This window comes from Lactuca saligna, chromosome 4 (genome assembly GCF_052625555.1).
Source record: "Lactuca saligna cultivar CGN05327 chromosome 4, ASM5262555v1, whole genome shotgun sequence".
NCBI classification, from domain to species: Eukaryota; Viridiplantae; Streptophyta; class Magnoliopsida; order Asterales; family Asteraceae; genus Lactuca; species Lactuca saligna.
This window is the reverse complement of record NC_136420.1, coordinates 266473940-266546028: the sequence shown is the minus strand read 5'-3', so window position 1 is coordinate 266546028 and position 72089 is coordinate 266473940. Positions and strand designations below refer to the sequence as shown.

The window sequence follows — 72089 nt, the reverse complement described above, 5'->3', positions numbered from 1 at the left end:
TGAAAATCTTGTTCCTCTTATCGAGTAAAATTGAGTGTGAGTTCTAGTTTATCATTATCGAAATTGGAGGAAATCGTTTTCTCCAGAAAATCCTATATTTTCTGTTATAAATCATTTGTGTGTTCTAGTTTATCGTTATCGAAAATCGTAGAAAATCGTTTTCCAAAGAGTCCTATGCTTTTTAATTTGTAAAATAGCAGTATTTCGACTCTATGCTTGTTAGGAGAAAGAATCATGTCAATTGTGGACATTCTACACGGTGAAAAGAAAGGACAGTCAACGCAACAAATGCGGACCATCACCTATCACGTATAGGACCGTCAACACAATGTGCCAAAATTTATTTATGAGGTTTTTCCTTAAGTAAATTTCTAGTTAATATAACATATTCTAGTGAGTCATTATAACCATACTAATCATGACGGAGTGCCTATTTTGGCGTTTCTCAGGCGCCCTAGGTTTGGAAAAGACATTTCTCACCCTAGACTGGCCTATCTAGCTATAGCGAACAACGAAGGTGCGGTGTGTCAACCCCGTATAGATGTATACACAAATTCCCACTCTCCCTCGAGGAGACTCTGGCTATAACTCCTTGCAGTACTTAGACGTACACTAATATTTTTATATTTAGGTACTTTTGAGATTTTTCTGACTAGAATATTAACAACCTTTTGAGCAATCGTTAGAGATCCATTATTTGTTAGATAACTAATCAATTTCATACTCTTTGAATAGAAATATCGTTCTCGTTCCATATCGTTGATTGTGCTCGTTAACCGAGTGCTCGTGTTCGTTCCTTTTTGTTTATTGGAAAATGAGTCATTTTAGTCAACAGAAAAAGTGTCAAGTTATAATTTATATAAATTTATAACTACCAGTTATGACATGCATTTTCTGTTTATGACATATAGAGCATTACTTATGTTCTTGGAGGTTTTATGACAGCAGCTTATGACATGCAAATGTTTCTGTCATAACGGCTCTATTTGTATATTTTCTTGACGCAAACTTTTATATTGGATACTTATCAAATACTCCCTAATAGTTTTCAAAATAGTCACAAAGTTTCTATTTTCGAAAATCACTAGAAATGGTGTCCACTTAATAAGGTTCCTTTTTATAACTTTTATCTTTAGACATGAAAACATAGATAAAGGGGTTAAGTTGGACACACTCGATAGTTGGGAGGTTCTTTTGCACAAAGTATCTTCTATTCTTGATGAATTTGAGAAATCCTATGACCATGAGTATATTACTAAAAGATCAATTTAATAATATTTCACACACACATGCAATCATACGTATATCATCAATTATTCAAGTATTTTAGGCAAGATTTGACTTGTACTCTCCCCCCAAAAACATTAAAACGTTGAAAAAGGTAGGGAATGAAGCTCACCTTGAGCTGGTTGAGGAGTTCTTTGGAGTTATGAAGATCTCAAGCTTTAACTCTTGGCTGAGATGAGGAACTTCCCTGGTAGGGATGCTTTCCTAAGGATGATCATCACATATTATTATGCATAAAATAATATGGATTCATCTTGAAATATTATAAAATATTTGATGAATTGGAGAACTTACTTTAAACTTCCCAAGAAGAAGTTGAGAATTTTGTTTCCAGCAAGTTCTTGTTCTTGCTTGGAGATGAGTTTGGAGAGGAAATGAGAAAAGTGAGAGAATATGTGAAGTCCAACCCCTTCCATGTCGTTGCTTTGGAGTATAAGAAAAGGAAAGGAATCTTTGATGCATGGGAATTTGGCGGTCCATGCATGGATATTTGGTGGATAAAGCATGGAATATTGTGATTTGCATGGGAAATGAGGAATTTCATCAAATCACAATGTCAATCCTTTTGTCCTTTTCTTGATTTTGGATAAGTCCGAAGCAAGGGTTCCTAGGTGATTCCTCCTGATTCCTTAGAAGGGTGTTCGGACTAAGAGGGTTCCGGACCAAGAGGAGTCCCGACGAAGAGGCTCAGGACCAAGAGGAGTCCTTTTGGGGTTTCCTCTTCCGGTTTTGAGCTGTTTTCGACTGAGGAAGGTTCTTAGGGAGATTTGAGAGAGATTTTAGATACGTGGAGAGATTTGGGAAGATTTCACATACTTGAAGAGATTTAGGAGAGATTTCACATACTTGGAGAGATTTGGGAGAGATTCACTATTTTTGGAGAGAGTTCACATACTTAGAGAGATTTGGGAGAGATTTCACATACTTGGAGAGATTTGGGAGATAATTTACATACTTGGAGAGATTTGGAAGAGATTCACTATACTTGGAGAGATTTGGAAGAGATTCACTATACTTGGAGAGATTTGCATTCTAAAACTATATGGCTCTTTAGGAACTCATATTGAACACTTAGGAGTGTTAGCAAAATCTTACAATAGTCCTTACTTACGTGGGGACATAATTTCCTAGCCAAAAGTGCTTGTTGTGACATCATCCCCCATTAGAGTGAATTTCGTCACGAAATTCTTTCTAATGGTAGGGTTATGAATGCAAAAATAGGTGTCACACCCCAAAACCATGAGTGGCGGAAACGTTCTGGGGTGGAGGACGTCATGTAAAGTATCACAACACAGTATACCAGTAAATAAGCAAACAACATCATCCATTGCATTAAATATATAATTTTAATACAAGTGTGTTCTTTACAGTTATAGACACCAAAAATAATGTAAATCAAAATAATAAGATGAGTCCTGAATGCGCTCCATCTTCTTAAAAGCTGGCATCGGTACCTGTCTACTGATGACCTGAGAATACAAGTTATTTTGAAAGAGTTTATCAGCATAAAGCTGGTGAGTTCATAAGTATTTTAGTGTCGGTGTTTGTTATCAAAACGTTTGAACATGTCTCAAGTGTAAGTTTGTAAAATGTATTTAAATGTTTGTAAGTGTTTGTAAAAGTTTGAATCTCTCAGAAAAACCTATATTTTCTATTAAAGTAGCCTTCTACCAAGGCTTAACTCTTTTGTATGTTTGTTTACTGTAAAAGTGTGTAATTTACTCAAGTGTAACTATCATTCTCAAAATATAGTTTATACATTAATGTTTAAGTGAAAAGATCACTAAATGTGTAAAGAGTAAATTAATGTAGTACTGTAGTGTTGTATTATAGGAACTACTGCTGTACTAACTTGTAACATCCCGGAATCACAAGAGTAGAGTTGAAGGGCTAAAAGTGTAAGTTTCGGAGGGTGACTCGGCGAGTCCATGGATAGACTCGGCGAGTCAGGTCGCGGCTATGGTCGTGTGTCAAGTGGCCTACTCGGCGAGTCCAAAGATGGACTCGACGAGTAGGTGCTGTATGGAGAAAACCCTAATTTTTGGGGTTGAGCCCTATATAAAGAGCATTATACCCCTCCACACCCTCCCTTATTCCCCCTTTGAGTCCCAGAAACCCTAAATTCGTGGGGAGTCCCTTTCTTGAGCAAATTAAAGCTTGGAGAGGTGTTGGTTGAAGAAATCTTGAAGGAGAAGTGGCTTGGATCAAAGGGATTTGTTTGGATTCGAGTTTGGTTGCTATTGAGGCATCTTTTGGAGGTAATACTTTCGTTCTTGGGCTGTGTTTTCCTAGTTTCTCATTTTGGGGCTGTGTGGGGTGCTTGGTTGTGTGGCATCTTGATGTTGGAGGATGGATCTGAGGTTGCTACCTCAGATCTGGAGTGGAGAAGATCTTAAGAAGAATAAGAACTTGCTGGAAACAAAATTCTTGGTTGTGTGGCATCTTGGTTGTGTGGCATCTTGATGTTGGAGGATGGATCTTGGTTGTGTGGCCCTTGTTCTTGTGTTGTTGATGGAGCTACCATGTCCCAAACCTTGGTTCTAAGGTGAATAAGGCCTAGATCTCTTTAGATTCACGTAAAGTTTGCCACTTTACATGATGGATGGATGGTAGGAGGTTGGATCTATGTTTTGGATCAATTGCATGGCCTGAGATGCTTCTATATGGATTCAGACCGGTGGTACTCGACGAGTCACATGGGTGGACTCGACGAGTTGCTTGAAGATGGCCTGGAACTTGACGAGTTGGAAGAACAACTCGGCGAGTAGGTTGAAGATAGCCTTGGACTCGACGAGTCCATTTGGACTCGGCGAGTCTTGTCGAGGAAGTCCCAATATTTCTAGTTGAGTCAATGAATCGGTGAGTCAAGGGATGACTCGGTGAGTTGGGTGCGAGTGGACTCAGAGTTGTTGGACTTGACGAGTCTTGGGGTGACTCGGCGAGTTTGGTCGCTAATTGAGGGAAGTTCTGAGCATAAGGACTCGGCGAGTCATCGGGTTGACTCGGCGAGTAGGGTCAGTCAGGGGTTGACTTTGACTTGTCCAAGGTTGATCAGTTGTCTTCCAGGGGTATTTTGGTAATTAAGGGTATTTATTGAGTTGTACGTTTTGATGTTCAGTGGAGGAGTTCGTGTCAGAGTTCGGAGCATCAGGATCTTATCCTTTCAGCCGACAGTTTCGAGGTGAGTTATCCTCACTATATCAACAGGGTCTAAGGCACCAAGGCCGGCCCTTTATTGGATTGAGATTCGGATATGGTTATTATGTTATTGTTTGATGTGTCTGCATCCTGGTAGCTAGGATGGTACATGCTAGGAGACCTCGTTAAGGTCAGTTTCCCAATATACAGAGTGATGTTATGTTAGTGACCGGTTAGGTCGGTAACCCGGTTAGGGTAATGATATGCTATGTGATCTGCTTGCTCGGTTTGTTAACTATGACTGTTATATGATTGTATGTTTTGTGCACATGGTTGTTTGGACTGGAGATGGGTTGAGGTGGGTCCTGCTTTGTGCTGTAGGCCAAGATACCCAGGGCGGACCGGTTGTTCCGAAGGCCCAACGAGCGGTCCGGATAGGCTGTAGGCCCCACGAGGGCGGACCAGACGTGTCGAGGCTCGAAGAGTGGACCAGGACGACTGAAGGCCCGATGCGGGCAGACCAGTCACACTGTAGACTTAGAGAGTGGACCAGGTGGGTTGAAGGCCCGATGCAGGCGGACCAACCCCACTGTAGACTCGAAGGACATGACTAGACCTGGAGGATGGATCCGATGGACTGAAGGCCCGATACGGCGGACCAGTCACACGGTAGACCCGATATGCATGGCTGTTCTATGTTCTGTTATGTTATGTATGTTTTATATGTTTTGGACCGGAAGGTCACAGCCTGGAAGGGAGTATACGTGGTTGGTATTTTGGGGGTATCTCACTAAGCTTTCGGGCTTACAGTTGTGGTTTAATGTTTTTCAGGTTCTTCAGGAGACCGTGGCAAGGCGAAGGCGTGATTGTACCGCTCCTCATGATTTTGTAGCAATGTGATTCTGGGAATACTCTAATGATTTGTATTGAAAACCTTTTTGTAAACATTTTAATGAAAATCGGGTTGTTTTGAAAAATTTAAATTGGTTGTATTTTTCGGATGTTACAAGTTGGTATCAAAGCCATGGTTTGAGTGAATTAGAGGAACACTTGTGTGACTCCAGTCTCAAATCGAGGAGGGTTTTCAAAAAGAGAATTTAAAAATGGTTTTCAAAATAAGTAAAGGAGGACGCGGAGGTACGATCAGCCGGAGCCAGTAAGTAACCCCAAAATACCATACATGACAATTGTTTTCTTGAGCTTTGATAGAACAGTATGCTAGAGTTAGGCTAGGGATCTTCAGGATTTCTTGATGAGTTGCCTGATTTATGATGCCTGCTAGCCTAGGGTTCCTTGTGAGAGATTTCTAGTGTTCCTCTAGTTGTGAGGATAGAGCGTTGTTATGTATGTCGCTAGGGTGTTTTCGGAGTACTTCATACAAATATGGGTAGGTGTGGAAGGTAGTATGGGCCCGTACTACTGAAAGCATGGACTCATACGCGTATCAGGGAAACCATGACCTCTAGGGTTGGGATGAGAGTTGGTTCCCGGGATAGTGGAATATGTCTGAGATTTGGTGTTTTATTTTTAGTATGGAGATTTCAGGGCACGCTGGGAGTGGATCCGGGTCAGGATCAGGAGCAGGAGAGGGAGTTCCGGGTGGGTCTGTACAACCCGAGGTTGTCAGTCAGATGAGTACGCACAAGTTGGATGCGAGGATTCATGAGATCCTGCATGATGAGGTTGCTGCATTGTTTCGGGCTGAGCTGCCGGAGTTGTTTGGGTCGATCAAGACCGCCATGGTGGAGTATTTTGATGAGCTCTATGCGGCTCTCACGGAGACGGCTACCGCAGCAGTAGCAGCGGCAGGGGGAGGAGCCAGTAGAGGTTTTCAGTATCGGGACTTCGATAATACGAAGCCTCCCACTTTTGATGGAGTTTAGGATCTGATCGTTGCTATGAGATGGTTATCAGATGTGGAGGGATGTTTCTTCACGTGTTCATGCCCTGCTGATCAGAGGGTGAGGTGTGCTCTGAACCTGTTAAGGCTCGGGGCAAAGGATTGGTGGAGATTGACCACGGGGTCGTACTCGGATGCGCAGAGGGCTGCGATTTCATGGGATCGGTTCAGAGAGATGTTTAGCACTCGTTATGTTCCGCAGGTCGAGAGGGAGAGGTTGGCTCAGGAGTTCTTGGAGCTGAAACAGGATTAGGAGTCGGTGATGGAAATCACCAGGATGTTTACTGAGAGGGCGATGTTTTGCCCTGAGTTCACTTCGGAGCAGGCTCAGATGTCCCGATATCTGAGTATGCTAAAGAGAGACATCAGGCAGTTTGTGTCTGCGCAGAGGTGCGAGGCCTTGCTGGAGTTGCAGGAGGCCGCCAGGCGGCGTGAGTTAGAGATTGAGTTGTAGATGCGTGAGCTGAGGCAAGCTCCGGTTCAGTCGCAGCCGGCGACGAAACGGTCTAAGACCGTTGATTCCAGTATGGGAGATCAGGGTAGCCACGTCTATGGAAAGTGTGGAAGGGGTCACGCCGGGGTTTGTCGGTCCGGTGGAGCATGCTGCAAGTGCGGAAAGGAGGGACACTATGCGAGGGATTGTCGGCAGTCAGTGCCGGTTCGGGATTTGAGGATATGCTATCATTGTCATCAGGTTGGACATTTGAAGGTCAACTGTCCACGGCATGATGCAGGACCGGTGTAGGCTCCAGCACCGGCTACGTTGAGGATCACAGGTGGATGTCAGGGTGGAGCAGAGCCCCCAAGGGCTTAGGGATGTGTTTTTCAGCTTGCTGCTGCGGGTATGTTCTTTTGCTGCTTTTGATTATTTATGATTGTTGTGGAGTATTGTTATCTGTTGGTTGGTTATGGAATTGCGTTTCGGGTTTTCATGAGGTATCCGTTGTTCCCTGAGGGTTTGGCGAGTTGCGATCGAGGTTTCGTTTTGGTATCCTTTGTTCCCTGAAGGATCGATATGGTTATGGATTAGTACGTCGAGCTATCGTTGATTATCTTTGTGAGGATTGGTGGTGGATGCGGTGATGGTTTGAAGGCCGGGTAGATTCTGCAGTCTGAGGAATGGATAGTTGAAGATTGGGTTCCTTTCGAGCGGGTTGTGCAGCGTGGAAACATGATTTGTATGAAAGTTGTTGGCGCTGGTGAAAAACATTTTGAGTGTAAGTGTTGATTTCCTGCAAGGTTGCTTTGGGAGATCGGTGATGGCGACCGGTGACTAATTGTCAGTGTCTTAAGTGGGGGAGAATTGGAAATTCTCCGGATGATCGTTAGGCCTGAGAGGTTGTTTCGCTGCTTGGGGAATTCAGCGGTATTTCTATCAGTCGAGAGCAGGCTCGTATGGGTGAGTAACAGGCGTGCGGGGCGGAATACAGACCTAGAGCAGTTGATTGTGGAAGGCATGGGAGCAGGCCAGGATCAAGTATGTATGATGGAGATAGAGTTCGGAACCCCTAGAGGGATAGAACGGTATGCACGGGAGGATTTCCCGAAGGGATGGTTCGGAGTGATGAATGCTAGTTGAGCGGTCCGGATAGACTGAAGACCGGTAGGCGTACCAGTCAGACCGAAGGCTCGGAGGACGGTCCAGTCAGATTGGCTGAAGGTTCTGAGAGTGGTCCAGATTGGCTGAAGGCCTGGGGAGGCGGTCCAGTCATGCTGAAGACTCTGCGAGTATTGTTGGATCGGTTCGAGGTTATGGGTTGCGTATGTTGTAGTGTGATTACATTGGGAGGTCTGGCCCCGAGTAGCGATCTTGAGCAGTGAAGGTAGTGCATGGGGTTGAGAGTCCCTGTGATGAGAGTCAGAGTAGTGGTGATGCATGGATGTCGGGTACACTTTAAAGGGGTAATGTAGCGTGGGATGAGCACCATAGTGCCTGTCATGGTGACTGGGCATACGAGTGGTTTCCTTGGTAAGGAAAGAGGGAGGAATGAAATTCCGAAACGGGAGTGCGAATTCACGGAAGTGAAAGCGGCAGTGTAGAGTTATGATTGGAGTGGTCCGTCGATGGACTTTGAGTAGTGTGTTGCGGTGGTAGAATAAAAGCTCATTCGACTTGATATGTTGCTCAGGGCGCGGAGCGAATACCGCGGCGTAGAGCCAGGGAGAGGGGTTCGGAAGGGATACAGAGAAAGAGTCTTGGACTCTCAGTGAGATTCTGATCAGGGTTTTGGGTATGTATCAGCGGTTCATCCTGGAAGGATGTTTGAGGATATCATCAGTGTATCAGGTTATCCAAACCTGAGGGTGCTAGAGCTAGATCAGCATATGTGTGTGATTGCGAAAGGAGAACTCGGGGGAGTTGCTCCGGAATGGAAGAATGGGTCTTTCGGTCGACATGGGATGGATAGAGTGGAATTCGGATCGGGGATCCGATGGTTCGTGGCTTTATAGCCATATGAGTCAAGTGAAAGATGAGAATTGGAGCAGTAAGGCATCATGGGTAATTCTCAGTTGTTGAGTGTGGTTATCGGAGAGTATAGCTGGTGCCCGGTTTGAGTAGGTGGTGGGGACACCGTATGGAAGGAGAAAGTGAGCTTCTGGTTTCTATGATTGTACCTTGAGGGACTTGGTTCGGTCAAGGTCAGGTGGCGCGTCGTGGGAAGTAATTTGAAGATGAGATGTCGTAGGCTTCGAGGAAGAAGCCTAATCTAAGTGGGGGAGAATTGTAACATCCCGGAATCGCAAGAATAGAGTTGAAGGGCTAAAAGTGTAAGTTTTGGAGGGTGACTCGGCGAGTCCATGGATAGACTCGACGAGTCAGGTCGCGGCTATGGTCGCGTGTCAAGTGGCCTACTCGGCGAGTCCAAAGATGGACTCGACGAGTAGGTGCTGTATGGAGAAAACCCTAATTTTCGGGGTTGAGCCCTATATAAAGAGCATTATACCCCTCCACACCCTCCCTTATTCCCCCTTTGAGTCCCAGAAACCCTAAATTCGTGGGGAGTCCCTTTGTGGAGCAAATTAAAGCTTGGAGAGGTGTTGGTTGAAGAAATCTTGAAGGAGAAGTGGCTTGGATCAAAGGGCTTTGCTTGGATTCGAGTTTGGTTGCTATTGAGGCATCTTTTGGAGGTAATACTTTCGTTCTTGGGCTGTGTTTTCCTAGTTTCTCATTTTGGGGTTGTGTGGGGTGCTTGGTTGTGTGGCATCTTGATGTTGGAGGATGGATCTGAGGTTGCTACCTCTGATCTGGAGTGGAGAAGATCTTAAGAGCATTAAAGCCCTTGTTCTTGTGTTGTTGATGGAGCTACCATGTCCCAAACCTTGGTTCTAAGGTGAATAAGGCCTAGATCTCTTTAGATTCACGTAAAGTTTGCCACTTTACGTGATGGATGGATTGTAGGAGGTTGGATCTATGTTTTGGATCAATTGCATGGCCTGAGATGCTTCTGTATGGATTCAGACCGGTGGTACTCGACGAGTCACATGGGTGGACTCGGCGAGTTGCTTGAAGATGGCCTGGAACTTGACGAGTTGGAAGAACAACTCGGCGAGTAGGTTGAAGATAGCCTTGGACTCGACGAGTCCATTTGGACTCGGCGAGTCTTGTCGAGGAAGTCCCAATATTTCTAGTTGAGTCGATGAATCGGTGAGTCAAGGGATGACTCGGTGAGTTGGGTGCGAGTGGACTCAGAGTTGTTGGACTCGACGAGTCTTGGGGTGACTCGACGAGTTGGGTCGCTAATTGAGGGAAGTTCTGAGCATAAGGACTCGGCGAGTCATCGGGTTGACCCGGCGAGTAGGGTCAGTCAGGGGTTGACTTTGACTTGTCCAAGGTTGATCAGTTGTCTTCCAGGGGTATTTTGGTAATTAAGGGTATTTATTGAGTTGTACGTTTTGATGTTCAGTGGAGGAGTTCGTGTCAGAGTTCGGAGCAGCAGGATCTTATCCTTTCAGCCGACAGTTTCGAGGTGAGTTATCCTCACTATATCAACAGGGTCTAAGGCACCAAGGCCGACCCTTTATTGGATTGAGATTCGGATATGGTTATTATGTTATTGTTTGATGTGTCTGCATCCTGGTAGCTAGGATGGTACATGCTAGGAGACCTCGTTAAGGTCAGTTTCCCAATATACAGAGTGATGTTATGTTAGTGACCGGTTAGGTCGGTAACCCAGTTAGGGTAATGATATGCTATGTGATCTGCTTGCTCGGTTTGTTAACTATGACTGTTATATGATTGTATGTTTTGTGCACATGGTTGTTTGGACTGGAGATGGGTTGAGGTGGGTCCTGCTTTGTGCTGTAGGCCAAGATACCCAGGGCGGACCGGTTGTTACGAAGGCCCAACGAGCGGTCCGGATAGGCTGTAGGCCCCACGAGGGCAGACCAGACGTGTCGAGGCTCGAAGAGTGGACCAGGACGACTGAAGGCCCGATGCGGGCAGACCAGTCACACTGTAGACTCAGAGAGTGGACCAGGTGGGTTGAAGGCCCGATGCAGGCGGACCAACCCCACTGTAGACTCGAAGGACATGACTAGACCTGGAGGATGGATCCGATGGACTGAAGGCCCGATACGGCGGACCAGTCACACGGTAGACCCGATATGCATGGCTGTTCTATGTTCTGTTATGTTATGTATGTTTTATATGTTTTGGACCGGAAGGTCACAGCCTGGAAGGGAGTATACGTGGTTGGTATTTTGGGGGTATCTCACTAAGCTTTCGGGCTTACAGTTGTGGTTTAATGTTTTTCAGGTTCTTCAGGAGACCGTGGCAAGGCGAAGGCGTGATCATACCGCTCCTCATGATTTTGTAGCAATGTGATTCTGGGAATACTCTAATGATTTGTATTGAAAACCTTTTTGTAAACATTTTAATGAAAATCGGGTTGTTTTGAAAAATTTAAATTGGTTGTATTTTTCGAATGTTACATAACTACCTTAAACCGGATTTATATTAAGGAATCATGTGATTTATTGTACCATACTATCGACTGGATAAACAACGACAAATGTAGGTCGTAAAATGATATGACGTTTGGCACCCGCAGACCTACAGGTCCGGCTGTAGCTAGCAGCAAGGTGTAGGATAGTCAATCCAGTATAGATCTATACGCAAACTCACGCTCTCCCTCCAAGAGAATTCTGGCTACAACTCGGGCCATGAAATTTAAGGCATGCTCCGATACAGTGGATCACAATTGTTAACATATTCATGTACATGTAATGTAATGTTACTTGTTCTAGTATCGTTGTATATGTTCTTCTCTGGTATAGTTGTATATGTTCTTCTCTAGTATCGTTGTATATGTTCTTCTCTAGTATAGTTGTATATGTTCTTCTCTAGTATAGTTGTATACGTTCTCTTTATAGTATAGTTGTATATGTACTCATAGTAATGTATATGTTCTCATAGTAATAAGTATTGACTCATAAATGAACTGACTCATTGATCTAGAAATTGTAGTAGTATGATCCTGTGTTACCCCGATGGTAACTTACTAATGATGTAACTAATATGCATGAATATGGAAGTACTTTTTATGTCTATATATGTACAATTGATATATAATTAATATTGAAATGACTTTCGGACGACTACCCAATATCCCACCAGACCACATCTCAAGCGCGAAAAGGAAATAGGGTGGATGGCCTTCCTAAGCCCTTTAAACATTTCTTATACATCTATACATATATGGACATGTAATTTATAAGAAGTAGAACAAAGTTTAAATAAAAGTATTTGGTAAGAAAAGAGTTTGTAAAACATTTTGAAGTAAAACAGTTTGATAAACAGTTCGAACAGTGATAAAATCATTGGTTCTATAGTTATTAATCACATGTGATAGATGAAATAACTAATAGTATGTAACTTCTATTCCCCCCATAAAAGTATTTAAAATATTGAAAAGTATTTCAAAGGTTAATTAACAGGGGTATGAACTCACTTGTGGTGAGTGGATTGGATTGAAGTATCGGATACCATGCTAGCTGGCAAACGGAGACTTGTACACACACACGAGCCTAGTTATCATATAATGAACATATGTATAACTAATTAGTCTTATTATAACTAATAATATGAGTTGGGACACTCTAGAACCTGAAAACACTTTGTTTCAAGTGTTAAAGTTTACTAGGTTTGCATCCGAGTGCTAGTAGGGCATAACTAGGGTGTTGGGGTCCAAGGGTAAACTCCTTGGGAGTTTACGGTCTAAATGACCTTTACCCTAGGAGTTTACGGTAGTAAACTCTAGGGTTTACGGTCCAAACTCCAAATATTGCAATCCATGAGTTGTTTTGGAGTTTAACAAGTCCATAGAAGTAACCTTGCTAAGTGGTTTAGCTCTTGGAATGGATTAAGACCACAAAACACCCTCCTTGAGGTGTTTATGGCCTAAGGGTATTTTCCCTTGGGTTTACTACCGTAAACCCTTATGGGAAGGGATATTGCCTTGATTTCAAGTCCTTATCACAACTAGGTAAACATCTAAGTTAGTATTTAGGGTTAAGAAAGGAAAATGGCTCATTTAAACACCTTATTGGGTGTTTACGGTTTTGGGGGCATCCTTAGACCGTAAACACCTATATTTTGTGGTGTTTGATGTTTTACAATGTTTAAACATATCAATGGAAGGTTTAGATATGTTAAGGTAAGTCTAGGGCTTCAAACTAGGGCTTAAAATGGGACTTAAACCAAATTTGAGGGACTTTATGGTGTTTGCTGTCCAAGCATCTTCTTAGACCGTGAACACCTCAATCATGGTGTTCTTGGCTGATTTCCTTGGTATTTGTTTGATATACTAGCTTACAAGCACTTAAGAATGAGAGTACTTACTATAATGGCGCTTGATTCGAGCTAAAAGGGCCAAGAACACTTAGTGTGTGTTCTTGGTGTTCTTGGTGTTTTGGAAAATCTAAACAAAAACCGGAAATGAATGGATGAATAGATGCACAAACACTAGATTAAGTGTTTTACTAACTTGAAATCGTTAGAACACTTACAAGATCGAAGATTTGGAATTAAATGATGGATGATAGTTGAGAGAGTTTTTGGAGTTTACTCTTTTGACTATTTGGGGAGTAAACACAATGACTAGTTTATTGGGGAGTAAACTCATACATAGGCATGAGTTTATGGTTTTTAGGTGATTTTCAAACCCAAAACATAAAAGTTTAGCCAGGTGATCCTAATACGGGAAGTGTTTGCGGTTTTCAAAATAAAAACCCGAGACGACACTTTCTTTTACCCGTTCGTTTTTAAAATAATAATAAAATAATTAAACGAACTTTATATTTCTTAAAAATAAGAAATAATGATATTAAATCACGATACGAAGGGGTTGACATTTAAGGTTTGACCAAAAGGAAATTTCGGGTTGTCACATCATCCCCCTGTTAAGGGAATTTCGTCCCGAAATTAAAGTCTAAGCAAATCAAGTAGTTACAAATAACTAAGAAAAGAGATGAGGGTATTTCAGTTTCATCTGATCCTCGTGTTCCCAAGTGAATTCCGGTCCTCGCTTCGCGTTCCAGCGAAGCTTCACAATCGGGATACGGCTTTGTTTCGTCTGCTTGACCTCATGGTCCATGATCTCTACAGGTTCTTCCACGAAGTTGAGGCTCTCGTTGATCTCGATCTCATCGAGTGCGATTACAAGAGTCTCGTCGGACAAACACTTTTTCAAGTTAGATACGTGGAATGTAGAATGTACGTTACGAAGTGTGTCGGGTAGGTCGAGTTTGTAAGCTACTGGGTCGACTCTTGCGAGAATCTCGAAAGGCCCTATGTACCTCGGATTAAGCATCCCACGCTTACCGAAGCGTATCAAGCCCTTCCAGGGTGAGACTTTGAGCAGGACTCGGTCTCCCACCTGAAATTCCAAAGGTTTTCTTCGCTTATCAGCGTAGCTCTTCTGTCGGTCTCTAGAGGCTATCTTCAACCAACTCGCCGAGTTGTTCTTCCAACTCGTCAAGTTCCTGCCCACCTTTAAGCAACTCACCGAGTACACCCTTGTGACTCACCGAGTACCACTAGATCTTAATCCATACAGAAGCCTTCCAGGACATGCAATCAATCCAAAATGTAGATCCACCTTTCTACAACCCTTCCATCACGTAAAGTGGCAAACTTTACGTGAATCCGAAGAGATCTAGGCATTTTACACTCTAAGGCTAGGGTTTGGGACAAGATGGCTTCACCAAACACTCAATAACAGGGACTTTAATGCACCCTAGACCTTCTCCATTCCAGATCTGAGGTAGCAACCTCAGATCTAACCTTCAAACTCTAAATACCACAAGCTAAACTTCCCACACATCCCAAAAATGATGAATCTAGATGAATAGCAGCCCAAAAACGAGATAATACCTCAAAAGGAAGCCCCAACAGCAAGGAAATCCGAATCTACGCAAAGCCCCTTCCTCCAAGCCTCCTAACTCTCCAAGATCTTCCTCTAAATCTCTTCTCCATGGCTCAATTGCACTCAAATCCTTCACAATCATGCTTCTAGGATTTTCTGGACTTCAAGGGAAGGTAAGGAGGCTGGAGAGAGGGTATAATGTCCTTTATATAGGGCTCATCCGCCGAAATTAGGGTTTTCTTCACTCAGTGCCTACTCGCTGAGTCCAACCTTGGACTCGCCGAGTTGGCCACCTAACACGCGACCTGAGTCGCGACCCTACTCGCCGAGTCCACCCATGGACTCGCCGAGTTTCCCTTTCATATTTACACTTTGAACTCTGAACTTTCACTTCTGAACTCGGGATGTTACAATTCTCCCCACTTAAATTAGGCTTTGTCCTCGAAGCCTGCGGCAACACAACTCCATAACTACTCTCGCAATGCACCTCCTGGCATTAACCAGACCAGATTCCTCAAAACACAGCCATCGAAACCCAAAACCCAACTTTCTCTCTTCTTGCGGTGTTCTGAGCCCCGCTTTAGGCCGGCCACCGGCCTCATCCTTTGATAACCACACCTAACCACCGAGTACCACTCCCTGATACTTCACTCGCTGCAAGTCACAATACTCACTTGACTCATACGAGCTAGAAATAATTCCCCGAACCACCAGAATCCCGGTTTGAATTCAACTTTACCCACTCCATGCTGACAGGATGATACATCCCTCAATCTCATAGCAATTCTCATGAGTTCCCCTCTGCAATCTCATACCCATGTTGAACTTGCTCTAGCACCCTCGGGTTGGAAAACCCAATACATAGACAATACCTCCAAACATCCCCCAGGATGAATTAGCACTACATACACAATTTCTTAACCGAAATCGAGCTGGGAATCCAAGACTCCATCTCTGCATCCCTTACGAGCCTCTTGACTTTACACCCTCGGAATTTCTTTATGTGACCTCAGCAGACATCCAAACCGAATGTGATTCCATATCACCGCCGCACACACTGTGCAATAACCATAATTGAAGCACTCCAATCATAACTCCGCACTATTGTTTTCACTTCCGTGAACTTACACTCCCTCTCGGAGCTACATTCCTTTTGTTTTTCCTTACCAAGGAGATCCACTTGGCTGCATTGACACTACCACAAGTGCCACGGTGCTCACCCAATACTACACCATTTCCTTTTGGCATAACCACTATCCCATGCACCACACATATTCTGAATCCGCTCGCAGGGACTCTCGAGTCAATGCACTACCTCCACTAATCGTGATCAACATCCGGGGCCAGACCTTCTAACGCTAACATATCGCGACATACTCAATCCATTTCCTCGCACCGATCTAACGACACATGCAGAATCTTCAGCATGACTAGACCGCCTTACCAGGCCTTCAACCAAACTGGACCACTCTCAGAACCTTTAGCAGACCTGGACCGCCCTCCAGGGCCTTCAGTCTGGCTAAACTGTTCTCCGATCCTTTGGCGTGACTGGTACGCCGATCGGCCTTCAGTCTATCCGGACCGCTCAACTAGCACTTCAACATTCCGAGTTACTCCTTCGGGAAACTCCTCCCATGAATACTATTCTAGCCCTCTAGGGGTTCCGAACTTTACCTCCATCCTACATGCTCAGTCCCGGTCTAATCCTAGGCCTTCCTCAATCGATCACCCATGGTCTGTATCCTGCCCCGCATGCCTTCCACTTACTCATACTAGCCTATTCTTTTGGCTGACCGAAACACTGTTGAGTCCCACGTAGCTACACAAACTCTCATCCTCACCAATCTTCTGGAGAATTCTCCAATTCTCTCCCATTTAGAGCACTGACTATCAACCACCGGTCGCCATCACCGACCTCCCTCAACAACCCTTCACAACACATACTCTTACACATGAACCGATTCCCACTAACACGAGCAACCTTCACCAACCTCATAACAATACTGATCATGCCGGGCACGAAAGAAACTCGATCTTCAGCTAACCACTCCTCAGACTGCAAATGCTGCTCAATATTCAGACCAAACACCCGATTCCCACTATTAACCCTCATCAAAGATAACCAACGAAATTTCCAACACTAAACCCATAACCATACCATAACCCTCAAGGAACAACGAATACAATGTCGAAAACCGCACAACGATACTAACAAATGAACAATATTCCACAATAATCACAATATAACCAGACATCAAGAAAGAAACATACCCGCAGCTGCATCCGACACTGCCCTGACCTCCTCCGCTGTAAGCTGGAAAGCACGACCCTGAGCCCTTGGGGGCTCCGCTCGACCCTGACCTCCACCCGTGATCTTCAATGTGGCCGGTGCTGGAGCCTGCACCGGTCCTACATCAAGCTTTGGATAGTTGACCCTCAAGTGCCTAACCTGATGACAATGGTAATAGACCCTCAAATCTAGACCCGGGACTACCTGTCGACAATCTCTCGCGTAGTGCCCCTCCTTTTCGCACTTGCGGCATGCACCACCGGACCGACAAACTCCGGTGTGACCCTTCCTACACTTCCCACAAGTGTGGCTGCTCTGATCTCCCAATCTAGAATCGACAGTCTTAGACCGTTTCGGCGCCGACTACGACTGCACCGGAGCCTGCCTCTGCTCTCGTAACTGCAACTCAATCTCCAACTCACGCCGTCTGGCGGCCTCCTGTTACTCTAACAAGGTCTCGCACCTCTGCGTAGACACGAACTGTCTGATATCCCTCTTGAGCATACTCAGATATCGGGACATCTGAGCCTGCTCCGAAGCAAACTCGGGGCAAAACATCGCCCTCTCAGTGAACATCCTGGTGATCTCCGTCACCAACTCCGAATCTTGCTTCAGCTCAAGGAACTCCTGAGCCAATCTCTCCCTCTCAACCCATGGAACATAACAGGTGCTAAACATATCTCAAAACTGATCCCATGAAACCGCAGCCCTCTGTGCATCCAAATATGACCCCGTGGTCAATCTCCACCAATCCTTTTCCCCATGCCTCAATAGGTCCAGGGCACACCTCACCCTCTGATCAGCAGGGCATGAACACGTGAAGAAACACCCTTCCATGTCTGACAACCATCTCATAGCAATAATCGGGTCCTGAACTCCATCAAAAGTAGAGGGCTTCGTATTATCGAAGTCCCGATACTGGAAACCTCTACCAGCTCCTCCCCCTGCCTCTGCTACAGCCACTGTAGCTGTCGCGGCAGCCGTCTCTATGAGAGCCGCGTAACGATCATCAAAATACTCAACCATGGCGGTCTTGATCGACCCAAACAGTTCCGACAGCTCGGCCCGGAACAACGCAGCAACCTCATCGTGTAGGATCTCACGAATCCTAGCATCCAACTCGCCCGTGCTTATCTGACCAACAACCTCAGGCGGTACTGACCCGCCCTGACCTCCCTCTCCTGCTCCTGATCCCGTCCCGGATCCGCTCCCAGCATGCCTCGCGACCACCATACTGAAATACACCACAAAATCTCAGATACTTCCCACTAACCCGGGAACCAACTCCCAACTCAACCCTAGAGGTCATGGTCTCCCTGATACGCGTATGGGTCTTGTGCTTTCAGTAGTACGGGCCCATACTACCTTCCACACCTACCCATATTTGTATGAAGTACTACCACAACACCCTAGTGACAAACATACATAACAAGCACTCAATCCTCACTCCTAGAGGAACACTATAAATCTCATACAGAGGGAAACCCTAGGCTAGCAGACATCATAAAACAGGCAACATTATCATGAAATCCTGAAGATCCCTAGCCTAGTACTAGCATGCTCTTCTATCAAAGCTCGAAAAAAAATATCATATATGGTATTTTGGGGTTACATACTGGCTCCGGCTGATCGTACCTCCGCGTCCTCCTTTTACTTAATTTGAAAACCATTTCTCTTTAAAAAAACTCTCCCTGATTTGAGACTGGATTCACACGAATGTTCCTCCAATTCACTCAAATCAAGGCACTGATACCAACTTGTAACGACCAAAATTTCCGACAAATTTTAACTTTTCAAAAACAATCCATTTTAATAATGTTAGTACAAAAAGGTTTTCAATACATTTATTATCAGAGTATTCTCAGAACCATATCATAAAACATAAACACGAGTAACGGTACGATCACACCTTTGCCTTGCCACGGTCTCCTGAAGAACCTGAAAAACATTAAACCACAACTGTAAGCCCGAAAGCTTAGTGAGATACCCCCAAGATACCAACCACTTATACCATACACAAATAACATGTTATATCATAACAAATCACAGAACAGCCATACATATCGGGTCTACTGTGTGACTGGTCCGCCGTGACGGGCCTTCAATCTACCTGGTCCACCCTCCGAGTCTAGTCATGTCCCTTGAGTCTATAGTGTGGTTGGTCCGCCCGCACCGGGCCTTCAACCCACCTGGTCCACTCTCTGAGTCTACAGTATGACTGGTCCGCTCGCATCGGGCCTTCAGTCGGCCTGATCCACTCTCCGAGCCTCGGCACGTCTGGTCCGCCCTCGTGGGGCCTACAACCTATACGGACCGCTCGCTGGGCCTTCGGAATAACCGGTCCACCCTGGGTATGTTGGCCTACAGCACAAAGCAGGTCCCGCCTCAACCCAACCCCAGTCAACAACCATGTGCACATAAACATACAGTCATATAACAAATCCCATTCAATCAAACCGATCTAGCAGATCACGTAACACGACATACTCTAAACAGGATACCGACCTATCCGGTCACTAGCATAGCATCTCCCTATATACTAGGATACCGAACTTAACCAGGTCTCTAACATATACCATCCTAACTACCAGGATGCAAACATAGTAAAACAGCAATATAAAAACAATACCCGGATTACAATTTGATAAAGGGTCGGCCTTGGTGCCTTAGACCCTGTTGATATAGCGAGGATAACTCACCTTGCAACTGCTGACTGAAAAGATAAGATCACGCTGCTCCAACCTCCGACACGAACTCCACCCCTCATAAAGTCGAAAGACTAAACCCAATAAATACCACAAAATACCAAAATGCCCTTAGAAGTCAACTGATCAACTCTTGGACAAAGTCAAAGTCAAAGTCAACCTCCTGACTGACTCTACTCGCCGAGTCATCCCGCTGTCTCGCCGAGTCCCCAACACTCAAAAGACCCATCTCAACTCACTGACTCATCCCTTGACTCACCGATTCTTAGCTTAACGAGGAAATGCTAAGACCTCAAGACCAGACTCGCCGAGTCCAAGGACAGACTCGTCAAGTCCACGGCTATCTTCAACCAACTCGCCGAGTTGTTCTTCCAACTCGTCGAGTTCCTGCCCACCTTCAAGCAACTCGCCGAGTACACCCTTGTGACTCGCCGAGTACCACTAGCTCTTAACCCATACAGAAGCCTTCCAAGCCATGCAATCGATCCAAAACGTACATCCACCCTTCTACAACCCTTCCATCATGTAAAGTGGCAAACTTTATGTGAATCCAAAGTGATCTAGGCATTTTCCACTCTAGGGCTAGGGTTTGGGACAAGATGGCTTCACCAAACACTCAATAACAGGGACTTTAATGCACCCTAGACCTTCTCCATTCCAGATCTGAGGTAGCAACCTTAGATCTAACCTTTAAACTCTAAATACCACAAGCTAAACTTCCCACACATCCCAAAAATGATGAATCTAGATGAATAGCGGCCCAAAAACAAGATAATACCTCAAAAGGAAGCCCCAACAGCAAGGAAATCCGAATCTAAGCAAAGCCCCTTGATCCAAGCCTCCTAACTCTCCAAGATCTTCCTCCAAATCTCTTCTCCAAGGCTCAATTGCACTCAAATCATTCACAATCACGCTTCTAGGGTTTTCTGGACTTCAAGGGAAGGTAAGGAGGCTGGAGAGAGGGTATAATGTCCTTTATATAAGGCTCATCCCCCGAAATTAGGGTTTTCTTTACTCAGCGCCTACTCGCCGAGTCCAGCCTTGGACTCGCCGAGTTGGCTACTTAACACGCGACCTGAGTCGCGACCCTACTCGCCGAGTCCACCCATGGACTCGCCGAGTTGCCCTTTCATATTTACACTTTGAACCCTGAACTTGCACTCCTGAACTCGGGATGTTACAGAGAGGATATGTGAACTCCAACCCCTTCCTTGTTGTTGCTTTGGAGTATAAGAAAAAGAAAGGAATATTTGATGCATGGGGATCTGGCGGTCCATGCATGCATATTTGGTGTATAAAGCATGGAGTACTGTGATTTGCATGGGAAATGAGGAATTTCATCAAATCACAATGTCAATCCTTTTGTCCTTTTCTTGATTTTGGATAAGGTTTTCCTAGAACCCAACCATTTGTTTTTATGAAGAGTATGCTTAAAATAAATAATTTCAGCATAGAATAATGGTTTTAGGGGTCTTAGTTAAGAAAAACACGAGTTTGGTGGGATTTCCGACCTCAAAATACCTTAAAATGGTGAAAAAGTCCGAAAATGACCAAAATCTGGGGCTAAAAGGTGAAATCCAGAGCTCTATTGTAATTTCCGAAGCTCTTCTTTAAATTCCAAAACTATATCCTAAATTTCGGAGGGAAGGATGAAGGCTGCGAGGGTCTGAAGCTGGGTGGCAAGGTGTTCCGGAGTTGCTGGACAAGTTCCGAAGACAATTCTTGACTTCCGGAGTCAGGTACGAAGTGCGTAGTCCGGACCGAGGATGCGAAGGCCGGATGGTGATGTCCGAAGCGAGGCGAGGTGAGGCGAGTTCTTCCGGAGCAAGGCTTAACCCTTCCAGAGTCAACCTTCTGAAGCTGCTAGGTCCGAAGCAAGGGTTCCTAGGTGATTCCTCCTGATTACTTAGAAGGGTGTTCGGACTAAGAGGGTTCCGGACTAAGAGGGTTCTGGACCAAGAGGAGTCCGGAGCAGGAGGCTCAGGACCAAGAGGAGTCCATTTGGGGTTTCATCTTCCGGTTTTGAGCTGTTTTCGACTGAGGAAGGTTCTTAGGGAGATTTGAGATAGATTTTAGATACGTGGAGAGATTTGGGAGAGATTTCACATACTTGAAGAGATTTAGGAGAGATTTTACATACTTGAAGAGATTCACTATTCTTGGAGAACTTTCACATACTTAGAGAGATTTGGGAGAGATTTCACATACTTGGAGAGATTTTGGAGAGATTTCACATACTTGGAGAGATTTGGAAGAGATTCACTATACTTTGAGAGATTTGTGTTCTAACACTATATGGTTCCTTAGGAACTCATATTGAACACTTAGGAGTGTTAGCACAATCTCACAATAGTCCTTACTTACGTGGGGACGGGCTTTCCTAGCCAAAAGTGCTAGTTGTGACATTACTGATCCTAAAGCTCTATACTCGGATTCTATAGAGGATCGAGAAACCATGGATTGTATTTTACTATTCGAAGAGACTAAAAAACCACCCAAATAGACAAAATACCCTGTAACAGACCTTCTAGAAACAAGGTACTTAACCCATTCGGCATCAACAAAACCAATAAGATCAAATTTTGATGATTTTTTTATAGACTTACCACTACCAGGATTACCTTTTAAGTACATGAGTAATCTAAAAGCGATGTCTATATGAATCTTGTGAGGTTTATGCATAAATTAACTAAGGATCTGAACATAATAAGAGATATATGGACGGTTAATTGTAAGATAAATTAATTTACCTATCAACTTTTGAAATTTTGTAACATTTTCTAAAAAAAGATATTTATTGTTATCATGCACACGACTAGGAACACAATTAATTTTAAGAGGAGTCTTAATAGGTTTGCAACCAAGTATTCCAAATTCATGTAATAACTCAAGACACTACTTTCTTTGATTAAGACAAATACCATGACCAATATCAATAACTTTAATATCAAGAAAATACTTAAGATTTGCAAGATCTTTTACTAAGAATTTAGTTTTACGAAACAAATTAAACTTTTCTATGGACGTTAACTTAGTGAGTACGTTGGGGGTACTCCATACGTATGCGGGGCGTACTACATGATTGACGAAAGTTAGGGATTTAATCACATACACGTAACCTACCCCTTGGTACGCCCAGTATACGCGGTTGCTCACCACTTTAACCATTAAGTTCTTAATCCTAAAGCACTTATGTCTAAAATCCAGATCTGGACCTAAAAAGATGTCCTTAACTATAAAGTTTCCAAATTTATAGTTTAGCATGGCTATTAAGACCTTAGCTCCAAAATCCTAGCTTCTTTACCCATTAAGACAATCTAGCTCATGCATGGAACAAAACTAATGACCAAGAACACATTTTTATGACTTAACACACCCTAAAACATCTAGAAGGACAAATCAAATGTCTTGGAGTATACCATACTCACAAATGTCAAGATTGGGACAAAAAGGTGACAACTTTGAGCTAAAACTAGATCCAAATAAAATATACATCAAGGTTGGAGCTTTATACTTCCAAAAGATGCACCTAGGTAAGTAGATGTTGGATCCAAGGCCTTGAGTGAAACATCACAACCTCAAGGTTCTTCCTTCTACTCCAAAAGCTTCAAAACGACACCAAAAAGGGCGCTTCAAGCTTCACAATGTGCTCACACACTTTAGGGTTTCGAAATGAGGAAGGAGGTTGGAGTTAAGAGGGTGGGTGAGGCCATAAAGGTGCTTAAATAGGGTCCAAATCCTAAAAATTAGGGTTTTCACCTTGGCTACGTACGCCCAACGTACACAAGCCATGGCCGAAATTACAAAATGCTATTAAGGACCAATCTTGCAATTAAATCTTAAGTCAATGGTCAAAAGCGAATACTTGAAAAATTAGATGTTACAGCTCTCCCCCACTTGAACTAGACTTTATCCTCGAAGAATGCTGCCATGAAAAAAAAATTAAAGTAGTGCTCTTGCATCCCATCTCATGCTCCCAAGGCCATTCAGAACCTTCCTGATGTTGCCACTGGACCTTGACCAGTGAGACTTCGTTGTTACGCAGAGTCTGTGTTAGGAAGTAAAGTGGATAACTAGAAAAACTATAAGCATACAAGACATAGTATTTACGTGGTTTGGTTAAGGTGGCCTACACCCACAGGGAGGAAGGGAGTATTATTTATTTCAAAGCTCTCAAACAGAGGTTACAAGTACTATTACACATAGATTCGCGTATCACTCTAGAATTCAAAAATACAAAATGACCTAGCATGTATCTCTATTTATACATGAGGGATCAGACTTAAAACCCTAATGGGCCAAGCCGATTTGCCCATAGACCCATGATTGGAGGCAAACAATCATATTCTGCCATGTATCATCTTCTGGAACATTCTTGAGCATCATAGAGGACTTCATAGCATACTTGGCTCATCATGGACCAATGTGGTGATGGCGCAACAAGTGTATGAATGGCACAACAGGCTTCAAGTGAGGCACAAGAACATCAAGATTGGAGAAACACCACCATCTTGGTGCAACAGGAATATACATGGCACAACAATGTGTTGGGTCAAAATATGGTTTATACTTTGCTTTTCTGGGCAATTATATTTTTCTGTAATATTTATGGAGTTTACGGTCATGTTTACGGCTGAGTTTACGGCCGTAAACTCCTCACGGCCGTAAACCCATTTATGGCCCATGTCCACCAAGCCCATATTCTCCAAGTATAAATATAGGTGTTAGGGTGAGGAGTACAGATTGATGAACCCTAGAGAGTTTACGGCCAGAGAGACAGAAGAACTATTGTGTGTTAGTGTGTGTGTGTGAATCTCTTGTATCCGGATCATCATTCTATTCATTAATACATTGAGATTCATCTTATTCCTCTTCTTCTTCTCTTCTATTTTATCTGACATCATCCGTTTGATTTGGATTCCGCACCATCAAACGGATCTGATTGATACACAGGTAGATTAGGGACTTACAATTGGTATCAGAGCAAAACCAGTGTCAAAGACGTCCTACAGTTGCGTTTTTAGCCAAATCAACATTCACAGTGATAAAGAAGGTTTCATTCTAGTCGAATTTGAAGTGTCTCGAAGCTTACGGCCGTAAACTCGTATTCACAGCCACAAGTTCTTTAAGCTTCATTCCCCGCAAACAATTCTCTCACACAGCAATTGAGTCTTTGATATCAAGTTTTAATTATCGCATTCAATTGAGTTTATTTTCAAATAAAAATCCGATACCTGAGTTTAATTTTCATTGACCGTAAACTCGTGAAATTGATTTTTTGTTAACCGATAATTGCACCATCGGTTTTCTGAGTAAATCTTCAAAATTATCTTTGGACCGTAAACTAGAGTTTAGGGCCTAAAGATTTAAGGTAATTTGATTAATTAATAATCAATAAATTTTATTACGAATCGAAATTCAATTTTATCTTTGACCGTAAACTGGAGTTTACGGCCCAAAGAAAATTTTGAAAAACTCTTTTCAGTTTACGGCAAATTAAAAACGTCAAGTGCTCAATATGAAGTCATTCATTGAAGATTCATATGTTTATCCTGATGCTTTGAAGAAACCGAAGGTTAAAGCTGAAGCCAAGCTCCCATTGAAGATTGACAAGAAGAGCTAGCTACTTTTTAGGGGGAGCTTGTTGGGTCAATTAAGAAAAGAAAGCTATAAACCAAGGGGGAGATTGTTGGGTCAAAATATGGTTTATACTTTGCTTTTCTAGGCAATTATATTTTTCTGTAATATTTATGGAGTTTACGGTCATGTTTATGGTTGAGTTTATGACCGTAAACACCTTACGGCTGTAAACCCATTTACGGCCCATGTCCACGAAGCCCATATTCTCCAAGTATAAATATAGGTGTTAGGGTGAGGAGTAAAGATTGATGAACCCTAGAGAGTTTATGGCCAGAGAGACAGAAGAACTATTGTGTGTTAGTGTGTGTGTGAATCTCTTGTATCCGGATCATCATTCTATTCATTAATACATTGAGATTCATCTTATTCCTCTTCTTCTTCTCTTCTATTTTATCTGACATCATCCGTTTGATTGGGATTCCGCACCATCAAACGGATCTGATTGATACACAGGCAGATTAGGGACTTACACAATGCCAAGCATTATGCAAGAGCATACTCCATGGCTCAATAGGAGTACCTCATTGCATAAGAGGAACCCATCGTGGCACAGGAGGCAATATAATGGAACAAGAAGGATTTCCCTTGCTGTAACAACATCCTTCTTGGCCCATCCCTTAAATATATGGCGCAACAAGGTTCCATTGTTGCTCCATATTACTTTGAAGTGCTCCAAAACTCCTTCGGTACTATCCATTTCTTTGGCACTTGATCTGTTACTTTTTCAGATGATCGATTCCTTTCTCAGATGATTTGTTCCTTTGTCACATGCTCCATGAACCCTAAGTGCTCCTTTGAGTTCCAATTACTCCAAATGCTCCATGAACATGATCCAAAAGCTCAAGTAACATTCAAAAATCTCCACCTTGACTTGAACATCCTCTGAACTCCACCTCGAACAAGAACTTCATCTCCCTTCATACGATTCATCCCCAAAGGGATCTACATCCTGCGAACATCAACAACGTCCAAGAAAAGCTTGAACTTCTTTGTGGGCAACGACTTTGTCAACATATCTGTTGGGTTGAACTTGATATCAATCTTCAATATTGAAAAATGGTCTCCTTCCTGAATACCTCAAATGAAATTTAGTTTGACATCAGTATGTTTTGTCTTCTCGTGATACATAGGGTTCTTAGCAAGACTCAAATCACTTTGACTGTCACAATATAAGAAAGGATTATCCACCTTCAAACCAAGACTCTGAATAAGGTCTTGTAACCGTATATCCTCTTTTATTGCTTCTATCAAGGACATATACTCGAATTCAGTTATAGATAAAGCAATAGTATCTTGTAATGTTGACTTCCAACTGATGGCACATCCGAATAAAGTGAATATATAACACGTCCGTGACCTTTGCTTCAACAAGTCACCACCATAATCAGAGTCAATTGTGGCACAAGAAAATCAATATTGGAGCAACAACACCATCCTGGAACAATAGGAACATACATGACACAACAAGGCTATGCATGGTGCAAGAGCATACTCCATAGCTTAACATGAGTACCCTATGGCACAAGAAGGGTACATATGGTGCAAGAGGAACCCCTCATTGCATAAGAGGGAGTATAATTGTGTAAGAAGGAATACCCTTGGTGCAAAAGCATCCTTCTTGGACCATACCTTCAACATGTGGTGAAACCAGGTTCCCTTGTTGCTCTATATCACTTCCATGTACTCTAAACATCTTCCTGGTGCTCCAAACTCCATTCGGTACAATATATTTCTTTCGCACTTGATCCATTCCTTTTTCAGATGATTCATTCCTTTCTTACATGATCCGTTCCATTATCACATGCACCATGAACCCTAAGGATTCCATTGAGTTCCAAGTGCTCCATGAACATGATCCAAATGCTCCATGAACATGATCTAAATGCTTGAGTCACATTTAATAGCCTGCGTCTTCCGATCTAAGATCACCACCGACATTTCCACATAATTCAAGAGATCATCAACCTAAATATCATCTAGAGGAACAACTGTGAACTCATTAACTACACACTTCTGATGCTAAGACACATGGAATGTGTTGTGGATCTGCCCGAGCTCATCAGGCAAGTCCAGTTGGTATGAAACCTTTCCCACCCGGGTAGATATCTTGAAAAGACCAATGAATCTGGACCTATCTTGCCCCACTTTCGAAATTAGATGACACATTTCCAAGGTGTCACCCTTAGAAGCACTAAATCTCCTACTTGAAATTGGAGGTCCGAACGCTGCCGGTCTGCATAACTATTATGTCGGCTCTACGCGACTCGTAACCTATTGCGCACATGCTGAATCCACTCAGTAGTCTTGAGTAGAACCTCTTTACTCCCCATGACTCGACACCCGACCTCCTCCTACCAAACCGATATCCTTCACTTTCTTCCATATAACATCTCAAATGGCAGTCGGTTAATATTGGCTTGCTAACTGTTGTTGTATGGGAACTCTGCCAGTGGAAGGTAAGTATCTAAACTCCCTCAAAAGTCTAGCACACAAGGTCGAAGTATATCTTAGAGCTTTTGAATCGTCCGATCGCTTTAGCTGTCAGTCTGGGGATGGTATGTTGTACTAAAATTTATTTTAAGTACCCAACTACTCATGAAACCTCATCCAAAACCTGTAGGTGAAATGAACATCCCGGTCCAAAACGATGAAAACTAGAACCCCATGCCAAACTACCACCTCCCGAACGTAGATGTCAGCTAACTTCTCAGCAGATACACTTTGGGCAATTTGTATGCGCACTCTTGGTTAACCTATCAATAATAACCTAGATAGAATCAACTCCATGTTCCGTCCTTGGAAACTTGATGATGAAATACATGGAAATCTCTTCCCACTTCCTCATGAGAATGGGTAGGGGATGCATCTTGTCGTGAGGCCTCTGATGCTCGACATTCATTTTCCTGCAATTCAAGCGCTACTTAACAAACGAAGATATCCCCCTCTTCATATAGGGCCACTAATAGCTCAACCTCAGATCCCTATACATCTTCGTGGCTCACAGATGGATAGAAAACATTAACATATGCGCCTCTTCCAAAACTGTCTATCTCACCCCACCTGATGTCGGAATCCAAACTCTACCACACTTAGTCAATAACCCACAAATGCCTTTGACAAATAAGGGAATCTGTACTCTAATCCGTTTGGCCTTGCAATTGTCCTTTTTCAATCCCTCCACCTGATCCTTCTTGATCAAATACAATGAAGACGAAGTGACAATCATCCTCAAGAAGATATCCTTGATAAAAGAACTCAAGGCCTTACGGATCATATCATTGGCCACCACATTTGCCTTTATAGGGTGCAATAGGATCTCTCAATCATAATCATTTACCACATCCAACCATCTCCATTTCCGCATGTTCAGATTTGGCTGGTCCATCAAGTACCTCAAACTCTTGTGGTCAGTGTAGATAGTATACTGAAACCTATATAGATAGTGTCTCCAAATCTTGAGGGAAAAAACCATAGCCCCCAACTCCAAAGCATGCATAAGGTAGTTCACCTCATGAGGCTTCATCTGCCTCAAAGTATAAGCAATAATATGAACCCTCTGCATAAGAAAAACTCGCAAACCCGAAATAGAAGTGTCACAATAAACCAAAAAATCATCCAACTTTCAGAAAGTTTGAGAATCAGGTGCTCACACAATCTCTGCCTCAGAGTCTCAAAAGCCAACTACTAATCTGCCCCCACCAAAAAGTCACATTCTTCTTTGTCTAACGGGACACATGTACTACAATCTTGGAAAAATCCTGGATAAATATCCGATAATACCCTGCGAAACCTAAGAAACTCTGAATCTTAGATATAGTCCTCGGAACCTCCCATCACATCACGATCTTAATCTTGTCCGGGTCGACCAATATACCTTTCTGGTTCACGATATGCCCCTGCAACTGCATTTCGTGCAACCAAAACTCACATTTAGAGAATTTAGCATAATGCCTCTCCTTCCTTAGGGTCTCCAACACCTCTCGTAAATATTCCTCATGCTGCTCCTTGGTCTTGGAGTAGACCTGAATATCATCAATAAATACAATCACAAGACCGATCCAGCATCGGCCTACAGACTCGGTTCATGAGATCCATGAACACTGATGGTGCATTAGTAAGCCCGAATGGCATCATAACGAACTCGTAATGGCCACAAGGAGTCATGAAGGTTGTCTTCTGTACATCATCATCCTTGAACCTCATCTGATGGTACCCTGATTGCAAATCAATCTTTGATAACCAAGATACACCATGAAGCTAATCAAACAAATCATCATTCCTTGGAAGTGGGTAACAGCTCTTCACTATTAGCTTATTTAACTCTTGGTAATCAATGCACATTCTTTATGAACTGTCCTTCTTCTTCACAAACAGAATCGGTGGTCCCCATGGAGAGCTACTCGGACGAATAAAACCCTTGTCTAACAGTTTATGAAGCTGCGTAGACAACTCCTACATCTCTGGTGCTGCTAGGTGATACGACAACTCAACTATCGGAGCCGCACCAGGAACCAGATCAATCCGAAACTCAACCTGCATATCAAGAGGCACTACTGGTAAGTCCTTAGGAAACACATAAGGGAAATCCCAAACACTGGGTACCCCATTCAACATCGTCGTGCCCTCAACTCTAGTGTCTGCAACATAAGCTAGGAACCCATAACAACCCTACTACAAATATCTCTTGTCTCTTGCAGCTGAACTGAGAGCTGGTCATTTACGATGAAAAATTGAAGCACTCATAGTACGCTCATTCACAGTCCCAACCTACCCGTGGGAAATCCAAATTCCCATGAGCATCACAAAACTTCTTGCTAAGTGCAAGAGATATAAAGGATCGAGTAGCACCCATATCAAACAAAACATGAGCGGTCATACCACTGACCAAAAAGTTCCATATACAAAATCAAAATAACCATAAGCATAAATAAGGAAAGCAAGAAAAGATAGAGATAAGTCACATACTAGTAACCATATATGGCATTGTACAGATCTCATCAGCGGTCAACTGAAATGGCCTACTCTTCACCACAGGAGCCTCCGCATTGCCCTCACGACCATTTGAGGTTTTTTAGTGCCAAAGATTCATCTGGAAGAAAAAACTCAAAACATGCGATTGCAAATTAGCCTTATGTGATCGCACCTTTGACAAAAAAAAATAATAAATAAAAAAAAAATTGCATCCTACTTCATTAAAAAGGACCGAGACGTGTTATCTTCTGGACCTACGATCGCAGCCTCAATACATGCGATCAAATGTTATCAGTTTCTTGTTCCGAAAGCTTCCACCTTGAGTATAAATACAACCCTCATAATCAGTTGTTGGGTTGGATGACTTTAGATGAAGAAAACCACTTCTGAAGGCGATTTTTGATTTCTTTCAGTGACTTTTGGAGATCTTGTCTATAATTAACACGTGTGCAGAAGTAGTCACGGGAAGACCAATTCTCAACGAAGAATCCTCTCAACAACGTTGAAGACCTGGAATACTAGGTCAAATGAAGTTCATGAAGCTAGTCATAGAGGATCCTGGAAATATCGGACATCTTGTTGGCTAGTTTAGAGTATAAACTGACACTTGTAATCTGCACACAACAAACTGTTTTTAATCTAAGCTTACTCAACAAAATTTCTTACTTATTCTTACTAAGAACACACTGTAATCTTCATTTTATATCAATAAAATCATCAAGGCAGGTGGTCATTACCACCTCCCAAGGTTTTATGTCGGAGATCCTAGCAAGGATCAAGGGCTTTCCTTGTAAACCATTGTGTCACTTTCTTTTACCATTTGCTATAACACAATCTGAACATCACAGCCTCTCATTCAATTTGGTTGATTAGTACTTGTGTAAATTTTAACCAAAACACACACACACACACACACACATATATATATATATATATATATATATATATATATATATATATATAACAATTTGATAGAATTAAAAAATAAACTTGAAGATCGATTAGATCTATGAAACAGGTAGAGAAATAACCAGATAAACAATAAGAACAAGCAAATGGATCAAAAGGTATCGAATGATTAATAAACAATCCTCAGAAGAGCTCGATAAAGAACATCAACTGTAGAGGATTTTAGGGTTTACAATGATCAATGAGAATAACGACAACTTTTGATCCATTTGCTTGTTCTTATTGTTTATCTGGTTATTTATCTACCTATTTCATAGATCTAATCGATCTTCAAGTTTATTTTTTAATTCTATCAATTGGTATCAGAGCAGGAGGCTGTGTAATCGATACACTTCTTTTCTGTGCAAAAGCTTCGATTAGGGTTATTCCGCATTCATTGATATTTATTGAGTCGTCATCTCATAATTGACGTATCTCGATATTTATTATTTTTGCCCTAATTTGATATATTACAAGTCTGATCTTTGAACAGGTTATTCGATCAATTATGGACGAGTCGCAATCCAATCCCATCAATATTTCAAACAGCATTGGATCAACAACGAAGATTCCCATCCTGTACACCCATGATTATGAAGTCTGGGCGAATCACTTTGAAGATTATGTCACAGGATCTGAGGATAATGGATACCTCATCTTGAAAGCAATCATCTCTGGACCTTTTTCTCATTCAGCAACTTCAAGGATTATTAAAACTCAAAAAGAGTATAACGATCTTCTGAAAGATGTTAAATATGTGGCACAAGACGAAAAAGTTAAATTTCAGTGCAATATCAAAGCGTTAAGATTGATCAGATTTGCTCTTCAATCTGATACTTTTAGGCTGGTAAGTTCATGCATGACTGCAAAAGAAATATGGGACAGGCTACGTGAACTGTACTCTACAGACGAAGATCTTGAACACTCCATTCAAACCTTACTCTTGTCTGAGTTTGGTGAGTTCAAGCAAGGAACAGAAGAAACGGTAACTCAAACATTCGATCGCTTCAATCATCTTCTTAGCAAGATGATCAAACATGACATCGACAGGAAGCTTATTGAACACATCTGAGTGGAGAGCAGTCGTGTCCACAGTTAAAGCGCACGAGCAATTCAAATCCTATTCTTTGGAAAAACTGGTGGGGATCCTAAAATCTCAAGAAAAGATCGTATTACAGGAGAAAAATGTGGTTTCAGGTCTCGGTTCATTGGCCCTCCTGTCAAAAAGCAAAGCGGTGATAGAGGACGAAGATCTCAACTTGGATGATTATGATCTCACGTCGTGAGGACTATGCTATGATGGTGTCAAACCCCAAGAGATTCATCAAGAAGAAATTCCCCACTAACAGGAACCGAAACTGGCAAGGGAGTTATAGCTCTGAAAAAGTCAAAGATGAACCGAAGGCTGCAAAGTCAAAGAAGGAACCGAAGGCTGAAGGAGATTCTGGAGTAAGCTGCTTTTATTGTGGAGGAAAGAACCACTATGCAAAAGACTGCGTCCTCAAAAAGATGGCAAAAAAGGACAAGGAAAATGATGAAGAAGCTGCGTTGATGAAAAATCTTGATGAATTAAGGATGAAGAAATCTGCTGCTAATCCTCCTATGAATGCTTTAATTGTGCAGGGTTCGGTAGCTAATGATGAGTTCGGTGGCGTGGAGGTTTGGTCAACCGACTCCGAAGATGATGAAGTGAAGAAGCCTTCACATGGAAAGGCTTATGTAGCGAAAGAAGAGAGTAGTGGAGGAAGATGCTTGATGGTATCCGATGTTTCTCAGATGAGGGGATACAACACTGATGGTGGGAATGATGACAAGGAACAACAGAATCTGTGCTTTACTGCCAAACCACTCAGCGTGCAGTTCAGCGAACTTGATGAACTGATCAAGAAGGTACAATCAGTTTTTGTCTCATTTAAAGTCCCACAATGCTCATATGAAAAGGAATTAAAAAGTGTTAATTCAAGAATCTCTCATCTAGATAGTAGTTTAACTCAAACTTGGGTCACCAATTCTAACCTAACTGACCAATTAAGCAGGGTATCTTCGAAGAGTGAGGAACGGCGGATGTGGATTGAACTGAAGGAGTCGGAGTTAATCAAAATAAAAGATGAAAACATTTATTTGCAAAGAGACAATTTAAAGCTTTTGAAACAGTGAAATGTTTTTTGTCTGATTGCCAAACGTCTTTATACTAATATTACTCAGCTTCATTTGAATTGTGAAATAGGGCAAAAGATTCATCGTATGATTTTACCCTTTCTTGAGTTTAAGGAAGATGAAATTGATGTTGATGCATATAATTGTGAGAGTATTATTTCGTCTGAGGATGTTAATCCAACATATTTGTATGGAGTGGACAAAATAGAATCTTTCATAAAATCCAAGGACCACAAGAACATGCTCAAAAATCTTTTGGATGAAAATGATAAACTGAAGCTAAGAACCGAAACCATACAAAAATTTGACTCACTGAATGTCAACTTAAGCTCAGAAAATAAGATTGATGTTGAAAATGCATCTGAGCTTAATAAGGATGATAATATGAGTGAAATTTCTATAGAGGACACAGTTGATTGTTCAGAATTTGTCAAGAATGAACCCGAGAACCACAAAAATATTATTTCAGAAAATTCTGTGGAGTTTGCTCGGTTGTCCCAACAAAAGTCCTCGATTCTTGTAGAGAAGGCAGTTGTATACCAAAAAGTTAGAACCACTCCGAATCAGGTGTACAAAGTCACAGGTGTAACCGAACATCAGACTGCTGAACTAACAGCTATTGTGAACGAAGACAATGCTGATGGCTGTGAAGAGTTCTTCTGGTCAGCTCCCATTGACAATGTTGATGAAACGGTAGGTCTGTCTGAAAGGACTTCATGGAAAAGCAAAGGCAGATACGTACCAGAACCTTTAAATAAACCTGATGGCTTCAACGTGGCAAGTACCAGTGGAACAAAAGATGTCCCTTAAGAGAAAGAAATTCCTGCAAAAGAAGTCACATCTCCAAGTGAAACAACATCAGTTCAGAGTGGATCAGCCAACGAAAATCAAAAACATAAAGCTAACATCCATCATCAACCAAAGCAGATGAGAAATCAAAAACGAGAAAGGAATCAGAGATACAGGAAGAATCTCTAAGAAAGAAAACAATTTTGGCAATCGCAAAATGCCTATTTCTCACACCAAGATAGGTATTTAAAACCAGAGAAAAATCCTGTTGGATCGACGGAGGGTAATAACAACCGAAAGCAGATTCTTGGTTCTGAGCAAAACAACAACCGAAAGCAGTGGTTCGGTTCAGATCACAATGACAACCGAAAGCAGAGGCTCGATTCTGAGCAAAACAACAACCGAAAGCAGAGTTTCGGCTCAGAGCATAACAACAACCGAACGCATAGATTCGGTTCAGAAAATGATTTCAACCGAAAGCACAGGTTTGGTTCGGAAATCAAAAGAGATCAAAACTCTAAGGTTGGTCCTACCGTTAATCAAAAGCAAAAGAGTCACCTGGAATCTTCAACCAAGAAGTCATACCGTTCTGAGCTATCTCATTCTAACTCTTCAAAATCTTCTGTCTCTTCCCATCCTAAATTCCACTCTGTTACTTCTCAAAAATCTCAGTCATCAGCTGACCAAAAAGGAAAACAGAAGGTTTCATATATTGAACCAGAACCAATACCAAAAGCATCAAATTCAAATAAAATCAAATTTTCACCATCAAAAGGAAAGATGAAACAACACTAATAAAAGGAACATATTTAGTTGACATCTCTCTTACTATTCCAGTTCCAGTAAAAAGCTCACGTGGACCCAAGAAGCTCTGGGTTCCTAAATCTGCTTAATTTTTGCAGGTTATCAGTGACGAGCAGTTTGACGAAGAATGGTACATTGATAGTGGCTGCTCGTGTCACATGACCGGAAGGAAGGAAGAGCTAAGGGAGTTCAGATCTCTTTCAAATGGTGGAAATGTCAAATTTGGGAACAACTCCTTCGGCACCATCAAAGGCTACGGGATGATTACAAACGGTGATTTCTCAATCAGGAAAGTTGCATATGTAGAGGGACTACAACATAATCTCATCAGTGTATCTCAGCTTGTTGGAGGTACTAGTCTCAAGGTCTCGTTCGATGATGAAGGTTCGGAAATTATTGAGAAGAAGACGAACAAAGTTATTCTCAAATCAGATCGCAAAGGTGAAATGTTTCCCCTAAATCTCAAACCAATCAAAGGAAACCCAGCCATCTACCTGTTATCCAAAGCACAATCTGATGAAAGCTGGCTATGGCACCGAAGACTCTCTCATCTCAACTTCAAAGATATCAACAAACTTTTCACTAGAGGTCACGTTAGAGGTCTTCCATTGCTCAAGTATGATAGAGATCATCTATGTGCTGCATGTGAAATGGGGAAGCAGAGTCGTCAAAGTCATCGATCTATAATAAACACTAAAGTTGTTGAACCACTAGAATTACTTCATATTGATTTATGTGGTCCATCTTCTATAGAAAGCATTGCTGGTAGCAAGTATATTCTTGTTATTGTTGATGACTTTTCACGTTTTACATGGGTGTTCTTTCTGAAGCTTAAATCTGAAGCGACTCACAAGCTAAAAGTGTTCATCAAGCAGATTCAAGTACAGCTGAAGAAGGTCGTTCGCAATATCAGAAGCGACAATGGGTTGGAGTTCAAAAATAAAGAATTTGAAGAATTCCTGGAAGAAAAGGGAATCAGTCACAACTTCTCAGCTCCCTACACACCTCAACAGAACGGGATTGTCGAAAGACGAAACCGATCCTTATGTGAAGCTGCCCGAACAATGCTAAGTTTTGCTTCCTTACCTTTATATTTTTGGGCTGATGCTATTTCTACTGCTTGTTTTACACAGAACAGGTCGTATCTTAACAAGCGCTTCACTCTCACTCCTTATGAGATCATCAACAACAGGAAGCCAAATGTGAAGTTTTTCCATGTGTTTGGTTCTAGGTGTTTCATTTTCAATTCCAAAGAACACCGCAACAAGTTTGATGTCAAAGCTGACGAAGGGATATTTCTGGGTTATTCTCTTACTTCCAAAGCATACAGGGTGTTAAACAAGTGTTCAAGGAAAATAGAAGAAACTTACTACGTGACTTTTGATGATAGCTATGTTAAAAAACTAAAGGCCAACGAAGACACAACTGGAGAAATCTTTCCTCAAACTGGCCAAGTCACAGCCTCGATTGCTAAACTATTCGAGAACTTCATGGAGCTTTTTGATGAACCAGAGAAGGCAACTCTTTCTGAAGCCAGTGCAGCAGACAACAGGGTAGATCACTTGAAGCAACTTATTGGCGATGCAGCAAGAAGAATGAATGAAGAAGAATCAGGTTCAAAAGACCCTCCCCAACACAATGCGTCAGTCGAGGGGGAGTGTCCACCGTCAGTCGAGGGGGAGTGTCCACCGTCAGTCGAGGGGGAGTGTCCACCATCAGTCGAGGGGGAGGATCCACCTTCATCCCAGCCAAGTTCACAAGTTGAGGGGGAGCTAAGGTCTCAACCTTTAACCGAAAGCACATTGCAGACTGAAAATGCCTCACCATCCGAAAGTGCCTCACCAACCGAAGGTGCATCAACACCCGAATGCTCAACACCACAAGAAACCAATGTAGCTCAAGATTCACAAGACATTCTTGTAAGATCATTTGTCGAGGAGGAGCACACTGATATGTCATACGACTTCGACAGTCTGTCCGAACCAGAAGAAATGATAAATGCTGAATTAGATCCATCTTTTGATCCAAACTTCCCTCCTCTCACCAAATGGACCAGAGATCATCCTGTCTCTCAAGTTGTTGGTAATATCTCAGAAACAGTTCTGACTCGATCACAAATCAAGGCAAAACAAGCATCCTTGTTCTCAAAAGTCGAATTCTGCATGTTTAACTCATTCGTATCAAAAGTTGAACCAAAGACAGTTAACACTGCTCTTGATCACTCCGATTGGGTTCAAGCTATGCAAGACGAACTGAATGAATTTGAAAGGAACAAAGTCTGGCATCTTATTCCAACTCCTCCAGATGCCTCGGTTGTTGGTCTCAAATGGGTCTTTAGGAACAAACATGACAAGGAAGGGAATGTTATAAGAAACAAAGCACGTCTAGTCGTAAAAGGATACTGTCAGGAGGAAGGCATTGACTATGAAGAGACTTTCGCTCCTGTAGCTAGGCTGGAATCAGTGAGAATATTTCTTGCCTATGCTGCTCAAAAAAACTTTGAGGTCTTTCAGATGGACGTCAAGTGTGCATTTCTCAATGGCGAACTTGAAGAAACTGTGTATGTGGAGCAACCTCCTGGATTCGTGAATGAAAAGTATCCCGATCATTGTTACATTTTGGATAAAGTCGTGTATGGTCTGAAACAAGCACCGAGAGCCTGGTATGAAGTGCTGACTAAATTTTTAAAGATGTCCAAATTCAAACAAGGTTCGGTTGACCCAACCTTCTTTCGCAAAAAGGAAGGTAACCACCTTATGATCGTTCAAATTTATGTCGATGATATCATCTTTGGCTCCACGAATCCTAGCCTAACAGCTGAATTCAGAAAGCTGATGGAGACTAAATTTGAAATGAGCTCGATGGGTCCCATTAACTTTTTCCTTGGTTTAAATATTAGACAGGGACCTGAAGGCATCTTTATCAACCAGGAAGCTTACACGAAGAATCTCTTAGCAAAATTTGGCATGATGGGAGATTCAAAGGTCAAAGTTCCAATGGCGTTCGGCACTAAGCTCACTCCATCCCTGGATAAACCGGCTGTTGATCTTACACTTTATCGTCAAATCATAGGCTCTCTAATGTATCTTACTGCTAGCAGGCCTGACATAATGTTTTCTGTTTGTTACTGTGCTCGGTTTCAGGCAAATCCACGGGAGCCACACATGCTTGCAGTGAAGAACATATTACGTTATCTCAAGAGAACTACTTCTTTAGGTTTGTGGTACCCTTCCAACTCAGGCTTCTTTGTTCAAGCCTACTCAGATGCAGACCTTGGTGGTTGTGGTCTCGACAGGAAAAGCACCACTGGCGGCTGCCAATTCCTCGATGGAAAGTTGGTTAGCTGGCAGTCAAAGAAACAGACGTGCGTGTCTTTGTCTACTACTGAAGTAGAATACATTGCCGCTGCTTCCTGTACCTCTCAAGTGATTTGGATCCAGAGTCAACTTAGAGACTATGGACTCAATATGAAAAAGATCCCACTATATTGTGACTCTGAAAGTGCAATTAGGATTTGTCATAACCCAGTGCAACACTCCAAGACCAAGCACATAGCACTGAGGTATCACTTCATCAAAGATCACGTGGAAGATGGAAACGTTGAAGTACACTTTGTTCGAACCACTGATCAGTTGGCCGATGTCTTTACCAAAGCTCTTCCTGAAGCGAATTTCAACAAAATTCTACAAGGCTTAGGTATGATGGTAGGAGAGTCGGTCCCAAATCCTCAAATCTCTAACTAAGAATCAGGAACCGAAATAGACAGACCGCTCGGTCTCTCTCTGCTCTGGAGATTTAATGGAACCGAAATAGACAGACCGCTCTGTCTCTCTCTGCTCTGGAGATTTAATGGAACCGAAATAGACAGACCGCTCAGTTCCTCTCTGTTCTGATATTTTAATGTCACCGAAATACACAGATCGCTCGGTCTATCTCTGCTTCATCATTTTTTTTCTGTTGTACATTTTATCTTTTCTTTTTCAGAAAAATTTCAAAAACACAAAAACACTTTTCCTTTCTGTTTTTATTCCGTTTCTTACTTATTTCCACTACTCGCTAGTCATGGTTGGTGTAAGCTTTGCACAGGTAAATACAAGTATCACCTTCAATAGTGTTCAACCAGGTATGTTTCATTTTTCTCTCAGACTAGTTAGACGTCCCTAGAAGCATGCTGCTGTATGTTGTCACAAGCCTCTATGACCTTGAGTAAGCCTTAATGATTCGATCAATACCTATCGTTTCTTCCCAATCAGGCTATTTTCCAACACTCGGTCTAGAGCTACCTTACTGTTCTCATTTGAAACATGAGTTGCTCTGCTTTGTCCCACTTCTGTAGCAGAAGGTACATTCGGTCTCTTAACCTCCTCCTCAAATTCTACATTTACCTTCGATTCCCTAAAGTAACCCTTGATGCTTTCGGTCTTTACCACTGAAGCTTATGGTTACACAACATCTGTGTTTATGATCTTGGATTCGCTTACCACGTTCCAAGTGAAACCCAACATCCAATACCTAAAATGAATTGACGGTGCATGATATACTCAAGATGTTACTTGGAAATCTCATTTTCTTTTTGCGTGATCTTTTATGAAATCGTCTCTACCTAATATATTTCTTCCCAAAGACGTCCAGTTTATTTTTTCTTTGAGATTCTTTTTATCCCATGCTTGTCACAAGATAATTCCCACCTACCTGTTCAATAGATCACATCGGTCTCACAGGTACCACTGCCAACACTCAGTTTTATGTTGAGACTTGATGTTCGGTTAGAGGACAGCTACCCCACAACCTATGATCAAAAGATGCCTTTCATTGTTTATTGACAAACAATTGATCGTATTTCTCGGGAAACCACACAAGCACTTCAAGTCTCTCTTGGCTTTGAAGGTAGTGATTCTTGCCCGGAATCCTCCGCCTTATGTCTTCATCATAGACATCACTCACATCTCCAACACCTTTGCTTTATTTCTTTATCTTTCACACTCTTATGCACGGAAATTAATTTTTCAAACATTCTGATTGTTGTTTGGTACGTGGTTTTAAGTTTCAGTTATAACCAAACAAGGGCATAAGGAATTTCAAACGGTACAAAAATATGATTTGGGCGCGTGCAGTTGATTCGTTTCACACCCACGTGTGCTGACGTTTTCCTGGGATAAACCATAACATCCAATCGCGCTTTTTCAGGCGATGTTTTCGTTCCATAATCATCATGATTTTCTCTCTCTAGTGAACGGTATAAATAAAGGTGATCGTGTTCCTTGGCATTTACCACACACGTATCTTCTCTCTCTGAAAAAGTTTCCACTGTTCATCTTCTTCTTCGATTCAACAATGGCGACTTCTTCTTCTACGCAAGATCAAACTGCATCTTCATCTTTGCTTTCCATCAAGCCTAATCAGAATATGATTATCGAGATGACCCCTTTCTTATATGATGCGTACATGCTCCATGTGGTGGAATGTCTGAAATATTCCCCATTAGTGTTGGCTCTCACGCAGGTGGAAGCCGTTCCGATGTCCCTGCTTTCTCAAGTCTACACATCAGCAAGTTATGAAAAACACAAAGATCGTATCTACTTCACCATCCATGACAAGAAAACCTCCGTCTCCAAAACCAACTTTTGCTATCTTCTAGGGCTTGCCGTTGATTCTTTCGTCATCTCACCGGATTTTGTCTCAACTACCCATCTTTCCTCGATGATGTACGAGATGGGTTATACCGATGTTCTTACGACAATCACAAAGGTCAAGAAATCTTGTCTTCCTTCATAGTGGAATGGCTTTCTTACCCTGTTAATCAAGGGTTTAGCGGAACGCTGTGGTGGTTCTGATACCACGAGCAAAGGATTTCTCACCATTCTCTATGGTCTTTACAACGGCATCAACTTAGATTATGGCTCCATAATCTGGTCTCAAGTCATTCAAAGTCTAAACACCTCATCCCGGTACTCCGAGATCTCTTGCGGACGTTTCTGGATGCTCATCACGAAGAAAGCCATGGATTCCCTAGAAATCCCCGTGATGCAGGATGCTCTTCTCGATTTAATAGCTTCTTTCCACACTAAGAAGATTATTGTTTCTGATCCGAGTAAGTTTCTATATTATGGATTAATTCCTGAATCCATGTATAGGTATGTCACGCCTCATAGCAAGATCATGGCTGACTACAGCACCAGAACTCCCCTGCCTCCAAGGGTTCTGTCTGACGAACAGAAAGCAGCCTTGGAAGCCCTAGATCAACCTGCCAATCGTGGTAAGAGGGCTGGTAAAAAGGAAAAACAAGAGAAGAAAGAATCAGAACTGAAAAAGAAGAGAAAGCCAAGATCCTCCAAGCGAAAACATGATGCAGATGAACCTTCTCAGTCAAAGACAAAGAAGGTTAAGAAGATGGCTAAAAGGGCCAAAGGATCCCCTTCTCCTGGCTCTGCTCCAAATGACCAATCAGACGCAGAGGTTGCTGCTCCTCATGCTTCCCCAACAGAGCCAACTACTGCTCAATCTCCTCAACAACCATCCTCTCCTACAGATACTCATCTTCCCTCTCCACCAGCATCTCCTAAAATTACATAACCACCCACTCCTCCACCTTCTCCTAAAATTCCTACCCCACCCCCATCACCGAAACAGAAGGTCCCACTTTCTGTTCCTATCATCATCCCTCCCACTACAACAGAACCAACCTCTTAACCGACTTCACCCATTTATTTCTCTGTCACTATTCCTACATCTTCGATCCCTACTCCAATCATCACCGAATCCGTTACTACCACTTCTTCCCAACCACCAGTAACTGTCAATGTATCTGATACAGGGGCTACTACTGTGGTTGAAACCCCTGTCATTAACATCCCACCATCACCTTCTCCATCCTCAACCTCTGGTGTTACTTTGGGCGGTGATGATGAAGAGTACGATTCTCTTTATTATAGCCCATACCGGATTCCCACAGATACTGATGCAGATACCCCTATTACCAGTCAGCAGCTTCAAGAAATTCACGACAAACTCGATAGTTTATTGGCTGATAATAAAGCCTATGGGGGTGTGGTATTGAAAGCCTTTATCGAGTCTGCAATCAAGATGTATACTGATGCTCTGGATCGTTCCACCGATGCCATTGACAACTCAGCCGCTTCATGCTCCAAAGCTACAAAGGAAGTCTCTGAGGTTGTTCACACAACTCAGATTTTTCTCGATTCTCTCAAAGCACATGCTGATGCTAATGCGGCCAAGTATCAAACGTCTGTGGACTCCTTTTCGGCTACCCTTCAGGGTGAAACCTCCAAGTTTGAGGCTCTGCGTGCTGACCTCAAAATTGAATCCACCTCTTTTCTCCAATATTTGGATTCACGTTTTGCTTCTCTAGCAGCAGAGAGCACTTTAAAAGAAGATCTTGTCAAGCATCAGGCAACTATTGACCTTCAGAAGATACAGCTGGCCCAGGCACAACAAGAAATCTCTTTGCTGAAAACTCAGCGGGCTGTTCTTCAAGGTTGCGCTGGCGATGTCAAGAATATGTTGACAACTGTCCTCGACACTCATGATCCCTTTCTTACCCTTACCATCAGACAGCATCTCCAGGCTAAACTCCTTCCTGCGATTAACATTTTGAGCGAAATGAAGGGTGTCTCGGAGAAGCTTGTTCTTCCGAGACAAGGGGGAGAGGAGGGTACACCAAAGACAGAACCGAAGGTTAATTTAGCTTCGGGTTCTGGAAAACAATTACTTGTTGAGAGCGAGTCAGATACTTATGAAACTATCGCTGAAGCTCTTCAACGAAAGAAAAGAGACAAAGAGCTGGATGAGACACTGAAAATAGCTCGAGAGGCAGAGGCCAAAGAAAGAAGAATCAAGGAGGATGAGGATGCTCTACAGGCCAAGAAGACTCTGTTCCCAGAATGGGACAGAGACACACTCATTAATCAAGCGATTGAGTTTCCCTCCATGTATTGGTTGGAACCGATTGCATCTTTTGAGTGTGAGAATACCAAAGACTCGCAGTTTGACATGCCAATCACACGAAAGGCTTTTACATTTCATTGCTTCGATGTCACTGCTGATGTCCCTCATCCAAACTTGAAGGTTGACAGAGAATTAATAGATTTTTATTTGAAGTATGGTCAACCACGGTACTTGACATGGAGTGCACAGAAGATAATAAAGGTCAAGGTACTGAAACCAACACAGGCTGGGAAATTTGTGAACGTTAACTTCAAAGTCAACAGAGGAACGGCCAACACAGAACATTTTATTTCTCTGGCAGATCTTCCCAGTCTGAATCCTCATGATTGGATTCTACTATACAACATTCTTCTCTCCAATCAAAGAGAGTATGAACCGATTCTGAAACATCTCAAAAGAATGTTGGCTTCCTATATCCATGAGCTTGCCACTATGGATCAGGAAATAGCAAAAATAATGAACAAGAAACCGACCGTCAAGCCTACTTCCAAGACAGGAGATGTGCACAAAATGAAGTTAGGGCAAATTGATTCTTCAAATCTGACGGTCATGTTCACAAGAGGCGATAGGCACAAGTTTCTGTTTGCTTTGGTAGACAAGCATCTGTTTTCAACAGATTGTCTGGAGCATATCATAAACATCATTCACCAATGCAAGCAGAACTCTACAGCTGACAAGAAGAACTTCACTGATATGCTTCGGTGGTATATCACTTTCAAGCATCACATTCTGGCCATTATACCGAGGATTTTTGAGACGGTGAAGAAAACTTCTGCTGTTAAAAGGGAATGAAGCCTCTGTGCCAAAGACGCAAAGGGGGAGATTGTTGAAGATTATTGTGTTGCGTCTTGGGCCCTTTTTGTTTTACTGCCGGATTGGGCTTGTCAATCCGTGATTATCTAGATTAGCCTTCTTTTTCTTAGAAAAACGGTTAGGGTTTTAATATAAATATATGCATGCATGTATGCGTATAAGCAAGATGTCGTTATTCTCATTGATCATTGTAAACCCTAAAATCCTCTATAGTTGATGTTCTTTATCGAGCTCTTCTGAGGATTGTTTATTAATCATTCGACACCTTTTGATCCATTTGCTTGTTCTTATTGTTTATCTGGTTATTTCTCTACCTGTTTCATATATCTAATCGATCTTCAAGTTTATTTTTTAATTCTATCACAATTAGTAAAAAGACCCAGTTGCATAAAACATAATGAGTCTATATGGTCAAACGAGTGATGCCTCTGACTTGCATGATAGACCATGGTTGTATGCATCAGAACCGGGCTATATAGTCAGATTAAACGCCTATGCTTTCAATAAAAAATCCCAATTTATATAAGGGAACCAGGTTGTATTAGTATAATAAGCCTTGGTTGCAAAATGGGGATCTATTAGATTTTACTTATAAGACTCGCCCCCTATAAAACCCGGTTACCAACCAGGTTATGTTAAGTATTTAACCAAGTTGTTTTAGCATATCTCTACTAGTGGTATGATTTCAAATTCTAGAATCCTTCAACTTTTCCAAGATCTTGAATTGGAAATTTCTAGAGCAATTATTATGGGTAATATATCCATTTTTCTTTTATTATGCCTATCTTATTGAATATACACTAACATTTTGAATAAACCAAGATCTTAAACTAACCAACATAAGGGACCAAGTCAATAAAGCATGATGTCAATGAGAATAGACATTGAGTCTACCTGAAAAAAATTGGTCAAGCAAGAATAGTAGAAGATCCCAAATATTTAGGTTAATTTGTTATCTTATCTTTGTATATAAATTGAAGTTGTTACTCAGATACATACACTCAACCACAATGTTGCTTACTCTCTGGAAGCTATCAAACACTAAATCAGCTTGCACTCTATCAACTTTCACTTGTAATTCATTTTTATTAATATAAGTTGTAAGAGCATCCACAAAGCATAGTTCAATGGGAGAGTTGAATGAGGTGACATGCCTAATTGGCTTTCAATAGATTAAAATCTACCATTGTGGCATGCCATGTTGAAATTCAATAGATATGGAGTTCAATGGTCATTGAACTCTTCAATGGGAAAAAGGAAATCTTTTAACTAGTAAATATATTTTCCATTGAACTCTATTATGTTCAATGCATTCTAGGAAAATTAAAATAGAGTTGTATAGCAAGTAAAATGATGATTCAATCCATTAAATTCTAACAAGTTTAATGCATTGTAGATGCCCTAAGGCAATGTGACATTGTCACATACTGAGATTTTATGCCGAAGATCTTAAAGGATTAAGGGCTCCTTGTATATACTTGTCTTCTTGTTCTTACATTTACGTTTACACTGATCTTTTATAGTTTACAACACTTTCATAAATATTTTTAAGCATACTAATATCTGAATTTGGCACACATCATTTATCTTGGGATACTTTATAGTAGCTTGACGTTTTTGAATCTCTTACTATTGTTTTCAACGGTCTTCATATTTACAAAATTAACACTATAATTTGTCTCCATTTTATAAATACATATCTTAAATTTTAAACATCTGTTTTTGTAAGAAATAGTAGGGTGTGCAGTGGAGATCTAGATTCCAGCTTGGATCGTGTGAACACTTTCTGAACTGATATTTTTACCCTAGGCGTAGGTTATAAGAAATTTAACCTAGGATAATCCAAGAGGATACTTATGATTCGAGACACAAAAATCGTAAACCAAATTGCTAGAAAGATTCTATGAGTGTCTGAAGAAAAACAAGAGCTAACTTTCGTGTATACCCTCTAAAAAGGAGGAGTCGTTTATATTATAAATGAGATTAGGGTTTCATTAGGTTTGGGACATCATGAGTTTCTTTTGAAGCAAGTCAAGGTAATCCGCATTTTAATGAGGATTTATGGTTTCCAAAACTAATGAGTTTTATTAGTTTTACCATAATCACCCTTAAGAATTTGAGTTTCCCACTATGTTCCCATACGTAAAATTAGGAGAGGTTTTGGGGCTCTGCCACTAGACCTTGCCAAAGGGGCTCTTCCCCTTGGACCCTGCTAGGGACGCTACCCCTAGACCCCGCCGAAGGGATGCCACCCCTTTAGGAACCTTGTACCCAGTGGCGCTACCCCGGATCCCCGACTTTCCGTCGAACCAGCTTCTAATTTGATATTATATGTGCGTGCAATCCACACAAACCCGTACATATATTAAAGTAGAAATTATGAAGCCCCTTAGCTCACATGTTAGTTCCAATCACATAAAATGACATGGTGACACTAAAATCACCAACAATCCTCCCTAATTTTAGCGTAACCCTTGAATAAACATAACCTTATCAAACAAACCAAACTAGTACATCATGTAAATATCAAAATGATTAAATTTCCCCTTAGTATCATACATTTGAAAATAATCGAGAATCAGAGTGTTCTAAGAACTGAACCCATCAACCTATTTGAATACCAGAAAGTAAGATACATACTAGTTTATTGAATTTCTAGCAAAATACAACTTTACACTATTATAAAGTTGTGTATCCCAATCCTCTCATGATCGTATCAAGGTCAATTCCACACCCTCATGAAATGTGGCTACACTTCACAATCACATAGGTAACTCCTTTCCATGTATCTGCACATACATTTTTCAAAGGAATTATTAAGAAGTTAAACCTCAACTTGGCTAACTTGCAGAACCAAACACATACATGGGATGAAAACTTCATGTGTTCCAATCCATAAGTATGAGCTTTCCACATTGAATTCAACTCCTAACGTTATATTAGGAGGGAATTATGTGTCTCATCATTATAGAATTAAATAGACTTTAATCCCATCCCGATTACAGACTTGTGCACTAAGTCTCTTGTAAAGCATTTAGTCATGTGATCTACCAAATTTTGTTGAGATTTCACAAACTTAACCGAAATCACACCATTCATGAGTAGTTCTCTAATCATACTATGTCGAACACTTAGGTGTCTAGACTTGCCATTATAAACCTGGCTATATGCCTTAGCCAAAGCGGTTGCACTATAACAAAGGATAGAAATATGTGCTATCAGTTTAGACCACAAAGGAATCTCATAGGCCTAATTCCTTAGCCACTCTGCTTCTTTACAAATAGCTACTAATGCAACAAACTCAGATTCCATTGTCGAGTTTGTAATGCAATATTGCCTCATAGAAGCCAACGAAATGACACTTCCCCCAAGAAAGAATACCCAACCACAAGTTCAGGAATGATCCTCCATGTTAGTTATCCAACTTCCATCTGAATGCCCTTCTAAAACTGAATGACTCCCCATGTAACTCAAAGCATAATCCATGTTTCCCTTGAGGTACTTAAACACTCTATTTACTGCTTGCCAACGTTGAGCACTAGGATTACTAGCGTACTTGCTCAACTTACCCACATCAAAAGCTATATCAGGTCTGGTACTTTTCATTGCATACATCAAGCTACCAATAGCCTTAGAGTATTCCAATTGTGAAATGGGAACACTATTATTCGGTAATAGTTTCACACTTGGATCCATTGGAGTACTCACAGGAGAACAATCAGTAAAATTAAACCGTTTGAGAATTTTCTCAATATAATGACTTTGAATCTGTATGGTTTCAAAGCACTCCATGGATGATGGCAATGGGCCCCTTTGATGAATTCTAGGTTAAAAGCCCAAGACTTGTCTTTTCCCTATAAATAGTCATGTATTATTCATTATTAGGGTCAAGAGAGAGGCAAAATGTAGCCGCCACGTTGTGAGGTGTCTTGTAGAGTTAGATTCTTATTTCTTAAGTGTAATTTGTTCCTCACAATTCAATAAATCGAGTGATCATTCGACATAATCTTCATATTTGTGTTTGTTCTTATTTTCCGCATCTTGTTCATCAAATCTCAATTAGGGTTTTAATCCCAACAAGTGGTATCAGAGCAGAGAGTAACAGAGCGGTCTGTTAGGTTCGGTTCTTGAATTTTACCAGAACAGAGAGTGACCGAGCGGTCTGTTAGGTTCGGTTCTTGAATTTGACCAGAACAGAGAGCAACCGAGCGGTCTGTTAGGTTCGGTTCTTGAATTTTTTTTTTTTTTTTTTTTTTAAATAGAGACATGAGGATTTAGGACCGATTCTGCAACCATCATGCCTAAGCCTTGCAATATCTGATTGAATGATGCTTCAGGAAGAGCTTTTGTAAAGATGTCAGCCAGCTGATCAGTGGTTCTTACGAAGTGAACTTCGACATTTCCATCTTCCACATGATCTTTGATGAAGTGATACCGTAGTGCTATGTGTTTGGTTTTGGAGTGTTGCACTGGGTTATGACAAATCCTAATTGCACTTTCGGAGTCACAATATAGTGGGATTTTCTTCATATTGAGTCCATAGTCTCGAAGTTGACTTTGGATCCAAATCACTTGTGATGTGCATGATGCGGCTGCAATGTATTCTGCTTCGGCTGTAGATAGCGACACGCATGTCTGTTTCTTGGATTGCCAGCTAACTAACTTCCCGTCAAGAAATTGACATCCACCGGTCGTGCTTTTTCGGTCGAGTCCACATCCTCCAAGGTCAGCATCAGAATAGGCTTGAACGAAGAAGCCTGAGTTGGATGGATACCAAAGACCTAAGGAGGTGGTTCGCTTGAGATATCGGAGGATGTTCTTCACTGCAAGCATGTGAGGTTCACGGGGGTTTGCCTGAAATCGAGCACAATAACACACAGAAAACATGATATCAGGTCTGCTAGCAGTAAGATACATTAACGATCCAATCATTTGACGATAGAACGTGATATCAACAGCTGGTTTGTCTAGAGATGGGGTAAGCTTAGTGCCGAATGCCATTGGGACTTTGACTTTTGAGTCTCCCATCATACCGAACTTTGCTAGGAGAGTCTTCGTGTAAGCTTCCTGATTAATAAAGATGCCTTCGGGTCCCTGTCAGGCTCTCGGAGCTTGTTTAAGGCCGTACACAGCTTTATCCAGAATATAGCAATGATTTGGATGCTTTTCGTTCACGAATCCAGGAGGTTGCTCTACGTACACCGTCTCTTCAAGTTCTCCATTGAGAAATGCACACTTGACGTCCATTTGGAAAACTTCAAAGTTCTTGTGAGCAGCATAAGCTAGGAATATTCTAACAGATTCTAGCCGAGCTACTGGAGCGAAAGTCTCTTCGTAGTCTATCCCTTCCTCTTGACAATATCCCTTGACCACCAGACGAGCCTTGTTCCGTATAACATTGCCTTCCTTGTCCATTTTGTTCCTAAAGACCCATTTGAGACCAACAACCGAAGCATCTGGAGGAGTTGGAATTAGGCGCCAGACTTTGTTTCTTTCAAATTCGTTCAACTCGTCTTGCATTGCTTGAACCCAATCAGAATGGTCGAGAGCAGTGTTAACTGTCTTTGGTTCAACTTTTGATACGAATGAATTGAACATGCAAAACTCTACCTTTGAAAATAAGGAAGTCTGTTTTGCCTTCAGTTGTGATCGGGTCAGAACCTTTTCAGATACATCCCCAACTACCTGAGAGACAGGATGATCTCTGGTCCATTTGATAAGAGGAGGGTAATTTGGATCAACGGTTGGGTCTAAGTCGGCATTGATTATTTCTTCTAGTTCAGATTGGCTATCATAACCGAGTGTCACATCGTCATGTTCTACCTCAGTTGGTGTACTTTGGAAGATATGAGGTTCGTGTGATTCTAGTGGACCTGAGCTTGCTGGTGTTGAGACCTCTTCGGTTGAAGTTGTGGAATTTGGCTCCCCCTGGACTTGAGCATTTGGCTCCCCCTCGACTTGTGTGCATGGCTCCCCTTCGACTTGTGTGCATGGCTCCCCCTCGACTTGAGCACTTGGCTCCCCCTCGATTTGAGCTTCGTTGGAAGGAGAGTCGTTACAGATTGATTCTTCTTCATACATTCTCCTTGCAGCATCTTCAACAATCTGCTCCATGTGATCAACTTTGTTATCTGCTGCACCAGCTTCAGAAAGTGAAGCATTCTCTGGTTCGACAAAGAGCTCCAGAAATGTCTCAAATAGATTAGCGACCGAGACTGTAGTCATGCCATTTAGAGGAAAGATTTCCCCAGTGATATTTTCTTTAGCCTGTAGCTTCTTGACATAGTTGTCGTCAAAGGTCACATAATACGTCTCTTCAATTTTTCTTGAACGCTTATTTAGGACCCTGTATGCCTTGGATGTGAGAGAGTAACCCAGGAAAATTCCTTCGTCGGCTTTGACATCAAACTTGTTGCGGTGTTCTTTAGAGTTGAAGATGAAACACCTTGAGCCGAACACATGAAAAAATTTCACATTTGGCTTCCTGTTGTTCAATATCTCATATGGGGTGAGTGCGAACCTTTTGTTGAGATATGACCTGTTCTGCGTAAAACAAGCAGCACAAATAGCATCAGCCCAAAAATAAAGAGGTAAAGAAGCGAAACTTAGCATAGTTCGGGCAGCTTCACACAAGGATCGGTTTCGTCTTTCGACTATTCCGTTCTGTTGTGGTGTGTAGGGAGCTGAGAAATTATGACTAATTCCCTTCTCTGCAAGAAACTCTTCAAACTCCCTGTTCTTGAATTCGAGACCATTGTCGCTTCGGATGTTGCGAACAACCTTTTTGAGTTGTACTTCAATTTGCGTAATAAACGTTTTCAGCTTTTGAGTCGCTTCAGATTTGAGCTTTAGAAAGAACACCCATGTAAATCGAGAAAAGTCATCAACAATAACAAGAATGTACTTGCTACCACCGACGCTTTCGATAGATGAAGGACCACACAAATCAATATGAATTAATTCGAGTGGTTCAACAACTTTTGTGTTGATAATAGATGGATGACTTTGACGACTCTGCTTTCCCATTTCGCATGCAGCACATAGATGATCCCTGTCGAACTTGAGTAATGGAAGTCCCCTTACATGACCCCCTGTAACAAGACGATTGATATCTTTGAAGTTAAGATGAGATAATCTTCGGTGCCACAACCAGCTTTCATTGGATTGCGCTTTTGACAATAAGCATACAACTGGATTTCCTTTGATGGGTTTCATGTTTAAGGGAAACATTTCACCCTTTCGCTCTGACTTGAGAATTATTTTATTTGACTTTTTCTCTATAACCTCTGAACCTTCATCATCGAATGAGACTTTGAGACCTGTACCTCCAACCAGTTGAGATACACTAATGAGGTTGTGTTGGAGTCCTTCCACATATGCCACCTTCCTTATTGAGAAATCCCCATTGGTTATCATTCCGTATCCCTTTATGGTGCCGAAAGAATTGTTTCCGAACTTGACGTTGCCACCATTTGCAAGCGATCTGTACTCCCTAAGCTCTTCTTTCCTTCCTGTCATGTGACGTGAGCAGCCACCATCAATGTACCATTCTTCGTCGAACTGCTCGTCACTTATAATCTGCAAAATTTAGAGAGATTTAGGAACCCAAAGTTTCTTGGGTCCACGTGAGCCTTGCATGAAAACAGGAGCAATGAGAGAGATATCAACAAGATAAGTTCTTTTTACGAGAGTTGTTTTATCTTTCCTTTTAATGGTGTACACTTTTATTTTGTTAAGATTAGTAGAGTTAGATTCGGTCTTTGATGTGGATTTATCGACTTTCTGCTTCCACTTTTGCTCAGTTGATGAATGAGATTTAGAACGAGATTGATATGAAACTGAGGATGAAGAAGAATTGGAAGAATGAAAAGAATCAGACTTAGAAGGAGACTTTAGGTGACCCTTTTGTTTTTGATCATTGGAGGGACCGACCTTAGAGTTTTGAACTCTTTTGTCTTCAGAACCATTTGAAACCGGGATGACGGAATCGATGTGGATGTGTTCGGCACATGAACTATAGTCGGGATTTCTATTAGAATCGGAAGTTCACTGTGTTCGGAATTGCTTTGAAATTCTGTTCGAAATCGCCAAGCGGGTTTTGCAATCGGAGCTTAAAACATCGGAACAAATGAAATTGGATTCGCAGGTGGAATTGGGTCGAAATTCGTACTCCTCTGGCAATTGGAAATTAGACTACACTTGATTTGCAAACGAACTCAGTGCTCGTAACGAATAATTCACGGGAGTTATTAATTTTTTTCGCAATTCATGAGTGGTTATTTGCCGATTTGCTGGTTGATTAATTGGGAACGGGAAGAAGATGTTAAAGATTCACTATTGGTCCCTACAGCTTCAGCAAATGGACACTTTTAGTCCCTATTGTTTTCACAGATTGGTTGTTTTGGACCATTTGCAGAATTTGTTACAAATGAAGGGGAATATGGTGCAAAATTATTAATTTAGTCCCTTGAATTTCAGCAAAGTGACAATTTCAGCCCATTTTTCGAAAAGTTTGCAAATTTGAGGGCTGGTGAGCAGTTTGGATTTTTTAACGCACATATTTTTTCGTGAACAGAAAATTAAGGATTCCATCAAGTCTTGGCGGTTCGAAAAGTCGTTTTTCGTGATAACGCCAAATTTTCACGACTTTTTTCGGATTTTATACTTCATTGTATATATCATTTTGTCGCGGGGGAGCACAGTAATTTTTTATCCATTCAAGATCATTCTCATGACCATTTGAAGGCTTTATAATCACGTTTTCGATTATAAATCGGGGGAGAATTTGGTATGGCCATTCGAAATTGGATTTGTGACTTTTCAAAGTTGAAGATTTTTGATAGAGCTTATGGTAGAATTATGAAGGTAGCTTTTACAGCAGAAGTTCTTCATCGAGCTCTGCTAAAGCTTTTACAGAGAAGTATCCTTTACAGAGGAAGTTCTTTATCGAGCTCTGCTAAGGACTTATTATATCTCCGACTTCTTGTATTTTCTCGATCAAGTGGCGTTACGAATCATAAAGTTTGGGTTGTTACATGATATTTTTTGATGGCTTATATCATTATCTTATTTGAAGATCATTGTGACTTGGAGGGGGAGCTCTTCAAAGACAAGAAGTGATTCGGTTTCTTTGTTTTGAAATGGGTTTTTATGGCGGGTTTGGTTTTCATGAAGATTCTTTGGGATTACATTCGAAAATGAAGTTTAAATACATTACTTCAGTGCTTGATTTATATATCCTAGAGCCCGTGTTTAAAGACTATTGAAGAATCAAGATTCGTGGATTGCTTCATATATTCCTCGTTGCAGATCTTTTTATTTGCTAGATGCTTGTTTTGGAAGTTAAAGCATTGTCATCCATTCCATACTTTGAGGGGGAGATTGTATGGTTTCAAAGCACTCCATGGATGATGGCAATGGGCCCCTTTGATGAATTCTAGGTTAAAAGCCCAAGACTTGTCTTTTCCCTATAAATAGTCATGTATTATTCATTATTAGGGTCAAGAGAGAGGCAAAATGTAGCCGCCACGTTGTGAGGTGTCTTGTAGAGTTAGATTCTTATTTCTTAAGTGTAATTTGTTCCTCACAATTCAATAAATCGAGTGATCATTCGACATAATCTTCATATTTGTGTTTGTTCTTATTTTCCGCATCTTGTTCATCAAATCTCAATTAGGGTTTTAATCCCAACAGAATCATTACCAAACCTTTGTTCATCCTTTTAATTCTCATTCCAAGAATTACATCAGCCTCTCTTAAATATTTCATTGAAAACTTGGATGATAATAATTTCTTTGTTTCATCCACTTGATTTTGGTCGGTACCAATGATCAACATGTCATCTACATATAAGCAAATGATCACTCTGGCTCATGTAGCATCATCAAAACTACTATAAACACATTTTTCACATTGTTTTGTCTAGAAACCAGAAGACAAAATAACTTCATCAAATTTTTGATGCCATTTTTAGGCGCTTGTTTAAGCCCATACAAAGATTTGACAAGTTTACAAACCATATGCTCGTTATTGGGCATAATGAAACATTATGGTTGTTTCATGTAAACTTCCATGTTAAGATCACCATTTAAAAAGGCTATTTTCACATCCATTTGGTGAAAAACTAGATAGTGGATACTTGCCAAGGCAATCAACAATCTAATAGTAGAAATATGTGCAACCGGAGCATATGTATCAAAATAGTCAACACTAAGTTTTTGTCTAAAACCTTGAATGGCTAACCGAAATTTGAACTTGTCAATAGTCCCATTAGCATTTATTTTCTTTTCTAAAATCCATTTGGAACCAAGTGGTTTAGAACCTGGAGGCAAATCAGACAACACCCATGTGTTGTTCTCAAGAATTGATGATCTTTCATCATCAATTGCTTCCTTCCAAAAGGCACTATCACGAGAATTTGTGGCCCCTTGATATATTTTAGGATCATCTTTAATACCATAATAATAAGAGTATTCAAGATTAATTTTATTCCTTGAACCTTCCACCAAATACAGTTGGAAGTCTGATCCAAATTTTTTCGCAAATTGGCCTCTTTTGCTTCTATGAAGCTCTTGTAGCTCTTATAATTTACTACCATCTTGAATTTCTATATTTTACACATTATTAGTACCAAAAGTCAGATACTTAGCCCTTTGAATTGATGAAAAACGCATCTCATCAAAAATTGCATCCCGTGATTCGATTACAATGTTAATTGAAACCGAATCATTAGGTTCTATTGTAACAACGTAATTTTTCAAAACAACTTTTCATTTCTTTAAAACATAATTTCATTAAAAAAAAACCATAAAAATCCAATATAACGTACTCATAATACAAAACATGTCAAATCCCAAGATCAACTATATCCAAATCCGCCTGCGGGTGTGTGTACGAGTTATGTCGGCGCCTTCCCACGGTACTCGCTAGTACTTGAAACATATAACACAACAATTGTAAGCATAAATGCTTAGTGAGTTCCCCCAATATACCACCTACACACATACGAACTTCCAGGCCATGAATTTCCGGTCCATGTGTCTCAGGGGACTTCCGTCTCAACCCGGTAAACCTTTCGGTCCTACCCGTGTCGACCTTCCGGTCCATAACTCCCTGACCTTCTGGTCTACATCATAATGCCTTCCGGCCCATAACATAATGCCTTACGGCCCATATCAAGCATATCATACATAACGCATACAAAATAGGCAACTAATAACATATAATGCATATATCTTATAGTATACCAGACCTTCCGGTCACACATAGGTACCCTTCCAGGTACAGTATAGTGAGAAAACTCACATCGTATGATGTTTAGTGTCTCACGTGCTCGATATCTTTGAATCTCGCAACAACGACCTAGCCTCGCCTAATCACATCAAGTATTTATTCCAATTCATTAACGACTCTCAAGGCTATACTATATTCCTTTCTAAAATTCCATAGAAGGTTAAAAGACCATTTTACCCCTCCCTGACTCAAAAGTCCACATGTTGACTAAAACCCTAAAAGTCAACAAAAGTTAACAGCAAGCAGTACGCGGGGCGTACCTTTGCACTCCAGAAACGGGGAACGCGACCCCCTACGCGGTGCATACTAGGATTACGCCCAGCGTAATGCCCAGTTTCTTTATCCAACAGATTCAGGTCTTAATCGATTAAGAATTGCATCCAAACTTCATATCTGACTCCTCTAATATGACTTAATCCATAAAGTTGAAATCTTTAAGCCTTTGCATGGCTGTAAAGGTCACTTTATGCTCCAAACACCTTTCCTCTTTCCATAATGAGACTATAACTCATGCATGACACAAGATCCACGTCCAAGACTAGATTTTTATGACTCCTCAACACATTATACACTAGAAAAGGTCAGATCTAAGCTTATGGAGACTCTTTGCACATAAAGTCTCCAACTTTGAACCAAAAACCCTAAAAATGGTACAAAAAGAAAAACTTATGAAGAACAAGGAAAGCTTTGAGCTTTTTACCTCGGAAAGGATCTCCAAACACTATAGAACTAGGATCTACACTTGTTCTTCAACTTCTAGCTCCAACAATGGCTCCTTCTTCTACTTCTTCACCTTGAAAAGATACCTTCAAGCTCAAAAACACACACACAAGCTAAAGCACGAATCTCAGCTCTCCAAGGACTCACTCATGGGGATATGGTGGCTAGGAAAAAGGACTACATGATCCTTTTATAAGTCAAAATCCAGGAATTAGGGTTTTGCATCTGGGCCGGTTACGCTCGGCGTAACCTTGGGTACGCCCCGCGTACAAATTAAGCGCGCGACCCATCTTCAACACCAACCCATCTTCAAGCAGAGTTAACGTTTCAAACATCCGTTTATCCTTGCATACATGGTTCGTTGCCCCAGAGTCAATCCACCAAGCAACATCGATCATCATCCTGTACATAGAATAACTCAGGAATGAATGAAACATAGTAAACATAATTCTGATTAGAATTATCAAAGTTAGTCAAAAACTGACATCATTTAACTTGGGCCGAAGATCCGTTCTCTTTCCCATTGGCTCCACTATTTCTAGAACGATTGTTGCCTAAATTCACATGACAATCACACTTGCAATGCCCAACTTGATTGCACCCCCAACAAACCAGATCCTTTTTTTTTTTTTTGGAGTTGCTTGGGACAAGTTCCTGCTTACGTTTGTTGTGTCCTTTGTGGTTCTGATTCCTTGGTTTGTTTTCAACCATATGAACCGAGGGTTGTACAGATTCAACTTTTTCCTTTAGATTTTTCAGTTTTGTCATTTTCTTTCGCATGAAGAGATTCTTCAATACGAATGTGACTAGCAAGTTGAACCAAATACAGCTCCTCCTTTTGATGTTTTAAGTTATGTTTGAAATCTTTCTAGGATGAAGGCAGCTTGTCAATGATGGTTGGTACATCAATAGATTCATCAATATTCATGCGGTGCAGTTTAAAATGATCGTATATGCCAAGGAGTTCATTGTATTGTTCATTAACAGACATTAAATCGTCCATATTATAAATGTTAAAGTTACTGAACATAACTTCTTTCTAGAAGCATCCTTGGTGATATATTTCAATTCAAAGGTGTCCCACAACTCCTTGGCACACAAGACTTCACTATGTATATCAAATGAAGCATCAGACATACCATTCAGAATGTGACCTTTGGAGATCTAGCCATCCTTGTCCTACTTACGTCTCCTCCATATCTCTTCAATTGTGTCAATAACACCTTCCTTAGCCTCCACTAGTCTTGGAATAGTCAGCACGGACGCAGCTTTCAGAATAGTCAACATGAAGTGTGCCTTCTTCTTCCAACGCCTGAAATCGATGCCTTCGAACTTCCAACCTGGCAAACTTAGTTTCCATCTCGCTGATTGAGTCACCCATCTCCAGGAACAGGGAATATCAGTTCGATTATAAGAAATAGTAGGGTTTGTAGTAGAGATTTGGATACCAACTTGGACTATGTGAACATTTTCCGAACTGATATTTCTACCTTATGCATGGGTTATAAGAAGTTCAGCCTACGATAATCCAAGAGGACACTTACGATTCTAGACACAAAAATCGTAAGCCAAATTGCTAGAAAGATTCTAAGAGTATTTGAAGAAAAACAAAAGCTATTTTTCATGTATATCTTCTCAAAAGGAAGAGTCGTTTATATAATAAACGAGATTAGAGTTTCATTAGGGTTGGACCGTCATGAGTTGCTATTGAATAAAGTCAGTGTAATCTGCATTTTAATGAGGATTTAGGGTTTCCAAAACTAATGAGTTTCGTTAGTTTTACTATAATCACCCTCAAGAATTTGAATTTCCCATTAAGTTCCTATATGCAAAATTCAGAGAGGTTTTGGAGCTTTGTCCCTTGGACCCCGCTAAGAGCACTGCTCCTCGACCCCGCCAAAGGGGTGCCACCTCTTTGGAAACCCCAGACCCAGAGGTTCTGCCCCCAGACCCGCCGACTTGTCGTTGAACCGAGTTCTAATTTGATCTTATACATGCATGGACTCCCCACAAACTCATATATATATATATATATATATATATATATATATATATATATATATATATATATATATTAGAGTATAAATTAGGAAGCCCCTTAGCTTATATGTTAGTTTCAATCACATAAAATTACATGATGATACTAAAATCACTAACTTTTTTACTTAGAATCCATATGGAGAATATTTACATTTCAACATCAATCTCAAGATCTTAAGCTTCTTTCCAAATTTTAATCACTCTAAATGCATATGCTACAACCAGCACCAATTGGTGGAATAAAAAACCCAAAAATGTTGTCTCATGTTGGAATTCGGCATGCTTCAACTTTAGGTTCAACTTTTAGGTGGTCTTCCATGTATAAAATAATGCATATTCCATGTATAAAATAATGCATATGCTACAATTAATAAACTTATGTAAATCCATAAATTTGTAATTTAACTTGTTTTTCTTTCTTTTCATTTAAGGCAACAAGAATAAAATTTATAGATAAAAGCCAAGAGGCTTTAATTAGTGGAAGATGTGGTTGATACAGCTTGGAAATCAGACGTGGGGGTGTTCTTTGAATACTGATGGATCAACGTGATGCCCTCTTCTTCTCTTTGAAACAATAAAAAATTAAATGACAAGAATCTACATTCTTTATTTTATAGTGCGTAAGAGGAAAACTAAAAATACTCCCCAATGAAATAATTTCATCTAAAAGACAAGCCAAAATTTTCTATTTTGTAATGCCCAAAATAGTATAAAATTTTTTGTTAAATGTTTTGATCATTTGAATTTAATGACTTTTACCGTGGTTCTTTAATTTTCTTTTTTTTGGAATTTTATTATTATTAATGTGCATTTGAGATTTGACATATTTCATTAATAGGGTTACACTTTTATTAATTACATATTCTGCGGGTGCTTTCACTTCTTTTCCTCCCCATTTCACGAACACGAGATAAATAAGAGAGGCTTAACCAAAACTGATCGTAGGTCCTTTTGTCCATGATGCATGCATCTGCAATGGCTTACGTCATGTTGTGGATGCACCCAGGAATCTGATCCTACCGAAATCCCCATTTATATATCTACACATCTAGCTTTAATATGATGGAGAATCAATCCCATTAATTTGAGTGATGCATGATTAAGTCCTAGCTAGCTTACTTGTTGCACATGTCATAAATTTCATCGACTATATATCTTTATCATCTATCACGATTATATAATTGAAATCACCAACCAAGACTTTTTCATGCAAAATCCCAATATAAAACCCACTTTATTTTACTCCATTGTTGCATATATACTCTAAACAAGACCAAATCCTGTACCCGAAAAGGCTTAACAGATATCATAATGTCTGATTTGCCGATGAAGTATGGATGCGGTGTATTTAGTGCTGTTTTTGGACGACGAACAAGACGATCTGTCTCAACGAGTTCTCTCCCGACTGACAATTTTCCCGACATCTCAACAACTCCAAGCAGCCAGAAGTCCAATTCCACGAGGCTAAATAGTTCAGATTATGCATCCTTCGATATTTCATCAAGCCCAGAACAATCCCAGAAACAAGTCGACCAAATTATTGCTAGGCCTTTGCCAAATCAAAAAAAGAAAGCAACCCCACCATTATATGTTCAAACCCCGCAACAAGTTAAAAAAAGCGAACCAAATGGTCAACAACACAACCAAATCTATGGTCAAAACAAAAAGGAACTCACCCGAGGAACAAGTGGGATATTAGAGGATCTTGAAACCATGATCGATGATCATCAGCGTTCAATCTATGCTGGTAACATGAAGGTATTTGGTAATTTAGGCAACTTACAACAACTAAATTCAAACAATGTTGATTATCATCCGAAGACTGTTAAAGAACATGGGTCCTCCCTCCCAAACGGGAACATAAACAGGATACCTAGAAAAGATGTACTGAAACCAGTAAAGCGAACTGCTTTCTGTAGAGCTCTTTCAACAAGAATGGATCCTGAGCAGTTGAAGATCATGGGAAACGAAGATTACAAAAACGGGCGATTTGCTGAAGCGTTGTCTCTCTATGACGCTGCAATTTCAATTGATCCGGAAAAGGCAGCCTACAGAAGCAACAAAAGTGCAGCCTTAACTGCCATGGGTAATCTTTTAGAAGCAGTGTTCGAAGCTCGAGAAGCAATCAGAATAGAACCCTTTTACCAAAGGGCTCATACTCGTTTAGCCACATTATATCTCAGGTTAATTATTAGTATATCTCATTATTAGATCTTTATGTTCTTTATGCTTTTTACATGAATAAAAACTCGAGTGTAATTTCAGACTAGGGGATCCAGAAAATACAATTCGTCATTATAAACAGGCTGGCTCAGAAGTCGAGCCTGAACTATTAACAAAAGCGCAAAAACTACAAGTGCACTTTAATCGGTGTAATGACGCAAAGAAGCGAAGAGATTGGAACACAATGATAAAAGAAAGCAGTGTAGCGATATCTTCTGGTGCAGATTTTGCATTACAGGTATAGATCTATTATGTCCATTAAAGATTGCATGGTTAATTAAGTTAATATATGTAGACTAATATCGTGTGTTTTTGTATGTTGAAAATAAATTAAGATATTTACGTTGAAAGCCGAGGGGTTGTTGAAGTTGCATAGGCATCACGAAGCAGACGAGGTGTTGAGTAATGCGCCTAAGTTTGATGTAGATGACTGCAACAAGTTCTATGGTCCGATCAGCCATGCTAATTTGTTGCTTATAAGGGCTCAAGTCGATCTTGCTGCTGGCAGGTATTCTGTGATGAACATTATCATATATGCTTAACCATATATAAGTATTCGTGCAAAGTAATTATAGTGTTTTTATGTAATGTATACATCAATGTTAAATTTGTTATAATTACTTTTAATAATAATAATAATTAAAATTCGATTCTATTAAACGAAATGCTTACAAAATGTAATCTTGCTGTAATTATTGATCGAACTAGCTATTAATAATCTAAACTGCTGATTATAACTTATATTTTGGATGGAATAAAAAATTAATTTATGTTATTTGACAAAGTTTTAATCCTATGAGCCAGAGGGATTACGTGCTATTAATTTAACAAAATTTTAAAATAATATTTATGGAAACTGACAAGTGAAGGAAGGTGACCAACATGCCCACCTACCTTCGACGTTTTATATGCCATATATACAAATAAAATAAAACCAAATTTTATGTTCCATTGACCATCCATTAGATCTTCTAGATAAATAAATAGTCGATATAAAATGACACGGTAGTTAATACAATATTATCATGTACGTAAAAAAAATGAAAAAAAAAAAAAAAATCAAACATAAAGTTGAAATGTAATCTGTTCGACCATTCTATATTCAACATTGTTTGGTAGAGCTTTTATAGATTTGGTCATGGTTTATAACATGACCAAGTCAAAAATAATCATATATATGATTTATTCTAATATATACGCAGTTAAAACATTTATAGAGAAAATAAAAAATGATAAGTTTAGTTATATGCCAAAATGAAAATATGATATGTTAAAGTTAAAATAAAAATCTTTCTATCTTATATGTATAACATTAAAGCTTTTGAATTATATATATGTTGCAATCGACAGGATTGATGATGCAATGGAAGCCTCCGAAATGGCATCAAAGATGGACTCGAACAATAAAGATGTGAACATGATGGTGTGCAAAATTAAGGTAGTGATGGGTGCAAGGTCCAAAGGCAATGAGTTGTTCAAAGCTGCCAATTATCTCGACGCTTGCGTTGCATATGGAGAGGGACTTGACCATGACCCATTCAACTCTGTGTTGCTTTGCAACCGCGCTGCTTGTCGAACAAAGATGGGTCAGTTTGAGAAAGCAGTCGAGGATTGCACCATGGCTTTGAACATTCGTCCCACTTATAGCAAAGCAAGACTACGAAGAGCTGACTGCAATTTTAAGGTGAACCACTTTCATACAGAACCCACATCTTGGTTATTCATGTTTCCTGTTATTCGTGTGTGGATTGATCAAATGGTTTAATCTTGCTGAAGTGAGTTATGAAAGTTGCTTATCCTTAAAAAGCATGCCACTAAAATTAACATCTATTAATAAAATGATGTATGTGTAATATGAAAGTTAAGTTCTTTCAACAGTTTAAATCGAAAGTGTTGTTTGGACTTACATTTCATTACACGTCTATGATCATTTTCTTGATATGACATAATTTAGATTATGAAGTTAACTTCCACGTTCTTAGGTGTTAGAAAATTAGAAAACAATATTAGGGATATGATTTTTTTAATGGCAGCAATTATATTATAGGGAGGTGTTACAAAACAACATTCGGAAACAAAAATGAGAGCTGAGTATGACTTCTAAATTAAGCCAATCTAGACGATAGCATCTACTACGGATTGACACCTTGTTAAAGGAGGACTTTACCATGGAGTTACTTACTAAATCTGCCTTTTTGGAAAACCACCTTATTAGTCATGTCGCCAAGGCATGTTTGTAACAGTAGTGTGTTCACTGCTCCATGAATATCTTAATTCGTTATTTTCATAGTCCACGAAACGAACTCTCCAGTTTGAGAACTCAATCCAATCCGGTTGGCAGCATCATAATTAATGAAAATATGATATTCATATTTGATGTCTTTAGAGACCGAGCATATAAACAGCTTTAATGTCTTTTTTGTCCAGGTTGATATGGTGAGTTATTCACTTTGATTCTCCTAGAAAATATGTTTTCTTTTATTGGAATGAGATTGACTCAACCAAATTTATCATTCTCGTTATCGAACATCTTTCAGTCAACACACCAAGACCTTGTCTTTGCTCCATGACACACCTATTTATCGATACGTTCTACTAGTTATTGTTGCACAAGAAAGTAAATAGAATGTAATACACAAGGATTTAATTGTTATTTGGTCGATGTAACTTACATCCACGGGAAAGAATATGATAACCCTTTAATTATTACTATTTGAACGTGATTACATTAAAATCCATAGTAACAAATATTCTTAATCGAAAAACCATATCAACTATATGGCCGAACCCATATGCACAATAACACCCTATAGGCCCTAAGCCTACTCCAAACCCTTATGTTGTCGATATATGGTGTTTGGTTTCTTTAATTCCTTTTGGATCAGATTATTCATTCGAGTCACCAAATTCTAAGTCATAGATTAACAATATCTACCTTTACTTGAATTGTCTTTAACCATCGAGGATTCCCAAGAGCCGTCTCCTTCCTGTCAATTTTCACCGAAGGGACTTACCACCGGCTAACATCTACCAAATCCAATCAATGCTTGAAATTCTCCATGGGTAATGACTTTGTAGACATAATAAAGGACATTTATCTCCCAAAACCCAGATGGATTTCTAGAGGTACAAAGATGTTAAGTGTTAAGTCATCATAGAAGCTTATCTAAAGAAAGAAAAAGAATCGGTGAAATTTGGATCTTGAAAGCTTAAAAGATGAATGTACATAAATATTAAAGGATGTAAGTAACACCCGGTTTTGAAAGTGCTTCGTTACTCGGAGCTGCGGCCCAATCATTAGTTTCCATAAGGTTTAGGGCTTCGAGAAAGGAAAGATTTAGCCCATTTTGGATGTAGTTGCCATGGTTTAAGTGATCCAAGTGTGCGATTGTTTCTTTGGGGGCCAACGGTATAATCGTAATTTGAGATTTCGAACATTTATAGATTTTCCTTTCTTATTCTATAAGTTTTTAGGCAAGGGTGAGTTGTTAGAAGCGTAGGGCTTCTCGTCACCTTTATGTGGATATAAAGTTCACTAGAAACAAACTTAGAATGAGGGAGTTATGGTACTTTGAAGGTTTTGGCAAAATTAGCCTCTAATGGAAATACTTGGCAAATCAGTCCCATGCATGCACATGTTCAGCTGGGTACACCCAACGAATGAAGGTAAATGATCACGGGTGGTTATTAAGTACGTCGGGCATACTCCTTTCAAACCAAAACCCTAATCTCTCGACTTGTGGCCTATATGAGATGTCTTAATACGTAAAGTTGGCAACTTTACTCTTTTGCATGGCTTAATGGGACCAAATCCTTAATAACATCCACAATAAACATCCAAACTCATGCATGCTTTAAAATAATTCATCAAGATGGCATTTTTATGAACTAGAGACCTCCCAAAGGCTAATATCCAACATACTCACAAGGATGACACTAAGGACAAAAATGAACCCAAAATACTCCTTAGACTAGATCTTAAACCTAGATTCATCAAGATAGAAAATGTATACCTCCAAAATGTAGATCAAGATGTAACAAGCCTGGATCCAAAAGCTATAAGCAATCCTACACTTCTCAAAGAGTTCCTTTTCTTCTATGAACACCAAAAAGCATGAAATACCACCAAAAGCTCACAAACCACTCAAATGAGGTCTATGGTTTTGTTTCTAAGGATTATAGGGATGTAGGCTAAAGATAATATGGTTTAGTGGTGAGTTAAAGAGCTGAAATAGGGTCCAAGACCCTAAATTAGGGTTTGGGTCTGACTGGAGTATGCCTTGCATACTTCTGGTACACCTAGCGTACTCCATAAGGCATGCACGATCAACTTGCTTAGTACGCCGAACATACACCGATGTACTCCCCATGTACTGGCCTTAACACTAGTACGACATGCGTACACTTGTGTACTCCCCGTGTACTCGGTTTCACCCTTAAACCACTAAACTTCCAAAGGCCATAACTTCTTCATTATAAGTCCGTATCCGAAGATCCTCATATCCACGAAAAGGTAACGAGAAGTTCTATGCTTCTATCAACTCACACTTGCCTTAAAACTTCCTGAACTAAAATCAAATTTTCCATAAAAGCCTGAACTGACACTTTACCAATATATCCCATTGGCTCCAAAACACAAACCGAACTCCCAGGTCATCTAAATTAGATTACCCACACCCAAATGAGTCTAAATCTCTTCTTCTCAAATGCCTTAAACCTAATGTTACCCGATCTTTAGTCACCACCCCGCACTAGGAAACGATTCGAAACATAGCATTACATATACATACACAAACACATGCATACAAATTCATAATCATAACAACAACAACAACAACAACAATAATAATAATAATAATAATAATAATAATAATAATAATAATAATAATAATATTATTATTATTATTATTAACAAAAAATATAGTTATAATAAACCTCATAATAACAATGCAACTTTTGACGAAATAATAATAATAATAATAATAATAATAATAATAATAATAATAATAATAAATATAATAATAATAATAATAATATAAATTAACAATTTTTACATTTAAATTAAATATTGTATGGAATAATAATATTATATCTATAATAATAATAATAATAATAATAATAATAATAATAATAATATAAAATAATAATAATAACAATATTAAAAGAAAATGAGAAAAGGCAAAAAGAGAAGGGAGGAAAGATTTTCATTTCCAGCTGTTCATGTTTCCCACAGTTTTCCAACAAAAAAGTAATTCGTTGGTTTTCTGTAGGAAATTTTCAACGTTTTTCCGACAGATTGTTTGTTGTTTCTATATATATATCGTTATTTTGCTGAAACTTTGTTGGAATCTTAGTTTGGTGTAACTTTGTTGGAAATTGTTCGAAAATTACCTACAAAGTATTTTCGTCAGAAATTTTAGTAGCTAAAAGAAATTTTAGTAGCTAAAAGCAAATACTCTAGTAGTGAATAAATCAAAAAAGAAATAAATAAATAAGGGCATAATGGTTTTTTATGTACGGAGGAATGAATCGTGTTTGTTTTAAACTAATGAGGGACGGTTCGAAATAATTGTTGAAAATAAGAACCAAACATGTTTTTGGCATATGTATAAAAGACGATTCATGTAATTTATTCTATTTATTTTGATGTTAATTGAGATGGTTGTCATCGACGACACATTTGAGGATATCGTGTATTCCTTGAGGCTAATCTTATTAGTTGGAATTGCATGAAATAACCTACAATGACCTAGATGCAGAGTATTAGCTTTAGAGCATACAGTGTGGGTCACAACGAGAAATGAATTGGCTGAGTTGGCACATGAAAACGGCGTCATGACACGGAGAACACCGCCCCCCAACTTGTTGAATCTCGTTATGGCACTTCTCGTGCTCGTTACCACATATTGAAACGAGAATAATAACCAATCAAAATCATTTTCTTATCTCTTTCTCTCTTTCTCTCTCTACCTTTTTCTACCTCTTAACAAATTATGACATTGGAACACCACCCCCTCTTCTTGTTACTTCTTGTCATAACACCACTTCATGTTATCCATACCATATGCTCTTAGTGAACGTATTAGCTTTAGTGAACACTACTGCAAGCTCCATTGGATTGTATGTTTAATTCTTGAACTAAGTATTTCTATTTCTTCTCCTCCTAAGTTGTGGTGCAATAATATTAGGGATAAATACTTAGACGCTAATCAAGCATTTCATGAGCACATTAAACATTTTTGATTGATTTTCATGTTATATATGATATGGTAAAAATGGTTTTTGGTTTAGCGGTAAGGAGTGACCCTTTCAAATGAGAGATCATGGGTTCATGTCTCATTAGGAGACATATGTTGTGTTTAGGATTAGACTAAGATAATTTGCGGTTTAAAAAAATAAATAAATAAATAAAAGATATGGTCCTTTCTAACGTTTTGCAAGTCTGCTATATATATGTTGTTACGAATAATAGCTTGTTGGGCTTTTGACAAAGGGACTATATATAAATCCCTTAGTTTAAAACACTTTGCGACAAGCTTCACATTTCTCCCATTGTTTTGCATGTGGGAGGATGAGAAAGTATGAAAGTCAAAACGCCAGTCAGTTAGGAAAGCTCTTTGTACTCTCCTACAAGGAATCAATTGGGTATAGTATTGATTAAGTCAACTATAAAGTTGACAATATAGATTATAGGTAAATTAGGACTCTTATAGATTATTTATAATTAGACCATGTACTCGGATTTATACATATTAAAATACAACGAATTGTAACAGTATGAGATTATTCTTTCTTCCACACTAGATTCTTTTTTGCCATATTAATTTACCATTATAATTATGAGAATTTTTTGAACACTTGTTACAAAATAAGATATATCGCAACATAGTAAATTCATACATACAAGTGATTATGTATCCTTTGATTACTTGTTATTTTGATACCAAAGAATGCTTGTAATGCAAAATTTGTTGGTGCGGTATTCAAAAAAATTATTATATACAATAACTCATTTAATAATTATCTAGCTTTTTCTAAAATAAGTAATTTCACACCGATAAAATTACAAAATCATACATACAAGTGATTATGTATCACTCGACTAATTTCTATTGTTAACGTGACAACTTTAGTATAAAATTACAAAATAATAAAATTAACATACAATTTCTTATTTTATTATATCCATCGAAAGTTGTCACGTTAACAATAGAAATTAGTCGAGTGATACATAATCACCTGTATGTATAATTTTGTAAATATATATATATATATATATATATATATATATATATATATATATATATATATATATATATATATATATGATCAATTTCGTTTGAAACCATTATAATTTGTGAGACCGTGAGACCAAATCTAAAAATAATTTTAAAATGTAAAATAAATAAAAAAAATCCAAAATTTCTTTTTTTAAATATTATTTTCGGAACTTGAATTAACTAAAAAAAAAAAAAAAAAAAAAATAATATAAAATCCCGTTTTTTTTTTTTTTGAAAAATAAGTGAAATATTCTAATAGAATATTACACTAACATATTATAAAAAATCATTTTAAAATGCAAAATAAATGGAAAAATCTAAAAAAAAAATTAATATTATTTTCGGAACTTGAATTAACTAAAAAAAATCCTGTTTTTTTTTTTGACAAACACGTGGAATATTCTAATAGAATATTACAATGTACATATTCTAAAAAATAATTTTAAAATGCAAAATAAATGGAAAAATCCAAAAATTCTTTTTTTAAATATAATTTTCGGAATTTGAATTAACTAAAAAAAATTAAAAAAAAATAAAAAAAAATAAAAAATTGAGTCTCACGGTATCACAAAAGTAGGCCGTCTCACATGAATCTAATCTTATATATATATATATATATATATATATATATATATATATATATATATATATATATATATATATATATATATATATATATATATATATATATATTGGGTGAAGTTCAATAGAGAACCATAATTAACCAAGGAACCAATCTTTTTTTCAATTTTTAGAACTTATTTTTTATCAAAAAATAAATAAATAAATAAATAAAATAAAACTAAAAATACATAAATTTATAACTTTTTATTCTTTTTCCAATGATATTAAATTCGATTTTTTTACGTCAAATTCACAATGTGAATTTTTGAAAATTCATAACGTTACTAGCCATTCATTTTGTAGATTAAAAAAAATCATTTTTAAAATCCAAAATAATTGAAGATTTTCAAAAAAAAAAAATCAAATATTATTTTCGTCATTTATATTTTCTAAAAAAAATTATAGAAAATAAAAAATTAAAAAAAATATCTTTTTATTTTTTATTTTTTATTTTTTATTTTTATAAATTCTAATAGAATATTAGAATATTTACATATATGAAAAATAATAGAATATTCTAACATTCTTAAAATCGTATTGGAATATTTACAGTGTAATATTTAATTACAATATTTTACATATTTTTCAAAAAAAGGGTACATTTTTTTATTATTTTTTTATTTTTTTTATGTAACTAAAGTGACGAAAATAATAATTAAAAAAAAAAAGAAAAGAATTTTCTAAATTTTCCTTTTATTTTGTATTTTTAAATTATTTTTAGAATTGATCTACGGTCTCATAAAATTAGGATAATCTTAAATGAATCTGAATATATATATATATATATATATATATATATATATATATATATATATATATATATATATATATATATATATATATATATATATATATATGAAAAAAACAAATACATGTAATAAATATGTTATGTAGTAACATTCCTTTATCTTATATGGTCTTTATCTTATATGGTGGATCACTAAAAATTTTAGTGATCCACCATATAAGATAAAGGAATGTTCCTACATAACATATTTATTACATTTATTTAGTCTAAAATTAGTAATATTGTTTCCTTGTGTGTATATAATTAAAACAGCTGGGAAAGTGGCATGCTTCCGTGGAGGATTATGACATATTAACAAGAGAAGAACCTGAAGATGAAGGGTTGAGCAAAGCCTTTAGAGAGGCTGAAGAGCATTTACAGAAACATTTAGCTGATCTAATTAAATGATTATACGAGACTCCTCATCATGTAAAAAGAAGATCAACAATTTGGATAAAATAGTAGTCAATTGTCTTTTGAGGAGCAGTTTATATATATATATATATATATATATATATATATATATATATTAGAAAAGGCTTGCAAGTGAATATATTTACATGGATATCAAATATTCCCAAAATTGGATGTTACATTAATTCAATCAATCGATGATACTCGCTTTCAAACTTCTAATCTGGATACAATTCCAAGTTGAGAATTTTGACTCATTCACCAAATCTTGATTTTTTCTCACAAAGCTTTCAGAAAATATGGTGGCTTTTATACTTCCAAATAACCCACACAATGGCAATGAATAGTGGAACACAGAAATATATAGCACTGGTGGTACCAAAAACAATTCCCATAATATATAATAACATAGATACTACCAACGGGATCACGTTGGGTCGAGTTGACATATTAAATGGTTTGAGAGTGATGGACCTAGACACAACACATTTAATAAATAGGTTGTCAAATTCTAAACAATTGAATAATTCATAGTCACATGGTTGGCGATACGATTCGGTATAGGTATAGGTTCGCGGTATATAATATGTCCATGAAATTTGATAGAAGGGGTATACTCGTTACGATACGTTCATATACGGTTTACCCTAGTATCTGGTCTTACATTGGTATAGTACAACTATAGCGATTTTTTATATTACATTATATATATATATATATATATATATATATATATATAAAAGGTTATTATATTCTAATTATCTATTGTCTAAATGTCGAAATGATTGTATGCCAATCATTTATGTTAATTAAAGAAAGTGATTATCTTATATAATTAGATTAAAAAAACATTATAATTAAATGTAATGGTGGCTTAAGGGTATTTTAGTATATTAAAATTTATTTAAAAATGGAAATTTTTTTATTTCAAGGAATAATTAATTAATATAATTTTTAAAATATGATTTTAACTGATACTAGTTCTCTAAATTCGGACATTGTTTAAAAACATATTTTCTAACATAATACAAATTATGACAGTAAAAGTTATGACATAATACATATTATGATTGAAAGAATAGCCTTCTATTATTAATATTATTCAATAATATATGGTCCAAAAAAAAAATTACAGTACATTCTATAAAAAAAAGCATCATTCTTGGAATTTTTTTCACATTTCTATAATAATATAATGCTTTATAGTAAGTCACTCTTGAAAGAATATTTATTTTATAATAATACAATGTCATTCTTGACATAATCTTCATTCTCTTTCTTGTTTCCTACTATAGTAGCTTCTACTTTTTGTTAAATGTTTCACTCATAAACCAATCAAAACATTCATCTAGACCTTTTCTTCTTTCTTCTGTAACATCTCTATTCTTATTTCTTCAACCTTCAATCTTCTTTATTGATGTCTGTATCACTCCAGTTAATATCCAATCCACAAACTTCCAACACAATTCCACCCATGTCCTAAAAATCGGTTGACATATACCTACAAAAGAGAGAAAATGGACGCCAACAAATAAGAATGACATTATAACACAATAACATTCTATTAGAATCACATTGTGTTAGAATGATATTCTGTTAGAATGCCAACCATAAAATCAAATTCTATAGATTCTTCTTTGGATTCTTGCATCTTTAAATTAGGATCACAAAAGTTTCATACTTACTTCCAGGATTATCTGAATTCCTTTTCAAGAGTGCATCAGCACACACAGAGTAGTTGGTGTATACCTAGGAAAAGGGTTGTTTTTCATAGCTTTCTGGCCGAACTTTCTCCATCTATCACCATGAAAGAACAAATATATCAACCAACCATGACCAAAATTCACAAGCTTTTTCCACTTTGCAGCCAGATATCAACAGCAAGTCCATTGTATATTCCAAAATAAAATAGGCACAAGTAATACAAATAAAAGATAAATGACCCACCTACATGATTCATTATGCCTTGAGGAACAACCATTTGATAACCATTTGACATTGACACATGCATCCTCATTGGTTGTTGGTCAGACCGTCCTACTTTGGCAAAATCATTTATGGAATCGAAGACATCACGTCGCTTGCTTGAGAGGGCGCCTGCATCATTACAACTGGCGGCTGAACCTAGAATTGGAACTGGCTTTGGCCTTGAACCTCGTAGTTCTGGAAATTAGGGTTCAATATTGGAGAAATTTGAGGGGTAGTTGGAAGAGGCAACGATAGCATTACTGGCCTGTAAGATGGATAGAGAATAGAGACGTACGAAGGAGGCACAAAGGATTGGATCTGCGGCGACGGAGCTGTGCCTGTTGGCTACAATGGTGATGAATTTTTATCGATGAGGACTCTATTCCAATTTACTTTTTGTCGATTTGAGTATGCAGTATTTAGGCTTGTGTTTATGTTGACGATGGATCTTTGGTTTTGTAGGGTTGATAAAATAATTTCCTGATTTAATTATATTAAATGTGTTAAATATTTACTATAACTGAATATAGCAAAAATTATTGTTATACCCTTAATAAAACTTTTAAAATGATTGGTCCACAATCATTCACACATCCACACAATACTTAGTTAGAATACCTAAACCTCTTTCTCTCTCTCTCTCTATATATATATATATATATATATATATATATATATGTGTGTGTGTGTGTGTGTGTGTGTGTGTGCGCGCGCGCGCGCAAATGATAACTTTTTTATATTGATAACAAATGAGAACATTTTTTAGACATTCTCTCTACATATCTTTCTCCTCGTTCTCTCTACGTATCTATTAGTGTAATCTGAACCATCATCACCGTCAATGGAAAAGCACGTCATTGGAAAATTATCTCCTTCTAGTATCCTCTTTCTGATCTTATTTTCTGTTAGTCACCAAATCTAGTCACAAGATCCGATTTCATCGATTACAGATCTAAAGCAGAAGGTAA

The 72089-nt window shown here is 39.3% G+C and overlaps 1 protein-coding gene across 1 annotated transcript; it reads left to right on the top strand.

Annotated features, from left to right (window-relative positions):
- Window positions 1–59015: 59015 nt before the first annotated feature.
- On the top strand, window positions 59016–69419 carry TPR14 (tetratricopeptide repeat (TPR)-containing protein). Its single transcript, XM_078987239.1, has 5 exons — window positions 59016–60008; window positions 60091–60286; window positions 60384–60556; window positions 61399–61732; window positions 69013–69419. Exons 1-5 carry the CDS (start codon window positions 59137–59139, stop codon window positions 69145–69147), a joined length of 1710 nt encoding a protein of 569 aa, XP_078843365.1. The 5' UTR covers window positions 59016–59136; the 3' UTR covers window positions 69148–69419.
- The last annotated feature ends 2670 nt before the right edge of the window (window positions 69420–72089 follow it).

What these genes read in the sequence shown, in the direction of transcription:
- TPR14 (XM_078987239.1), top strand. Translation starts at nt 59,137, where the DNA reads ATGTCTGATTTGCCGATGAAGTATGGATGCGGTGTATTTAGTGCTGTT. An exon ending in GTCGATCTTGCTGCTGGCAG is followed by an intron (nt 60,557 to 61,398) that starts GTATTCTGTGAT and finishes TGCAATCGACAG; the next exon opens with GATTGATGATGCAATGGAAG. An exon ending in GAGCTGACTGCAATTTTAAG is followed by an intron (nt 61,733 to 69,012) that starts GTGAACCACTTT and finishes TAATTAAAACAG; the next exon opens with CTGGGAAAGTGGCATGCTTC.